Genomic DNA, 72,089 nt, shown 5'->3' on the forward strand with positions numbered 1-72,089 from the left:
ATTAATATGATGAAGATAGACCCGGGGGCCATAGATTTCACTAGTGGCTTCTCTCAAGAGCATAAATATTTTACGGTGGGTGAAAGAATTACTGTTGAGCAATTTACAGAATTGAGCATAGTTATGAGAATATCTAGGTATGATCATGTATATAGGCATCACGTCCGAAACAAGTAGACCGACTCCTGCCTGCATCTACTACTATTACTCCACTCATCGACCGCTATCCAGCATGCATCTAGAGTATTAAGTTCATGAAAACAGAGTAACGCCTTAAGCAAGATGACATGATGTAGAGGGATAAATTCATGCAATATGATAAAAACCCCATCTTGTTATCCTCGATGGCAACAATACAATACGTGCCTTGCTGCCCCTACTGTCACTTGGAAAGGACACCGCAAGGTTGAACCCAAAGCTAAGCACTTCTCCCATTGCAAGAAAGATCAATCTAGTAGGCCAAACCAAACTGATAATTCGAAGAGACTTGCAAAGATAACCAATCATACATAAAAGAATTCAGAGAAGATTCAAATATTGTTCATAGATAATCTTGATCATAAACCCACAATTCATCGGTCTCAACAAACACACCGCAAAAAAGAAGATTACATCGAATAGATCTCCACGAGAGAGGGGGAGAACATTGTATTGAGATCCAAAAAGAGAGAAGAAGCCATCTAGCTACTAACTATGGACCCGAAGGTCTGAGGTAAACTACTCACACTTCATCGGAGAGGCTATGGTGTTGATGTAGAAGCCCTCCGTGATGGATGCCCCCTCCGGCGGAGCTCCGGAATAGGCCCCAAGATGGGATCTCATGGGTACAGAAGGTTGTGGCGGTGGAATTAGGTTTTTGGCTCCGTATGTGATCGTTTGGGGGTACGTAGGTATATATAGGAGGAAGGAGTACGTCGGTGGAGCAACAGGGGGCCCACGAGGGTGGAGGGCGCGCCCTGGGGGGGTGGGCGTGCCCCCCTACCTCGTGGCCTCCTCTTTTGTTTCTTGACGTAGGGTCCAAGTCTCCTGGATCATATTCTTCCTAAAAATCACGTTCCCGAAGGTTTCATTCCGTTTGGACTCCGTTTGATATTCCTTTTCTGCGAAACTCTGAAATAGGCAAAAAACAACAATTCTGGGCTGGGCCTCCGGTTAATAGGTTAGTCCCAAAAATAATATAAAAGTGGATAATAAAGCCCAATAATGTCCAAACCAGTAGATAATATAGCATGGAGCAATAAAAAATTATAGATACGTTGGAGACGTATCAGGCATCCCCAAGCTTAATTCCTGCTCGTCCTCGAGTAGGTAAATGATAAAAAAGAATTTTTGATGCGGAGTGCTACTTGGCATAATTTTAATGTAATTCTTCTTAATTGTGGTATGAATATTCAGATCCGAAAGATTCAAGACAAAAGTTTAATATTGACATAAAAGTAATAATACTTCAAGCATACTAACAAAGCTATCATGTCTTCTCAAAATAACATGGCCAAAGAAAGTTATCCCTACAAAATCATATAGTCTGGCTATGCTCTATCTTCACCACACAAAGTATTTAAATCATGCACAACCCCGATGACAAGCCAAGCAATTGTTTCATACTTTTGACATTCTCAAACTTTTTCAATCTTCACGCAATACATGAGCGTGAGCCATGGATATATCACTATATGTGGAATAGAATGGTGGTTGTGGAGAAGACAAAAAAGGGAGAAGATAGTCTCACATCAACTAGGCATATCAACGGGCTATGGAGATGCCCATCAATAGATATCAATGTGAGTGAGTAGGGATTGCCATGCAATGGATGCACTAGAGCTATAAGTATATGAAAGCTCAACAAAATAAACTAAGTGGGTGTGCATCCAACTCGCTTGCTCACGAAGACCTAGGGCATTTTGAGGAAGCCCATTATTGGAATATACAAGCCAAGTTCTATAATGAAAAATTCCCACTAGTATATGAAAGTGACAAAATGAGAGACTCTCTTATCATGAAGATCATGGTGCTATTTTGAAGCACAAGTGTGGTAAAAGGATAGTAACATTGTCCCTTCTCTCTTTTTCTCTCATTTTTTATAATTTTTTTATTTGGGCCTTTTCTCTTTTTTATGGCCTCTTTTCTTTTTTCTTTTATTTTTTGTCTGGATTCTCATCCCGCTTGTGGGGGAATCATAGTGTCCATCATCCTTTTCCTCACTTGGGACAATGCTCTAAAATGAGGATCATCACACTTTTATTTTCTTACAACTCAACAATTACAACTCGATACTTAGAACACAATATGACTCTATATGAATGCCTCCGACGGTGTACCGGGATATGCAATGAATCAAGAGTGACATGTATGAAAGAATTATGAATGGCGGCTTTGCCACAAATATGATGTCAACTACATGATCATGCTAAGCAGTATGATAATGATGGAGCGTGTCATAATAAACGAAACGGTGGAAAGTTGCATGGCAATATATCTCGGAATGGCTATGGAAATGCCATGATAGGTAGGTATGGTGGCTGTTTTGAGGAAGGTATATGGTGGGTGTATGATACCAGCGAAAAGTGCGCGGTATTAGAGAAGCTAGCAATGGTGGAAGGAAGAAAAGTGCGTATAATCCATGGACTCAACATTAGTCATAAAGAACTCATATACTTATTACAAAAATCTACAAGTTATCAAAGCAAAGTATTACGCGCATGCTCCTAGGGGGATAGATTGGTAGGAAAAGACCATCGCTCGTCCCCGACGGCCACTCATAAGGAAGACAATCAATAAATAAATCATGCTCGGACTTCATCACATAACGGTTCACCATACGTGCATACTACGGGAATCACGAACTTTAACACAAGTATTTCTCAAATTCACAACTACTCAACTAGCATGACTCTAATATCACCATCTTTATATCTCAAAACAATTATCAAGCATCAAACTTCTCATAGTATTCAACACACTCATAAGAAAGTTTTTACTATTCTTGAATACCAAGCATATTAGGATTATTTAAGCAAATTACCATGCTATTTAAGACTCTCAATATAATCTAAGTGAAGCATGAGAGATCAATAGTTTCTATAAAACAAATCCACCACCGTGCTCTAAAAGATATAAGTGAAGTACTAGAGCAAAACTATATAACTCAAAAGATATAAGCGAAGCACATAGAGTATTCTAACAAATTCCAAATCATGTATGGCTCTCTCAAAAGGTGTGTACAGCAAGGATGATTGTGGTAAACTAAAAGACAAAGACTCAAATCATACAAGACGCTCCAAGCAAAACACATATCATGTGGTGAATAGAAATATAGCTCCAAGTAAAGTTACCGATGGAAGTAGACGAAAGAGGGGATGCCTTCCGGGGCATCCCCAAGCTTTGGCTTTATGGTGTCCTTAGATTATCTTGGGGGTGCCATGGTCATCCCCAAGCTTAGGCTCTTGCCACTCCTTGTTCCATAATCCATCAAAAAAAATCACCCAAAACTTGAAAACTTCACAACACAAAACTCAACAGAAATCTCGTGAGCTCCGTTAGCGAAAGAAAACAAAAGACCACTTCAAGGTACTGTAATGAACTCATTCTTTATTTATATTGGTGTTAAACCTACCGTATTCCAACTTCTCTATGGTTTATAAACTATTTTACTAGCCATAGATTCATCAAAATAAGCAAACAACACACGAAAAACAGAATCTGTCAAAAAACAGAACAGTCTGTAGTAATCTGTAACTAAGGCAAACTTCTGGAACTCCAAAACATCAGCCAAAATAGGAAGACCTAGAAAATTTGTTTATTGATCAGCAGCAATTGGAATCAGTATTTTATCACGTTCTGGTGATTTTTAACAATTGTTTTCGTGAACAGAAAGTTTCTGGAAATTACAGCAAGATCAAATAACTATCATCCAAGAAGATCCTATAGGTTTAACTTGGCACAAACACTAATTAAAACATAAAAACACATATAACTAGAGGCTAGAACAAATATTTATTCCTAAACAGAAGCAAAAGCAAAAAAAACTAAAAATAAAATTGGGTTGCCTCCCAACAAGCGCTATCGTTTAACGCCCCTAGCTAGGCATAAAAGCAAGGATAGATCTAGGTATTGCCATCTTTGGTAGGCAATCCATAAGTGGCTCTCATAATAGATTCATATGGTAATTTTATTTTCTTCCTAGGGAAGTGTTCCATACCTTTCTTTAATGGAAATTGGAATCTAATATTCCCTTCCTTCATATCAATAATTGCACCAACCGTTCTAAGGAAAGGTCTACCAAGAATAATAGGTCATGAAGGATTGCAATCTATATCAAGAACGATAAAATCTATGGGCACATAGTTCCTATTTGCAACAATAAGAACATCATTAATTCTTCCCATAGGTTTCTTAATAGTGGAATCCGCAAGGTGCAAGTTTAGAGAGCAATCATCAAAATCACGGAAATCTAGCAAATCGCACAAAGTTTTTGGAATAGTGGAAACACTAGCACCCAAATCACATAAAGCGTAGAACTCATGATCCTTAATCTTAATTTTAATAGTAGGTTCCCACTCATCATAAAGTTTTCTAGGGATAGAAACTTCCAACTCAAGATTTTCTTCATAAGATTGCATCAAGGCATCAACGATATGTTTAGTAAACGCTTTATTTTGAATATAAGCATGAGGAGAATTTAGCACGGATTGCAACAAGGAAATACAGTCAATCAAAGAGCAATTTTCATAATTAAATTCCTTGAAATCCAAAATAGTGGGTTTATTAACATCTAGGGTTTTGATTTCTTCAATCCCACTTTCATCAAGATCTAAAAACTCCGAATTTATGGAACACCTTCTAGGTAAAGGTGGATCATATTCAGTCCCATCATTATCAAGATTCATATTGCAGAACAAAGATTTAATAGGGGACACATCAATAACTTTTAGATCTTCATCTTTATTTTCATAGTAATTTGAAGAACACGCTTTCATAAAGCAATCTTTCTTAGCACGCATCCTAGCGGTTCTTTCTTTGCACTCATCAATGGAAATTCTCATGGCTTTGAGAGACTCATTGATATCATGCTTAGGAGGAATAGATCTAAGCTTTAAAGAATCAACATCAAGAGAAATTCTATCAACGTTCCTAGCCAATTCATCAACTTTAAGCAATTTCTTTTCAAGAAAAGCATTGAAATTCTTTTGCGAATTCATAAACTCTTTAACACTAGTCTCAAATTTAGAGGGCATCTTATTAAAATTTCCATAAGAGTTGTTGTAGGAATTTCCATAATTATTAGAGGAATTACTAGGATAAGGCCTAGGATTAAAGTTTCCTCTATACGCGTTGTTACCAAAATTATTCCTACCAACAAAATTCACATCCATAGATTCATTATTATTCTCAATCAAAGTAGACAAAGGCATATCATTACGATCAGAAGAAACACTCTTAGTAGCAAATAATTTCATAAGTTCATCCATCTTTCCACTCAAAACATTAATTTTTTCTATCGCATGCACTTTTTTATTAGTAGATCTTTCAGTGTGCCATTGAAAATAATTAACCATAATATTATCTAGGAGTTTAGTAGCTTCTCCTAAAGTGATTTCCATAAAAGTGCCTCCCGCGGCCGGATCTAAAAGATTTCTAGAAGCAAAATTCAATCCGGCATAATTTTTTTGTATAATCATCCACAAATTCAAACCATGAGTAGGGCAATTACGTATCATTAACTTCATCCTCTCCCAAGCTTGTGCAACATGTTCATGATCAAGTTGCTTAAAATTCATAATATCGTTTCTAAGAGAGATGATCTTAGCAGGAGGAAAATACTTAGAGATAAAAGCATCTTTGCACTTGTTCCAAGAATCAATACTATTTTTAGGCAAAGACGAAAACCAAGCTTTAGCACGATCTCTAAGCGAAAAAGGAAATAGATTCAATTTAACAATATCATTATCAATATATTTCTTCTTTTGCATATCACACAAATCAACGAAGCTATTTAGATGAGTAGCGGCATCTTCACTAGGAAGGCCGGCGAATTGGTCTTTCATGACAAGATTCAACAAAGCAGCATTGATTTCACAAGATTCAGTATCGGTAAGAGGAGCAATCGGAGTGCTAAGGAAATCATTATTGTTGGTATTGGTAAAGTCACACAATTTGGTATTATCTTGATCCATCGTGACAAACAAGCGATCCAACACACAGCAAACAAAAAGCAAGCGAAAAAGAGGCAAACGAAAAAGAGAGGGCGAATAAAACGGCAAGGGTGAAGTGGGGGAGAGGAAAATGAGAGGCAAATGGCAAATAATGTAATGCGGGAGATAAGGGATTTGTGATGGGTACTTGGTATGTTAACTTTTGCGTAGATTCCCCGGCAACGGCGCCAGAAATCTTCTTGCTACCTCTTGAGCACTGTGTTGGTTTTTCCTTGAAGAGGAAAGGGTGATGCAACAAAGTAGCGTAAGTATTTCCCTCAGTTCTTGAGAACCAAGGTATCAATCCAGTAGGAGGCTACGCACGAGTCCCTCATACCTACACAAAACAAATAACTCCTCGCAACCAACGCGATAAGGGGTTGTCAATCCCTTCACGGTCACTTACGAGAGTGAGATCTGATAGATATGATAGGATAATATTTTTTGTATTTTTGTGATAAAGATGCAAAGTAAAATAAAAGCAAAGGAAATAACTAAGTGTTGGAAGATTAATATGATGAAGATAGACCCAGGGGCCATAGATTTCACTAGTGGCTTCTCTCAAGAGCATAAATATTTTATGGTGGGTGAACGAATTACTGTTGAGCAATTGACAGAATTGAGCATAGTTATGAGAATATCTAGGTATGATCATGTATATAGGCATCACGTCCGAGACAAGTAGACCGACTCCTGCCTGCATCTACTACTATTACTCCACTCATCGACCGCTATCCAGCATGCATCTAGAGTATTAAGTTCATGAAAACAGAGTAATGCCTTAAGCAAGATGACATGATGTAGAGGGATAAATTCATGCAATATGATAAAAAACCCATCTTGTTATCCTCGATGGCAACAATACAATATGTGCCTTGCTGCCCCTACTGTCACTGGGAAAGGACACCGCAAGATTGAACCCAAAGCTAAGCACTTCTCCCATTGCAAGAAAGATCAATCTAGTAGGCCAAACCAAACTGATAATTCAAAGAGACTTGCAAAGATAACCAATCATACATAAAAGAATTCAGAGAAGATTCAAATATTGTTCATAGATAATCTTGATCATAAGCCCACAATTCATCGATCTCAACAAACACACCGCAAAAAAGAAGATTACATCGAATAGATCTCCACGAGAGAGGGGGAGAACATTGTATTGAGATCCAAAAAGAGAGAAGAAGCCATCTAGCTACTAACTATGGACCCGAAGGTCTGAGGTAAACTACTCACACTTCATCGGAGAGGCTATGGTGTTGATGTAGAAGCCCTCCGTGATGGATGCCCCCTCCGGCGGAGCTCCAGAACAGGCCCCAAGATGGGATCTCGTGGGTACAGAAGGTTGCGGCGGTGGAATTAGGTTTTCGGCTCCGTATCAGATCGGTTGGGGTACGTAGGTATATATAGGAGGAAGGAGTACGTCGGTGGAGCAACAGGGGGCCCACGAGGGTGGAGGGCGCGCCCTGGGGGGGTGGGCGCGCTCTCCTACCTCGTGGCCTCCTCTTTTGTTTCTTGACGTAGGGTCCAAGTCTCCTGGATCATATTTTTCCTAAAAATCACGTTCCCGAAGGTTTCATTCCGTTTGGACTCCGTTTGATATTCCTTTTCTGGGAAACTCTGAAATAGGCAAAAAAGAGCAATTCTGGGCTGGGCCTCCGGTTAATAGGTTAGTCCCAAAAATAATATAAAAGTGGATAATAAAGCCCAATAATGTCCAAAACAGTAGATAATATAACATGGAGCAATCAAAAATTATAGATACGTTGGAGACGTATCATCGGGCGACGCGGTAGGCGCGGCAGGGTCGAGCCCCTCCCTGATCCAGATGGGATCGAGAGGAGAGGGGGAGAGACGTGGGGGAGTGGGGGCGAGTGTGCGGTCATGGGGGTGGAGGTTAGGGTTTCCCCCTGGTGGTGATATGGAGGGGGGTTGGGCCGGTTGGTGGGCTGGCCGGCTGGGCCGTCTGGCCCAGTTGGCTAGGTGGGTCCTTGTGTTTTTATTTTTGCTTTCTGTTTTGTTCTTTTCCTTTTCCTTTTCTTTATTTTCTTTTCTATTTTAATTTTAGTTCCTCTTTTATTTATAGTTTTATAAACTATAAAAGTAGTCCCTACTTTAGTGTTAATAAATAGGCTACTGCCACATAAGTTTGGGCAACTAATTAACATAGTTTAATATTTTATTTATTGTAAAAGGCATTCAACTAATTGTTTTTACTAGTGTTTAAAACATTTTAGAGTATTTTACACTTTTATAAAAGTGTGGTTTCTTCACCAAAATTACCTATGCAATATTTGGTTCACTCCGAACATTTTAGTTTTAATATTTGATTTTTTTTATTATTAGCTTGATTTTGAATTTCAATTTGAATCAGTTTCGAACTAACGCGAGATTAGCAATAGTAATCGAGGTGATGTGGCATCATTAGTAGAGGGTTACTGTAGCTTAATTATCCAGGCATCACAATTCTCCTCCACTACAAGAAATCTCGTCCCGAGATTTAAGAGGTCGGTAAGGGGGAAGGTTCTGGCTACAATATTCTAGCGAGTGTTCCCGGTCTTGGTTGCTCTTCTCAAAGAGGTCGATCCATTATGTTGATGTCCTCATTTCTCTGCTTCAAGTCATCATGATGAAGTCATCATCCTTTCTTCAGGAACTCCATCGTACTTGCGAATAAGTAAGGGCCAGCTTGACAACGATAGATGCTATAAGGGGTAACCGTCTGGGGGTATCCCATGAATGAATAGATGAGTATCTCTCAAGTTGAACAAATGAATAGACAATCGTCGTTGCCTGGAACAGGGTGTGAAAGGGGTTCAGAGCTACGGGAATAAGTATTGTGTTTAATACCGGATTTGATGATCACACGAAAGATGGCTCATGAATTACATATGAAGCCAAGCGTGAGGAATAACTTTGGAAATAGGGGGTGTACAGGAGAGTCAGGTTTTGATCCTGTGGAACTGTGGGTTATGGGCCCACCATGTGGGCTAAAAGTACGAAGGGCGCTGACTACTCGCACAACCATGCTAGCAAGGCAGATCAAAGGATAACCCGTCAGTTATGTCGGCAACAACGTTGGTACCAAGGGCGAGGGACGAAGAGAACCATTTTCCTGCTTGTTGAAACGAGGCGGACCAATAGGCAAAGTTCTCATCCATCGGTGGTTACGGGAATGTCATCAACAATAGTAACATGGTCTTACTAACAGAGTGGTACAACGAGGTGCTTACCTAAGCAGGGAATTATCACCGCTCAGTTAAGTCTGATTACAAGAAAGGTTAAACAAAACAAATGGAAAGGAAAATATATTTCCCATCCATGTGAGGTCAACAAGTAGAGACCAATTAAGTAAAGGGGCAATGGATTTCATGATGTTACCCATACAACGGTGTTTGGATAATCGATTAAGAGACATTTAGCCTTGCGCTTCAATGTTCTTATTGAAGATCGGAGTACCACATACATGCTTCGAGATAGCATTGACATGGTCTTCAAGCAAAGGTCATACTTTGGATACACAAAGGATCCAACAAAGGATCCAGCAAAAACAATTTATAGAATAAGTCTTACAATTTCCTCATGGAATAATCGCTAAGCTTGCTACAAAGGAAACTATAACAATAGGTCCTCCGGCCAGGAGTGCTGGGCATGACATCATCTTACCGGGTCATATAAAGACCAATGTTATAACTCTTGGATATATATTCCAACCATCATATACGACCGAGATTCAGATCTGATTGGTGTCAGGATACCTCAAACTCAGGATGCTCGAGGAGAAAAGGTGCGACACAAATTGATGAGATGACATCGAAGATTCTCGGGAAATGGACTATGGAAGCGAGTTCCGAAACAAGATTTCATCAGTAACCCAATGAGAGGATGAGGAGGTGGCTGATGGAATCAGCGACAACTCATCAAGGTTCCCAAAAAGATGGATTTCCACAATTATGTGAACAACGAGATAATACTGGACATATCGAAGTAGATGACGAAGTATGTTCGAGGAAAACATCCATGAGTAAACATTGATCAAAACGTGCACCTGGAAGGACGGACTAAGTAGCCCGATCGATGTTAGAATGGTGATTCAATAACCAATAGACTAAGAATGTAATGTTGACCATTAACTCCAAAGCAATAGTGTTGATAGAAGGGCAGAATCCAAACAACACCGTTCGCTTGTTGGTATCCCGGTTAGAAACAACACAAGAAAGAATAGTGATGGTGAGAAGTATCACTATACCAAGAATTCTTAAGAGGTGGAGCAATTCTCACAACATTCTTGACATAAAAGATGGTAATACTCCAAGGTAGAACATATTACAAGATGGATAGCAAGCAACTCAAGGTAAAACACAACTCGTGAACCCGTTTTGTGTTGCGGAAATGCAAGAATGTTGTCGATGTTAACACAACCATCGAGGGGCAAGGATGATATCTCTCATTATGAATTCGATTGATATCCTGGAAACGCTCAGAATGTTGATGATGATCACGACACATTTGTCAAGAGGTTTCATGAAGATGTAATCGGTCGGCAATGACATCAAGTCAAAGGAATGATGAAGCAAAAGGTTAATGGAACCATGGGTACGACACAAACCCAAAATCAAGCTTGTTGTTCAAGGAAAAATGATATGACGAGAAAGATCGATGTAAGCTTAGCTCATCGTCGAAAGTTGTGCTTCAGGATTAAGGACCAGGTATCACAGTTAAAATTTAGCACAATAATGATATAGCCGATCAGGCTTGGGATGACTTGAATGGTTATTAAACTCATAAGCAACGAAAATTACTTAGAGTTATTGAATTGGAGTGCGGACTCGATTCACTATTCGGTGTTCTCGGTTGGCGAGAACCCAGAGCCCAGGAAAATTGGAATCGGTGAGAAATAACAGTTGATGAAGAACCCATAAGAAGTTATCCAGTTCCATGATATTCTCGAGATACCAGAGTGTAATACTCGACGATAGATCAAAGTAAAGGTTGGACTGGGGTATTGATCCGTAGAAGACAAATATTTAAACTTGCCCGAGAAATGGGATCAAAGAAGAACAATATCAGAACCATAGCTGCAAGGGATCCAATTCACGGATACCAGATGATAATTATCAAGGAAATAGTTATTACTACAAGAAGTTTCCATGATAGGATCTACATCATGTCCATGGGCATGAACACAAAGTTCAAGGTCGACTCCCACTTCTGTAATGCATAACCTTTCATTCACTTCTCGCCTTCGACGAAGTTGTAGTGTTGAACTTTTATCTGACATAACAACAGTAGAGTATGACCCATAGTAGTTTTCGGGTTCACACAGATTAGAAAAGGCATAGGTTCAACCCATCAGGGCCTCTTAGAAATATATACCACAACTTTAGGAGTAATTTATACAAGCTCGAAAGCGAAGCATGGTTGAGAAAGTAGAGGATACAATTTACCAAAGGCATTATGTATCCGAGGGAAGGCTCACAGGTTATTGAATATGAAGGAAGCTGTCGGATAAAATCCAACAAAGGATCCGGTGGACTTCAAGGGATATGATGTGAGCATCGGTACTCAACCAGAGGAGGAAAGAATGCAAATGCAACGAATTATAGAACATCTGAATAATTCGATGCTTAGATAACAAAGGAATTATGATTTCCAAAACGAAGGATCAGAAGCAGACGCTCTGATCAATGATGGATAAGTTGAATAGACCAGAGGCACAATCGACGACAAATAGGTTTGTCGAGAACCAGCTCAAGTTCAAAATGACGTCTGAGCCAGAAGGATGAATTCTAGGTTCCGATTGAGGATTGCGAGCATTCACAACATACTGAATCAACGGACTCAAAATGATAATGACAAAGGATACTATGAATATTGCTAGTCATGTCGAACGCATCCATAATGCAAGCAGACAAGTATTTGCCGAGCAATAGCGGGCAGAGGATACCGGAAGATCAGATAGTATTTCAATGTATCTTGAGAATCATATGAACAACGGGGGAAGAACGGATACTCGGTAAGTGCGAGGAATTATCCATAGGGGGTATTCATGGGGCAAGAACTACAAGGCGGAAGCTCAAAGGATTCTCGGAATAACGGAGAGCAGTTCGAGGCATCTTGTATTAACAAGATCAATGGGGTTGAATGTAAGACTAGCAAGTATATGCAGTTATACCTAAGGATATAACAGTGGTAGGGAATGCAAAAATCAATGACACAAAGTCTTGAGAGAACACTATAGAGTATCTTCGGAACCTTCTGGTGCAACAGGTGATCATCTGTACTAAGGGGCTCTCCGAGAGGAAGTGATCACGAGATCCTAATGTTAGAGTTAGTAAAACCATTTAAACCCGAATAGAAGAGAGTTCAGAGTCCCAGAGTAGATGAGGAGTAAAAGATCCTAATACCACCCAATGGCGACGTGGGCCCGTAAGCCACACAACCATGTTAGTAAAAGTTTTGCAATGACTAGACTCAACTTCGGCCAAGGAGTTGGAAGGGAGATTCCTACAGGCAATGGGCTCTGATACCAACTTGTGACGCCCCCGATTCAATCGTACACTAATCATGCACGCAAACGTGTACGATCAAGATCAGGGACTCACGGGAAGATATCACAACACAACTCTAAAAACATAAATAAGTCATACAAGCATCATAATACAAGCCAGGGGCCTCGAGGGCTCGAATACAAGTGCTCGATCATTGACGAGTCAGCGGAAGCACACTATATCTGAGTACAGACATAAGTTAAACAAGTTTGCCTTAAGGAGGCTAGCACAAACTGGGATATAGATCGAAAGAGGCGCATGCCTCCTGCCTGGGATCCTCCTAAAGTACTCCTGGTCGTCGGCGGCCTGAACGTAGTAGTAGGAACCCTCGGTGTAGTAGGGGTCGTCGTCGACTGTGGTGTCTGGCTCCTGGGCTCCAACATCTAGTTGCGACCTCCGAGAAGAAGAAGAAAAGGGGGAAAGAGGGAGCAAAGCAACCATGAGTACTCATCCAAAGTACTCGCAAGCAAGGATCTACACTACATATGCATGGGTATCTATGTAAAGGGGCAATATCGGTGGACTGAACCGCAGAATTCCAGAATAATAGGAGGATAGCTAGTCCTGTCGAAGACTACGCTTCTGGCAGCCTCCATCTTGCACCATGTAGAAGAGAGTAGATGGTAAGTTCGCCAAGTATCATCACATAGCATAATCCTACTCGGCGATCCTCCCCTCGTCGCCCTGTGTGAGAGCGATCACCGGGTTATATCTGGCACTTGGAAGGGTGTGTTTTATTAAGTATCTGGTTCTAGTTGTCATAAGGTCAAGGTACAACTCCGGGTCGTCCTGTTACCGAGGATCACGGCTATTCGAATAAATAAACTTCCCTGCAGGGGTGCACCACATTACCCAACACGCTCGATCCCCTTTGGGCGGACACACTTTCCTGGGTCATGCCCGGCCTCGAAAGATCAACACGTCGCAGCCCTACCTAGGCACAACAGAGAGGTCAGCTCGCTGGTCTAAATCCTATGCGCGCAGGGGTCTGGGCCCATCGCCCATTGCACACCTGCACGTTGCGAACGCGGTCGGTGAGCAAACCTAGCAACCTCCATTACAAAGGAAGTTGCGTTACGCGGTCCAACCCGGCGCGCACCGCTCAGTCGCTGACGTCAAGAAGGCTTCGGCTGATACCACGACGTCGAGTGCCCATAACTATTCCCACGTAGTTGGTTAGTGCATATAGGCCAGTGGCCAGACTCAGATCAAATACCAAGATCTCGTTAAGCGTGTTATTTAGAAGTAATCGCAGACGCCGACCAGGGCCAGGCCCACCTCTCACCTAGGTGGTCTCAACCTGCCTTGTCGCTCCGCCACAAAGTAACAGTCGGGGGCCGTCGGGAACTCAGGCCCACCACTACCTGGATGGAGCCACCTGTCCTTTCAGCACCCACATCGGAATCACATGCGGGTACTCTACGAGCTACCCGAATTTAGTCACCACAAGTATCATACATTATGTATATAAGTATATACCCGTGATCACCTCCCGAGTGATCACGGCCCAATAGTATAGCATGGCAGACGGACAAGAATGTAGGGCCACTGATGGAATACTAGCATCCTATACTAGGCATTTAGGATTGCATGTGAGGGTAACAACTGTAGTAGCAAAGATAGGCTATGCATCAGGATAGGATTAACGGAAAGCAGTAACCTGCTACACTACTCTAATGCAAGCAGTAGAGAGAAGAATAGGCGATATCTTGTGATCAACGGGGGGGGGGGCTTGCCTGGTTGCTCTGGCAAGAAGGAGGGGTCGTCAACACCGTAGTCGTACTGGGTAGCAGCGGCGTCGGTCTCGGTGTCAAGCGAGAGAAGAGGGGGAAGAAACAATAAATATAATGCAAACAAATGCATGACGATGCATGACATGACAACGAGCAGTGTTAGGTGTGCCCTAACGCGGTAGTAGGTGATACCGGCGAAGGGGGGGGGCATCCGGGAAAGTATCCCCGGTGTTTCGCGTTTTCGGACAGATGAACCGGAGGGGAAAAGTTCGTCTTCGCTATGCTAGGGACGTGTGGTGGACGAACGGGCTACACATTCGGATTCGTCTCATCGTTCTGAGCAGCTTTCATGTACAAAGTATTTTCATCCGAGCTACGGTTTATTTTACATTAATTTTTAAAGATTTAATCAATTGTCTGAATTTATTTATCTATTTAATTCTAACATTATCCAGAATAGTGCCTGCTGACATCAGCGTGATGTCAGCAGTCAACAGGGCATTGACTGGTCAATCTGACGTGTGGGTCCCACATGTCATACTCTGTTTATTCTAATTAGGGTTTAACTAATCTAATTACTATTTAATTAATTAACAATAGTTAATTAGGTTAACTAAACATGATTAATTAAGTTAATTAATTAATTACTATATTTATTTATTATTCTTTTTTTAATCTCTTTTTTTAATGTTCCACGGGCGGGGGCCCCATTTGTCATAGGTACAGGGGGGCCTAGCTGTCTATGGCCCCTGGGGCCTAAGCGGGCGCGCGGGTTTGCGGGCGCAGGGGCGCTGGTGCCCAGCCCGAACGGGCGTCGATGCGGCAGCGGGCGCCGGGTGGCGGAGGAGCAGCGGGGCGCTATGGTGGTGGAGCAGCGCGGGGCCGGTGACGAGCAGAGGCGAGGGGTGAGCAGGACGGAGGAGCTGCAGCGGGGCAGCCGGCGCGGGGCGGCGGCGGTGCTGGGTAGCAGCGGTGGAGGTGGTGGCGGGAGGGGGCGAGCGGAGTCGGGCGCTGGCACGCGCGCACTAGGCGGCAGCGAGCGCCACGACCGGAGCAGGGGATGCGGCTGTGCGGGTCGGCGAGGCTGCAGCAGCGCCGACGAGGCGGGGTAGCGCGCACGCGCGGGCAAGCGGCGAGTAGCCGGAGCGGGCGCGTTCGCAGCTGCGGGCAACGGCGAGCGGCATAGCGGGCGGCGAGGGGCTACGAGGCCGCGGCGGACTGCGGCAGCGGGAAGGCTAGAGCAAGAGCGTGCATGGGGCCGCGGCGAGCGTCGGTGCGGGAGTCGGGCCGTGCGGGCGTGTGTGCGGGGCACGCGCGCGTGCTGCAACGGGGCATGCACGAGGCTGCGGCCGCATGCAGGATTGGCGGGCGCGGGGCAGCGCAGGCGAGGGACGACGACGCGTGAAGAGGTGCACGCGAGGGAGAGAGGAGGAGAGGGGAGCTCACGGGGGCCGTAGGGATTTTGGCAGCGGGGCGTGAGGAGGTCGACGGCGACGTTGGGGAGATGGGGAGGCAGTCCGGTGGGGAGGAGGACGGGGACGCGAGGCGACGGATCTGGCGAGGTCCAGGCGGCGGCATGTCGGGCGACGCGGTAGGCGCGGCAGGGTCGAGCCCCTCCCCGATCCAGATGGGATCGAGAGGAGAGGGGGAGAGACGTGGGTGAGTGGGGGGGCGAGTGTGCGGTCGTGGGGGGTTAGGGTTTCCCCCTGGTGGTGATATGGGGGGGGGGGGGGTTGGGCCGGTTGGTGGGCTGGCCGGCTAGGCCGTGTGGCCCGGTTGGCTAGGCGGGTCCTTTTCTTTTTATTTTTGCTTTTTGTTTTGTTCTTTTCCTTTTTCTTTATTTTCTTTTCTGTTTTAATTTTAGTTCCTCTTTTATTTATAGTTTTATAAACTATAAAAGTAGTCCCTACTTTAGTGTTAAGAAATAGGCTACTACCACATAAGTTTGGGCAACTAATTAACATAGTTTAATATTTTATTTATTGTAAAAGGCATTCGACTAATTGTTTTTACTACTGTTTAAAACATTTTAGAGTATTTTACACCTTTATAAAAGTGTGGTTTCTTCACCAAAATTACCTATGCAATATTTGGTTCACTCCGAACATTTTAGTTTTAATATTTGAATTTTTTTATTATTAGCTTGATTTTGAATTTCAATTTGATCGGTTTCGAACTAACGCGAGATTAGCAACAGTAATCGAGGTGACGTGGCATCATTAGTAGAGGGTTACTGTAGCTTAATTATCCGGGCGTCACAAGGAGCTATGCACGGCTCTGGAGTTGTTCAACATGGCGACCAAGTGCGCAAGAGCTGAGGAGGGGCGCCTTTCCCTCCTCGAGCTCACTGCTACCGACCCAGAGGAGAAGAAAGCCAAGGCCAAAGACGTGAAGCGCAAGGGGGTGGCCGTGCTCGCGGCGGAGCCAGACACGAAGCGCGGCCGGGACCATCCCAAGTCGTCCAAGAACAGCCGTCCGTTCTGCGCCTTCCACAACGTACACAGCCACAACACCAATGACTGCCAGGAGCTCAGAGCCATTCGAGATGGAAGCTTCGGTCGACGCCCCGAGCGCAACGACCGGGGTTATGTCCGAGGAGGAGGAGGACGAGGCGGAAGACGTTGGGACGACCGCGGCCCCCGCCAGGAGTGGCCCGACCGGCCTCATGAGGACCGCTGGCAGGACCAGCCTCGTGAGGGTGCATGGAGGGATCAGCCTCGCGAGGACCGCCCTCAGGGCAATGCTAGTCTCCCTCCATTGCCGCCACCGCCAAGAAGAAACGACGACCATCATCAGGACGAGGGGGCTGGGGGCTTCCAGGAGCCGCGCGCTATCGCCTGCATCTTGGGCGGAGCTTAGGCCCCAGCATCCCAGCGCATCTTCAAGCAGTTCTCTCGCGAGGTGAATGCAACCCTTCCCAGGCTCGAGGCCACGCGCCCGCTCAGGTGGTCCAAGTGCGCCATCACTTTCAGCTCAGCGGACCAGCTCAAGTGCGCGGCGACCACAGGCGCCCTCCCGATGTTGTGCTCGCCCGTCATTAGCAACGTCCAAGTCACCAAGACCCTCATTGATGGCGGCGCACGGCTTAATTTCCTATCCGTCAAGACATTCGAGAGCCTCCAAGTGCCATACGATCAGCTACTGCCTACTAAGCCTTTCTCAGGAGTGTCCGACGACTCCACCACCCCGATAGGGCAGGCCCGCCTCCCTGTCACCTTCGGCCAGCACGACAACTACCACCCAAGCTCATCAACTTCGACGTCGCTCACATCCGTCTGCCGTACAATGCCATCCTCGGGTACCCAGCATTAGCCAAATTTATGGCGGTGACCCACCACGGCTACAACGTCCTCAAGATGCCAGGGAGCGGCGGGATCATCACAGTCCCCTACGAAGAAAGTGATGCGGTGTGCTCCCTCGAGTGTGCCTTCCAAGCCGCAGCAATCGAAGACCCTGACAGCGAGGGCACACAGTACCCTCCTGAGGTGATCCCCAAGAAGAAGAAGCAGCTACTCCGCACAGGGCCTCAGGGGGGCAGCGTCTCTAGCGGCACCGCCTCAGGATCGGCCCCCGCAGCTAGGGCGCCTCCCTCCCTCGCATAGGAAGGCGCGCCTAGCGGCCTCCTCGGGCAGGGCTCGGGGGCTCTCTTCTGGAGGGCCTCAGACCTAGCCAACATCACGAGGGAGGTGCTCGGGCACCACGTGGAGGCGTGCTTTGCAGCATGTTTCCCTCAGGAGGACACTGGGCGAGGAGCGCCCGGCGCTCAGGAGTTCATCGCAAAGACCACTCAGGAGCTACAGGATGCAAGAGCCATGCGTAGCGACCCTCGCCCACCTGGTGCAGCTCCCCATCCAGGCGAGGATGGCGGGCTGCGCGTCTGCATCGACATCCCAAGGCTCAACAGGGCCGCACCTCTGGAGCGCTTTTGGCCTTCGCGCGTTGGGCGATGCGAGGGTCCACCTCATAGCTATGTCCGCATGCCGTTTGGCCTGCCGAGCGTGGCAGCTGCCTTCCAACGCGACCTACGGAGCATCCTGGAAACTCAGGAGGCCAAGCATCGCGAGGTCCTGGCAGAGATGGAGACGGTCCTCAAGGAACCACCTGAGCTCCCAGAGCCTCCCGAGGCTCAGGGCCCTGATGGCTCATGAGGAGCGACCCCTTCATCACGCGTCTTCGGCTACTTCAACATTCCTTCGACAACGGAACCAGGTGACATTTTCCAAGTTCATTCAGCTGGGAGCGCCCCTCAGGCTGCATTATTCCCAGGTCGCACGGGCCTGTCCCCGCGGCATGTATCCTTTTGCATCTTTAGCTTACCCTACTAAGGGCGCCCCTCGGGCTGCATCATCTCCAGGCCGCTCGGGTCCGTCCCAGTGGCATGTATCATTCTCGCATCTATCTAAGTTAGTTCGCTTCCCATGCATGAGTTATTTATAGTCACCCTCTGCTTGATTGTCATCCACCACGGGAGTCGCGCTCCGATCGTCTTTCTTTAGGATCCTTCGCATAAGAAGGCTAGGCACGGCGCCTGTGCTCGAGTTCGTCCCTGCAGCGTCGATAAACCCAACGGCTGAGCTCTGTCTGGCGGGCCGGCCCCATTTACGTCACCTCCTGGGGTCGTTCGTGCTTGGCCTTCTCATGCGATAGCCTCAGAATATTCGCTCGGCGCAGGTTGCTTAACCATCTCGCAGGACCACCACAGTCATCAAGAACCAAGACTAGGTGCAACCCGCCTTGAGGTAGGGCCTCGTGAGTCCCGCGCTCGCTCACGAGTGCCCAGACACACCTCGTCCAGCCTGCCGTGCAAGCCACGTGTTAGGGCGGGGCTGTACACGCCCCGGGGGCTCCACTCAGAGGGAGCCCTCACCCACGCACCAGTGGAAGCACCATGCTCCGCGCTAGCAGTCGACACGGTCGAGGAGCGGCTATGCCCGTGAAAGTGCGGAAGCGCTATGCTCGACGCTGGTGATAAACAACTGACGGCGGCCCCATGGCCGTATCAACCTCACGGAGCCTCCGAGCTTAGTGTCTGGCCTCATCGCAAAACCTCCCCCCGGGAGAGTCGCGCGAGGGGGCTGGGCATGGGGGCTGCGCTCGGGTCACGCTTAAGCGTACGCCACCCTGCCAGGTCCCTCGGACCTGGTCGCCGCGTGCCCCTCCCGAGCGGAGCCTCGGTGAGGGAAAAGGTATGAAGGTCGTTTGAGCGTCAAGGGGGACTCCTGAGCATCGCGACTCAGGAGCCTAACTGGCCACGTAGCCCCTCACCCCTTGGTCTCGTCCTGGTGATCCGGACGACCCAACGGCGGCTGAGGTATGCGCGGGGTCGGGCCCTGCTGACGTAGAACACTAGGGCTACTCCTGCATCTCTTTTGTGTAAGCTGTTTGCGCGTCAAGGGGGACTCCTGAGCATCGCGACTCGGGAGCCTAACTGGCCACGTAGCCCCTCACCCCTTGGTCTCGTCCTGGTGATCCGGACGACCCAACGGCGGCTGAGGTATGCGCGAGGTCGGGCCCTGCCGACGCAGAACACCAAGCAAATGGGAAGGAAATCGCAAAATCTCAAACAAATATTACAAGACATATTGTTCTCCCAGTACCAAACACAAGTTCAAACGCGTCCACGAGGCATGGTGCATATTGTAGGAGGCAAACAGGAAAGGAGCCGCCAGCAAGCCATCTCGCCATCCCTGGACGCCGCCGTCACTTGCAAGGGATGCCTCTCCCACAGCAGCGTTGCCCTCACCTGCACCGCCCGCCGGAGTTGCAGGTTCAGCAGCACCGCCAGTCGAGGGCGCAGGATCGAAGGCGCGGAATTTCTTCAGCAAAGCCTCCACCTGGCCCTTCACGGCTTCGGCAGCAGCTGCGCAGTGCTCGTCATCCACAGGCTCCAGCAGCTCGTCGAGGTTGGCGGCAGGATCACGAAGATGGAGGTGGCTGAAGACGCGCGTCAGCGCGGCCGAGGAAAGAGTGTGGGCTTGTCCGATCGTCACTCACCATGTCCGCCCGCATCGCCGATCGGCCCCTTGCTCACCCCGCAATGGGGGCTACTGATGCTGGCATGACACTTGTGCTCGAGTCCGTCCCTGCAACGCTGACAAATCTGAGCGGTTGAGCTCTGTCTCGCGGCACACCCGCGCACGTCACCTCACCAGAACCTCAGTGCCTTCATCTTCTTGTGGAACGACTAGTGGCAAACCGGCGAGTGTGGTTGCAATTCGTACCCCTCCTCATGCTAACCTGCAGGAACCTCCCAAGGGCAATAGCAGGCGGCACCACGGGCTCCTTCCTTTCCCATGCAATTTGCTTGCGTGTTGAAAGGGGGGGGGCTCCTGAGCATCACGACTCAGGAGCTCTTACTGGCTCTCCAGCCCTCACCCCCTGGCCTTCACCATGGAATCACGACCTGGCATACCTGCGGCGGCTGAGCTCACTCGAGGGCTAGGACCCGAGGACGTAGAGCACACAGAAGAGCGTGGGAAAGAGGGAGTCCTGCACGGGCCTAACCTGGCTACACTACAGTCGCCAACGCACAAGGAGCCTGGTGCTGCACGAGGAATCGACTCTGACTACCAAGATAAGTTCCGCATCCGAGTCAGCCGAGCGCCGCGGCATAGGGTTCCATCTCTTGCAGCCCTGTTGCGGCGATGTCGCCTCCCTTTCCCATCTTTCGGTAGCTGCTTGCACGCTAAAGGGGACCTCTTGAGCATCGCGCCTCAGGAGCTCTTACTGGACCTCGGGCCGCTCACCTCCTGGCCTTGACCACGGCATCGCGACCTGGCATACCAGCGACGACTGTAGCCCGCCTGGGGACCGGGACCTGTCGGCATAGAGCACCAAGATAACGCGAAGTTGGAAAGGGGAGATTAAGCCGAAGCAGGACATGCGTTTGTAAATCTTCATAATAAGGACGATATCGGCAAAAGACATTACAGACCCTTTACACGCCCCCACGGGGTCCATCTCGATTCCTCGCAGGGAACAAAAGGAGGAAATTTCTAGGAGCCCTATCTGCACGTGCCAACGCTGCCGACGCCATCATCAACAGTGGGCTATGGGAGGTCGGCGCCAACCCCATCCAGATGAGCGACGGCGGCGGCCAGACGTTGCGGCTGCACTCCGGGCACGGCGTGAGCTTGGAGGCATGTAGCTATCGTCGCTCATCTCCGGAGTCTCATAGGGCTCGGGAGAGTCGCTCGACTCCCAAGCGTCACCGCTGCTGCCAGAGGAACCGCGGCGAGGCAGGCGACAGACCTTGCCCCTGCCGCCGCGCCGTCTCGACGACCCCCTCCAGGGCAGCACTCCAAGCAGCGGCCTTCCTCGTCAAAGACCTTGAAGAACATCATGGAGGCGCCGTCGTACTTGAAGTGGATGGCAAGGGCGCCCTCCGCACGGCAAACCCGGGCAATCTCGCCCCAGCCGCGGGTAATGAAGATCTTGCCCGGGGAGATGACCTCGACCTCCGCCCCTGTCACTGGGGCGTCGCACTCGGCGTGCTGCAGCCAAAGCTCGAGGGGACCCCTCGGCGGCATCCCGGCGGAGAAGAACTGCGGGAAGCGAATCCAAGTGCACGAAGGCATCACCGCCCACATCACGAGTTCACACGAGGAGCCCTCGGCGTGGGTTCCTGGGGCGATGGTGCGCGCCACCACGCCGCGGCGGCCACGGCCTCGACGTGGACGGCGCTGGTCGCTGCCTCTGCCTCCGGAGCCCTCGGCCTGGGCATACAAGGGCAGCGGATACCTGGGGGGAGGCTGCTCACACCAAGGCCTCGACACCTCTGGCCTCACGACTACATCGCGGCGGCTGGTCAGCCTCTTCTTCGGCGGAAGCGGCCCCGGCTCGTCCCGGGAGGCCTTTCCCTTTTCTGCGACCGAGAACCTCCGAATGGGCGCCATGGGAATCGCTGCGAGCAATGGAGAAATGGAGGAGAAACGAGAGGAGCAGGAAGAGATGGGCAACGGGGGCTCCGCCCCCTCCTCATTTATAACAGGAGAAGGCCAACCGGCGATCCCCACGATCACAGGTAATGATGTTTTTTTCTGCATGTACCAGGGACTCGTCAAGTTGGGCAGTTGTTGAGGTAGCGTGGGGAAGCGGAGACGCCCACGTCCCATCAATCGCCACGCGTCAACCGAGGCCGCAGGCTGTTGGGGCCCGCGGCACTCCGCACTTGCCCCTTGGCTTCGCCTCGAAGCCAAGTCCGAGCGCGCCTTGGGCCCGGGGGCTACTGTCGGTGTCCTGGGAACGGGGGTCCCCAGACTTGCCTGCCTGCGGCCCACGGTGTGGTCCACCAGCGGCCCTGTACGGCCCATCTTCATCAGCGAACACTCAAGACCCTCGCGAGGGGCCAAGCCTCGCGAGGCGGACGATGCAAGACCTCCTCAGGGGCGGCCTCACTAGGCTGGCTCGCGAGGAGCGGAGAGAGCAAGGCAAGGGGCACCTCGCGAGGTTCCTATGACGCAAGCCATGACGACCAAGGCCAGGCGGGCACCAGAGCACGCAGCGTACTCGTTTCCTCTTTGGTGCTAAAGAGGAAAGCGCATGCGAGGAGTCCCGAGGAATCAGGCAGAGGTTTCCATATCGGTGCAACAAGACCAAGACCAGCAAGACGGCAGGACGGAGGTCACCGTGGAGCCCAGGACGGCGTCACCACCAGAGCCTTTGGCAGGCGAAGACCACCTTTAGTCAGGATAACTTGTACTAGTTGTCTCCCTTCAAATTTGGCCGTTGTTGGATCCCTCCCCGCCTACATTTGGGAAGAGGACCAGGGCCTCTATAAATAGGACTAGCCACCACAGTAGGAGGCAACTGATCTTGAGCCATTCGGATCACCCTCAACCACACTAGCTCACCGAGCTCAAGGACACTCCCTTGTACCTGTTCATCCTCAGCCCAAGAGGCAATCCACCACACCACACTAGAGTAGGGTATTACACCACATCGGTGGCCTGAACCAGTATAAACCTGTGTCCCTTGTTCTGCGAGTTCGACGTGCTGAGCTTTGAGATTGTGGTGAGAGCGTGAGCTAGGGGGGAGGAGAGACCTTCGTGCGCACCCCAGTATTCAAACCTCAAGGGTTTTGCCGGAACCCAAAATCTGACAATAGCAACGAGCGGGGAGAGTGTGTCCACGTACCCTTGTAGACCGAAAGCGGAAGCGTTTAGTAACGCGGTTGATGTAGTCGAACGTCTTCGCAATCCAACCGATCCAAGTACCGAACGCACAACACCTCCGCGATTTGCACACGTTCAGCTCAGTGACGTCCCTCGTACTCTTGATCCAGCTGAGGCCGATGGAAAGTTTCGTCAGCACGACGGCGTGGTGACAGTGATGATGAAGTTACAGACACAGGGCTTCGCCTAAGCACTACAACGATATGACCGAGGTGGAAATATGTGGAGGGGGGCACCTCACACGGCTAAGACAACTGTCAACTTGTGTGTTCTAGGGTGCCCCCTGCCCCTGTATATAAAGGAGCAAGGGGGAGGCCGGCCGGCCCTCATGGGGCACGCCCCAAGTAGGATTCCTACTAGGAATCCTATTCCTAGTAGGTTTCCAACAAGGGAAGAGAGGGGGAAGGAAGGAGAGGGAGAAAGGGAGAAGGAAAGAGGGGCGCCGCCCCCCTTCCCTTGTCCTATTCAGACTCCAAGGGGGGGGCTACCCTGGCTGCCCTCCTCTCTCTCCACAAAGGCCCATGGTGGCCCATTAATTCCCTCAGGGGGTTCCGGTGACCCCTCCGGCACTCCGGTTTTACCCAAAACCACCTGGAACACTTCCAGTGTCCGAATAACATGGTCCAATATATCAATCTTTATGTCTTGACCATTTCAAGACTCCTCGTCATGTTCGTGATCACATCCGGGACTCCGAATAACCTTCGGTACACCTAAACACAGAAACTCATAATACAAATCGTCATCGAACGTTAAGCGTGCGGACCCTACGGGTTCAAGAACTATGTAGACATGACCGATACACATCTCCGGTCCATAACCAATAGCGGAACCTAGATGTTTATATTGGTTCTACATATTCTACGAAGATCTTTATCGGTCAAACCGCATAACAACATACGTCATTCCTTTTGTCATCGATATGTTACTTGCCTGAGATTCGATCATCGGTATCCTCATAACTAGTTCAATCTCATTACCGACAAGTCTCTTTACTCGTTCCGTAATGTATCATCCCGCAACTAACTCATTAGTCACATTGCTTGCAAGGCTCATAGTGATGTGCATTACCGAGAGGGCCCAGAGATACCTCTCTGATACACGGAGTGACAAATCCTAATTTTGATCTATGCCAACTCAACAAACACCTTCGAATACACCTGTAGAGCATCTTTATAATCACCCAGTTACGTTGTGACGTTTGATAGCACACAAGGTGTACCTCCGGTATTCGGGAATTGCACAATCTCATAGTCAAGAGGAATATGTATAAGTCATGAAGAAAGCACTAGCAATAAAACTAAACGGTCATAATGCTAAGCTAACGGATGGGTCTTGTCCATCACATCATTCTCTAATGATGTGATCCCGTTCATCAAATGACAACACATGTCTATGGTCAGGAAAGTTAACCATCTTTGATTAACGAGCTAGTCAAGTAGAGGCATACTAGTGACACTCTGTTTGTCTATGTATTCACACATGTACTAAGTTTCCGGTTAATACAATTCTAGCATGAACAATAAACATTTATCATGATATAAGGAAATATAAATAACAACTTTATTATTGCCTCTAGGGCATATTTCCTTCAAGGAGTTCTTCGAGGAGGAGGTCCTCGGAGGCATCTTCTAGTAGCAACTCCGCTTGTCGGTCTTATGTTGAACCAAGTGAAAGCTCCATACGAGATGCCGCCACCAAATCATGCTTATGGCCATGCAACGATTATATGGTGCGTGTGGGCATTAAGGAAGAATTTGAGCAATATGTTCACAATGCCGAGCTCGGTCCCTACATTTCAGATAAGTGCAACCTGTTGGGAAATGTAGCATGTAATTCCAAAAAAAATCCTATGCTCACGCAAGATCTATCTAGGAGATGCATAGCAACAAGAGGGGGAGAGTGTACCCACGTACCCTAGTAGACCGAAAGTGGAAGCATTAGACAATGCAGTTGATGTAGTCGAACATCTTCTCGTTCCGACCGATCAAGCACCGAACGTACGACACCTCCGAGTTCTCCACACGTTCAGCTCGATGATGTCCCTTGAACTCTTGATCCAGAAAAGTGTTGAGGGAGAGTTTCATCAGCATGACGGCGTGGTGACGGTGATGGTGAAGTGATCCGCGCAGGGCTTCGCCTAAGCACTACGTGTATACGACCGGAGGCATAAACTGTGGAGGGGGCGCCGCACACGGCTAACAACTGTTGATCTGTGTTCTAGCGGTGCCCTCCCTCATATATATATAGGTTGGAGGGGAGGAGAGGCAGCCAAGGGGGCGCCCCAAGTAGGAGGAATCCTACTTGGGTGCCTCCCTATTCGGCCTCCCCCCTTCCATATTCATCCGGAGGGGGAAGGAAGGAGGAGGGAGGAGAGAAGGAAGGGGGAGGACGAATTGCTCCCCTTTGTTTCTCTCTTCCCCTCTTTCCTTCCCCCTTATTTGGCTTACATGGGGCGCACCAGCCCACTAGTGGCTGGTCTGTCCCTTCTTGGCCAATTAGGCCCATGTAGTTGCCGGGGGGATGCCCGGAACCCATTCCGGTGACCCGATATGTACCCGATACCCCCAGAACACTTCCGGTGTCCGAATATCATCGTCCTATATATGAATCTTTACCTCTCGACCATTTCGAGACTCCTCGTCATGTCCGTGATCTCATCCGGGACTCCAAACAACATTCGGTCACCAAATCACATAACGCATATAATACAAAATCGTCATCGAACGTTAAGCGTGCGGACCCTACGGGTTCGAGAACTATGTAGACATGACCGAGACACCTTTCCGGTCAATAACCAACAGTGGAACCTGGATGCTCATATTGGTTCCCACATATTCTACGAAGATCTTTATCGGTCATACTGTAATGACAACATACGTTATTCCCTTTGTCATCGGTATGGTACTTGCCCGAGATTCGATCGTCGGTATCTTCATACCTAGTTCAATCTTGTTATTGGCAAGTCTCTTTACTCGTTCCGTAATGCATCATCCCGAAACTAACACATTAGTCACATTGCTTGCAAGGCTTATTATGATGTGCATTACCGAGAGGGCCCAAAGATACCTCTCTGATACTCGGAGTGACAAATCCTAATCTCGATCTATGCCAACCCAACAAACACCTTCGGAGATACCTGTAGAGCATCTTTATAATCACCCAGTTACGTTGTGACGTTTGATAGCACATAAGGTATTCCTCTGGTATCCGGGAGTTGCATAATCTCATAGTCGAAGGAATATGTATTTAACATGAAGAAAGCGATAGCAATAAAACTAAACTATCAACATGCTAAGCTAACGGATGGGTCTTGTCCATCACATCATTCTCCTAATGATGTGATCCCGTTCATCAAATGACAACACATGTCTATGGTTAGGAAACTTAACCATATTTGATTAACGAGCTAGTCTAGTAGAGGCTTACTAGGGACACGGTGTTTTGTCGATGTATCCACACATGTATCAAGTTTTTGGTTAATACAATGCTAGCATGAATAATAAACATTTATCATGATATAAGGAAATATAAAATAACAACTTTATTACTGCCTCGAGGGCATATTTACTTCAGTCTCCCAGTTGCACTAGAGTCAATAATCTAGTTCACATCGTCATGTGATTTAACACCAATAGTTCACATCACCATGTGATTAACACCCATAGTTCACATCGCCATGTGACCAACACCCAAAGTGTTTACTAGAGTCAATAATCTAGTTCACATCGCCATGTGATTAACACCCAAAGAGTACTAAGGTGTGATCATGTTTTGCTTGTGAGAGAGGTTTAGCCAACGGGTCTACCACATTAAGATCCGTATGTATTTTGCAAATTTCTATGTCTACAATGCTCTGCACGGAGCTACTCTAGCTAAATGCTCCCACTTTCAATATGTATCCAGATCAAGACTCAGAGTCATCCAGATCGGTGTCAAAGCTTGCATCGACGTAACTCTTTAGGACGAACTCTTTATTATCTCCATAACCGAGAAATATTTCCTTAGTCCTCTAAGGTTAATTTTGACCGCTGTCCAGTGATCTACTTCTAGATCACTATTTTACTCCCTTGCCAAACTCATGGCAAGGTATACAATAGGTCTGGTACACAGCATGGCATACTTTATAGAACCTATGGCTGAGGAACAGGGAATGACTTTCATTCTCTCTCTATCTTCTGCCGTGGTCGGGCTTTGAGTCTTACTCAACTTCACACCTTGCAACATAGGCAAGAACCCTTTCTTTGACTGATCCATTTTGAACTTCTTCAAAATCTTGTCAAGGTATGTGCTTTGTGATAGTCCTATTAAGCGTCTTGATCTATCTCTATAGATCTTGATGCCTAATATATAAGCAGCTTCACCGAGGTATTTCATTGAAAAACTTTTATTCAAGTATCCTTTTATGCTATCCAGAAATTCTACATCATTTCCAATCAACAATATGTAATCCACATATAATATTAGAAATGCTACAGAGCTCCCACTCACTTTCTTGTAAATACATGCTTCTCCAAAAGTCTGTATAAAACCATATGCTTTGATCACCTCATCAAAACGTATATTCCAACTCTGAGATGCTTGCACCAGTCCATAGATGGATCGCTGGAGCTTGCATACTTTGTTAGCACCTTTAGGATCGACAAAACCTTCTGGTTGCATCATATACAACTCTTCTTTAAGAAATCCATTAAGGAATGCAGTTTTGACATCCATTTGCCAGATTTCATAATCATAAAATGCGGCAATTGGTAACATAGTTCAGACAGACTTAAGCATCGCTATGGGTGAGAAAGTCTCATTGTAGTTAACTCCTTGTACTTGTTGAAAACATTTTGCGGCAAGTCGAGCTTTGTAGATAGTAACACTACCATCGGCATCCGTCTTCCTCTTGAAGATCCATTTATTCTCAATGGCTCGCCGATCATCAGGCAAGTCCACCAAGGTCCACACTTTGTTCTCATACATGGATCCTATCTCAGATTTCATGGCCTCAAGCCATTTATTGGAATCTGGGCTCATCATCGCTTCCTCATAGTTTGTAGGTTCGTCATGGTCTAGTAACTTGTCTTCCAGAACAGGATTACCGTACCACTCTGGTGCGGATCGTGCTTTGGTTGACCTACGAGGTTCGGTAGTAACTTGATCTGAAGTTTCATGATCATTATCATTAGCTTCCTCTCTATTTGGTGTAGGTATCACGGGAACAGTTTTCTGTGATGAGCTACTTTCCAATTCGAGAGAAGGTACAGTTACCACATCAAGTTCTACTTTCCTCCCACTCACTTCTTTCGAGATAAAGTCCTTCTCTAGAAAGGATCCATTCTTAGCAAAAATATCTTGCCTTTGGATCTATGATAGAAGGTGTACCCAATTGTTTCCTTAGGGTATCCTATGAAGACACACTTCTCCGATATGGGTTCGAGCTTATCAGGCTGAAGCCTTTTGACATAAGTCTCGCAACCCCAAACTTTAAGAAATGACAACTTAGGTTTCTTGCCAAACCACAGTTCATACGGTGTCGTCTCAACAGATTTAGACGGTGCCCTATTTAACGTGAATGCAGCTGTCTCTAAAGCATAACCCCAAAACGATAGTGGTAAATCGGTAAGAGACATCATAGATCGCACCATATCTAATAAAGTACGGTTACGACGTTCGGACACACCATTACGCTGTGGTGTTCCAGGTGGCGTGAGTTGTGAAACTATTCCACATTGTTTTAAATACATGCCAAACTCGTAACACAAATATTCGCCTCCGCGATCAGATCGTAGAAACTTTATTTTCTTCTTACAATGATTCTCTACTTCACTATGAAATTCTTTGAACTTTTCAAATGTTTCAGACTCGTGTTTCATCAAGTAGATATACCCATATCTTCTCAAATCATCTGTGAAGGTCAGAAAATAACGATACCCAGCGCGAGCCTCAACACTCATCGGACCGCATACATCGGTATGTATTATTTCCAATAAGTCATTGGCTCACTCCATTGTTCCGGAGAACGGAGTTTTAGTCATCTTGCCCATGAGGCATGGTTCACAAGTATCGGATGATTCATAATCAAGTGATTCCAAAAGTCCATCCGCATGGAGTTTCTTCATGCGCTTTACACCAATATGACCTAAATGGCAGTGCCACAGGTATGTTGCACTATCATTATCAACTTTGCATCTTTTGGCATCAATATTATGAATATGTGTATCACTACGATCGAGATTCAATAAACCATTCACCTTGGGTGTATGACCACATAAGGTTTTATTCATGTAAACAGAACAATAATTATTCTCTGACTTAAATGAATAACTGTATTGCAATAAACATGATCTAATCATATTCATGCTTAAAGCAAACACCAAATAACATTTATTTTAGGTTCAACACTAATCCCGAAGGTAGAGGGAGTGTGCGATGGTGATCGTATCAACCTTGGAATCACTTCCAACACACATCATCACTTCGTTCTTAACTAGTCTCTGTTCATTCTGCAACTCCTGTTTCGAGTTACTAATCTCAGCAACTGAACTGGTATCAAATACCCAGGGGTGCTATGAACACTAGTAAATTACACACCAATAACATCTATATCATATATACCTTTGTTCACTTTGCCATCCTTCTTATCCGCAAAGTATTTGGGGCAGTTCCGCTTCCAATGACCATTTCCTTTGCAGTAGAAGCACTCAGTTTCAGGCTTGGGTCTAGCTTTCGGCTTCTTCATGGGAGTGGCAACTTGCTTGCCATTCTTTTTGAAGTTACCTTTCTTTCCCTTGTCATTTTACTTGAAACTAGTGGTCTTGTCAACCATCAACACTTGATGCTCTTTCTTGATTTCTACCTTTGCTGATTTCAGCACCGTGAAGAGCTTGGGAATCGTTTTCATCATCCCTTGCATATTATAGTTCATCAGGAGGTTCTAGTAGCTTGGTGATAGTGACTAGAGAACTCTGTCAATCACTATCTTATGTGGAAGATTAACTCCCACTTGATTCAAGTGATTGTAGTACCCAAACATTTTGAGTACATGTTCATTGGCTGAGCTATTCTCCTCCATCTTGCAGGCAAAGTAATTGTCAGAGGTCTCATACCTCTCGACATGGGCATGAGTCTGAAATACCAATTTCAACTCTTGGAAGTTGGAACATCTCATATGTTTCGTTGCTTTCAAAACGTTTTTGAGGTCCCGGTTCTAAGCCGTAATGGTGGACTAAACTATCAAGTAGTCATCATACCGAGCTTGTCAAACATTCATAACGTATGCATCTGCTCGTGCAATAGGTCTGTCACCTAGCGGTGCATCAAGGACATCATTCTTCTGTGCAGCAATGAGGATAATCCTCAGATCAAGGACCTGGTTCGCATCATTGCTACTATCATCTTTCAACTTATTTTTCTCTAGGAACATATCAAAAATAAACAGGGAACTACATCGCGAGCTATTGATCTACAACATAATTTGCAAATACTATCAGGACTAAGTTCATGATCAATTAAGTTCAATTAATCATATTACTAAAGAACTCCCACTTAGATAGACATCCCTGGAGTCATCTAAATGATCACGTGATCCATATCAACTAAACCATGTCCGATCATCACGTGAGATGGAGTAGTCTTCAATGGTAAACATCTCTATGTTGATCATATATACTATATGATTCATGTTCGACCTTTCGGTCTCCAGTGTTTTGAGGCCATGTCTGTACATGTTAGGCTCGTCAAGTTTAACCCGAGTATTCCGCATGTGCAAAACTGTCTTGCACCCGTTATATGTGAACGTAGATCCTATCACACCCGATCATCACGTGGTGTCTCAGCACAAAGAACTTTCGCAACGGTGCATACTCAGGGAGAACACTTATACCTTGAAATTTAGTTAAGGGATCATCTTATAACGGTACATCCGTACTAAGCAAAATAAGATGCATAAAATATAAACATCACATGCAATCAAATACGTGACATGACATGGCCATCATCATCTTGTGCCTTTGATCTCCATCTCCAAAGCACCGTCCTGATCTCCATCGTCACCGGCTTGACACCTTGATCTCCATCATGGCGTCGTGGTCATCTCGCCAACTATTGCTTCTACAACTATCGCTAATGCATAGTGATAAAGTAAAGCAATTACATGGCGTTTGCATTTCATACAGTAAAGCGACAACCAAAAGGCCCCTGCCAGTTGCCGATAACTTTTACAAAACATGATCATCTCATACAACAATGTATATCACATCATGTCTTGACCAGATCACATCACAACATGCCCTGCAAAAACAAGTTAGAAGTCCTCTACTTTGTTGTTGCAAGTTTTACATGGCTGCTACGAGCTTCTAGTAAGAACCGTTCTTACCTATGCATCAAAACCACAACGGTGATTTATCAAGTTTGTTGTTTTAACCTTCAACAAGGACCGGCCGCAGTCACATTCGATTCAACTAAAGTTGGAGACACAGAGACCCGCCAACCACCTTTATGCAAAACTAGTTGCACGTCTGCCGTTGGAAGTGGTCTCATGAACGTGGTCATGTAAGGTTGGTCCGGGCCGCTTCATCCAACAATACCGCTGAATCAAAATAAGACATTGGTGGTAAGCAGTATGACTATCACTGCCCAGAACTCTTTGTGTTCTACTCGTGCATATCATCTATGCATAAACCTGGCTCTGATACCACTGTTGGGAAACATAGCATGTAATTTCAAAAAAATCCTACGCTCACGCAAGATCTATCTAGGAGATGCTGTCGCAGGAAACCACGACCACCTATGGGACCTGGGGGTCCCTTGCTGGTTCGGTAGGGGGTGACACATTGCACAAAGAGCAGACGAGCGTGGGGCAGCACGTCGGAGATCACACGGGAAATTTTACCCAGGTTCGGGCCGCCGCGAGGCGTAAAACTCTACTCCAGCTTTGGTGGATTGATGGTAGACAGGTGGTGGCGGAGTGTAGTACACCCGCCCGGCAAGGGTTGCCTCAGGGTAGCAGCGACTATGCGCCTATGGGGGTGTGAGTTATCCAACCTCCTAACCCTTTCTATGGTTGCCATGGGCCTCCTTTTATAGATAAAGGGGTTACCGCAGTGGCAAAGTAGTTATTACGCACTGATAAGATAGCAAATAGTGCTATCATACCTAACTCTGCAGGCTGACAGGGCGCATTAAATGCACCGCTTAGTGTCACATCGCTAGTTGCCCGGCAAGGCTTGCCGGGCTATCTTGCCAGCTCCGCTCCTGCTCGCTTGACACGTCGCAGGACGGGTGTCATCTGTGGGTTTCTCCTATAGGAAATGGCTGCCATGTGGCGAATGGCTGCCACTTAATCACTTTGCGGCTTGACACCGCACTGATCGACGACGTGGGTTGTGGTAGAGTGGTTGGTGAGGTAGTTTTGCTTTCGTGAGTCCTGGCAGGCCCTGCCGGGGCGCTCTGGTTGTCTGTTTCTGGGGGTGGCCTCGCCCCTTGCCGGGCTCGCCTGCCCGGCAAGGGAGGCTTCTCTCATGATGATATCCTGCTTCTCTGGTTTGGTCTTAGTCCTCCTGATCTGTATGGTCCTTTGAATCTCTGGAGTTCTTGCACTCTGATCTGGGCTGGTGCTTCAATCTTGCTCTCGTGCCTGTGCACAATCTGGGCAACAGACCCAGGGTCTGTTGCACCGACAAAAGCCCCCGGGCCTGCCCCGAACACGCTGCCGAGCGTCGTTGGGGTAGGACCTAATAAGTGCACAGGCAAGGGTTGGCGAAGAGGCTGGTCTCTTGAAGTCTTATTTGCTTCTTCATTAGCCTTGATTCCGGGCCAGTTTCTGGTTTCTTTGCGTGTCGTGTAAAGCCAATAGTGGTCGGGCTGCCCCAGTAATGGCCCGTGAATGACTTTAACACACAGGGTAGAAACGACCAATTCACTCTTCCCACTACTCCCTTATCCTTGGCCACGTATGCTGCATGCATCGCGCGGGGTAGGTAACGGAGGCGCGTGGCGCGGGAGAGCATCAAGGTGAGGGCCCGGTCATCTTGAATTGGCGAGCGAGGACGGTGGCCGCCCGTTGATGGAGCAGCTCCCCTCCTCGCCTCGCCTATAAAAGGGAAGGGCGGAGGAGAGCGGAGTCACTCATCCTCGCATTTCTCCTCTTCTTCCACCTTCTGCTCCTGCTGGTCATGCTGAGGAAGAAGGCTTGGAGCCAGCCCCCTGGCTCCATTTTGAAGCGTTCTCTAGATCTAAAAGGGGGACTCGGGTGGCGTGGCGACAACGCCGGGAGTGGCAACCCGGCGCGCTTGCCGCCGGGCTGCCCGTGGCCCTGACTTCAGTGGGAGGGGACACGAATGACACCATGTCGCGGCTCGAGGCGGGCATGGCGCGTGGTAGTCGATTGCTCCCCATTCTTCTTCCCCTTGCGACATTGGGGAGGAGCCATGGGAGAGATTCATCGCTAATAGGGTGTCGTCCTCTTGTCATGCAGGAAGGCTCCCTGCTTTCTCATACGTCTCTGAGACGTGCGGTGGCTTCTAACGTCAGGGCTCCTAGGGACGACCATGCTCTTTGTGGGAGGATCTAGAGAGCATTGTGCCCGGTGCGATGGTCGTGCCGAGGTCTTCGGGTGGTAGTGATGCGGACAAGAGCGGCAACCCATGACACGTCAAGAACGTGGACGACCGTTCTGACGAGTCGTGTTTGCCGGTGACTTCGTGCCTCCCATCTGGTCCTCCGGTAGCATCACCATCCATGCCCGCCCTCTGGTTTCTTCCTCCTTGCTAGGGAGCGGCGCCGTCCTGATCCTGGGGAGGCGTCGAATCCCAACTGTTCCCGCCTCCGGCCTCTTCGACCTCTTCCTGTAGGAGATGGACAGGGGCAAAGGCATTACCGGGCACTTATCTTTTTTCAATCTTAAACCTGCCGGCATTTTCCAAATTTTAATTCAAATAATGTAATCCCTCGAGTCTGTGTTTGTGTTCTGTAATGCTTGTACTTGTATTAGCATATTAATGAAAAAGATGAACCTTGCCGGGAACCCATGCATGTGTATGTCCATGCAGAGGTGAGATGCCTCTTCAATATAAATAAACGAGTTTTCCCCGGCAAGCTATCCTGCCTGTACCCTTTTTGTTTGCCGGGGAATAGACAAAGGGACCAGCCCCCGTCAACTTCTTTTTATCAAAGGCCACTGCGACCATCCTGACCGAAGCACCGTTTGAGTCATGGAGGGGAGCACCTAAGTCTCAAAAGAGTGGCGGAGCTTTCTTATGTGTAAGTTATAGCTTACAGAACACTAACGGAAAAGAGGTAGAACTTATCTATTTTGCTTGCCGGGGATCGCTGTGCCGGGCAAGCTTCTCACTCCTTGTCGAAGCCAAGTTCACGGCAGGAATCTGCAACTTCATGCAGATGAGAATGAATGCAGGATGTGATCCTATCTATATGCATATGCAAATGCTCATGAAATGCTTATGCAGTGATCTTGGAATGCTTATGCATGCATGCAATATGGGTTGGGGCCCCCCATAGCGCTTCTTTATTTTCTCTTGCACGGGGTCATCGCCCCGGCTTTGTACAAGGGGTTACATGCAGATTAGGCAAGGCCTGTACAAAAGGGTGGCTGCCGGGCAGGGCCCGACAGCCGCGCCTTACGGGTAGAACTTGCGGAGATGCTCAATATTCCATGAGTTTTGCAACTCAGTGACATCTCCGGTCTCCAGATGGACTGCGCCAGGTCTGGTGACTCGTACTACCCGGTAAGGGCCTTCCCACTTCAGTGACAACTTGTGTGTACCCTTGGTGAACTGAACGCGCCTAAGGACAAGGTCACCTTCCTCAAAACACCGGGCATGAACCTTGCGGCTATGATAGCGATGCAGGGCTTGCTGGTAGCTGATGTCTACTACACAACCTTCTTCTTGTAGACGTTGTTGAGCCTCCAAGTGCAGAGGTTTGTAGGACAGTAGCAAATTTCCCTCAAGTGGATGACCTAAGGTTTATCAATCCGTGGGAGGCGTAGGATGAAGATGGTCTCTCTCAAACAACCCTGCAACCAAATAACAAAGAGTCTCTTGTGTCCCCAACACACCCAATACAATGGTAAATTGTATAGGTGCACTAGTTCAGCGAAGAGATGGTGATACAAGTGCAATATGGATGGTAGATATAGGTTTTTGTAATCTGAAAATATAAAAACAGCAAGGTAGAAAGTGGTAAAAGTGAGCGTAAACGGTATTGCGATGCTAGGAAACAAGGCCTAGGGTTCATACTTTCACTAGTGCAAGTTCTCTCAACAATAATAACATAATTAGATCATATAACAATCCCTCAACATGCAACAAAGAGTCACTCCAAAGTCACTAATAGCGGAGAACAAACGAAGAGATTATTGTAGGGTACGAAACCACCTAAAATAACACGAAGCTATTCTTTTCGTTCGATCTATCCTAGAGTTCGTACTAGAATAAAACCTTAAGACACAAATCAACCAAAACCCTAATGTCACGTAGATACTCCAATGTCACCTCAAGTATCCGTGGGTATGATTATACGATATGCATCACACAATCTCAGATTCATCTATTCAACCAACACAAAGAACTTCAAAGAGTGCCCCAAAGTTTCTACCGTAGAGCCAAGACGAAAACGTGTGCCAACCCCTATGCATAGATTCCCAGGGTCACGGAACCCGCAAGTTGATCACCAAAACATACATCAAGTGAATCAATAGAATAACCCATTGTCACCACGGGTATCCCACGCAAGACATACATCAAGTGTTCTCAAATCCTTAAAGACTCAATCCGATAAGATAACTTCAAAGGGAAAACTCAATCCATCACAAGGAGATAGAGGGGGAGAAACATCATAAGATCCAACTATAATAGCAAAGCTCACGATACATCAAGATCGTGCCACATCAAGAACACGAGAGAGAGAGAGAGAGATCAAACACATAGCTACTGGTACAAACCCTCAGCCCCGAGGGTGAACTACTCCCTCCTCGTCATGGAGAGCGCCAGGATGATGAAGATGGCCACCGGTGAGGGATCCCCCCTTTGGCAGGGTGCCGGAACAGGGTCCCGATTTGTTTTTGGTGGCTACAGAGGCTTGTGGCGGCGGAACTCCCTATCTAGGTTTCTTTTCGGGGGTTTCTATATTTATAGGGATTTTTGGTGTCGGGAACAAGTCAGGGGGGTATCCGAGGCGGACACGAGGTAGGGGGCGCGCCCAAGGGGATAGGGAGCACCCCCACCCTCGTGGGGGCCTCGGGACTTTTCTGGTCCATCTCCGATACTCAGTGGGCTTCTTCTGGTCCAAAAATAATCTCCGTGAAATTTAAGGTCAATTGGACTCCGTTTGGTTTTCCTTTTCTGCGATACTCAAAAAGAAAAAACAGAAACTGGCACTGGGCTCTAGGTTAATAGGTTAGTCCCAAAAATCATATAATATAGCATATAAATGCATATAAAACATCCTAGATGGATAATATAATATCATGGAACAATAAAAAAATTATAGATACGTTGGAGACGTATCAGTAGCGTGCAGCACGCGTAGCAGCCCGGAGACGGTTCTCCTACTTCATCGTAGGCAAGCACTCGAGGCGACCCGTAAATGAGTTTCGTGTGGATAACTGCTTCTGCCCCGTAGACTAAGCAGAAGGGAGTCTGCCCGGTAGCTCGGTTTGGTGTCGTTCAGAGGGACCAGAGAACTACCGGCAGCTCCTCGATCCACTGCCTGCCATGCTTCTGCAGTGTATCAAAGGTTCTTGTCTTGAGTCCATGCAGCACTTCAGCGTCCACCCTCTCAGCTTGTCCATTGCTCCGGGGGTGTGCCACAGAGGCAAATGAGATCTTGCATCCGAGGGCATGAACATATCACATGAAGGCGCGGCTAGTGAATTGGGTGCCGTTGTCGGTGATGATCCTTGACGAAACTCCAAAACGACACACCAATTCTTTCAAGAACTAGCTGACTAAGCAGTATCATTTCTCACGCAGTCACTCACTACTGCAGGATGCTGCTAATGCGACACTACGATCAGAGACCCTTCGACGAAACTGTGTGCGATGCAATAATCGCAAACGGTGGTGTAAAAAACCGTCAAAAAGGCGCAAAACATTTGCGATGACGAATGCATCAAACACGGTTCAGATTTTAGTTGCGTGTGCGATTCAGGGCATACGGTGCAGTTCAATTAACTGTTTTCGATGGGTAAGAACAAAAGAAACCGGCAGCCAGATGAAGGTGTGTGCAATGTACAACATACGGTTCACTCGGATGAACTATTTGTGATTAGGCAACACAAAAGAAACGGTCAGCCAGATCAAGGTGTGTGTGATGTACAGCATACAGTTCACTCGGATGAACTGTTTGTGATTAGGAAACACTAAAGAAACGGTCAGCCAGATCAAGGTGTGTGCGATGTATGACATGCAGTTCACCCGGATGAACTGTTTGCGTTGAGAAAAGAGAACAGAAACGATTCAATATAACAAATACCATAAATATTGCAAGGTTCAATTTCAAAGATTACAACGCCCAAATTCAAACATTGCAAGCTGCGTCATTTCTGAAAAGGGATCAGCCGCTGACAAGTCATGTATGGGTTTGACACAATAGACTTCCAATTGCTTTGCCATATGCTCTTCCAATACGAAGTTTGGCATTTTTGGAGGCACTTCCATTCCACAGTACCAGCCGGCTCTGATAATCATACCATTGATCTTTCCTAATTAAATGCGTGTTCAACCTCAGTACCCTCAGCACCTTTGCTCTGGCAAGAAAGAACCTGGCGAGTGTAATCTCCGGTGGGGTCCCTCGGTAGGAGTTCAAAGTAATATTTGAGAGATGCAGATCCAGGCATTCGATGTGATTGTCGTTATCAACATCTTCCACCGGGCCTAATATGCACTGCAAAAGAAGAGAACGTGTTAGTGCCTACATGCAGTTTTGAACACTGCTACACGCCCATTTGGTTTGCAGGATTTGTAAAATGCACCAACGTGCCATCTTCGATCTGGCATGATTAACATGGGCATATTTGATTACAATCTAGAAACATGTAGCCTTCTTCACAAGAGGTTGGATTGGATGAAAAATTCCCTAAGAAAACTAGTACAGATGAATCCAAAGGAGAAATGCTTATGGACGATTGTAACCATATGAATGAAGCAACCAATATGGGGTGGGGGTGTATGTCCTAAAATCCTCCAAAATTCCTTCAGAAATCGTAGTACATTGTCATTGTAAACTTGGGAAAAGGTGCAAAAAATTGAACTCCCTTATGGTTAACATTTAACAGGAAAGGAACATCACCTCGATATACAGCTTCTTCAGGCACGGAAAGCATCTCAGGCAACTGAAAACTTGGTCCAGGTTGGGGACGACAGATTCTAGTGCCAAGACCTTCACTGTGCCCAGAGTCTGGGTGAAGCTTCGCTGGATGACAGACGAACATACATCTTCAAAACTAGAAATAACGTTGATATCAAGAAGGAGAGGTATATAAGGCGACTGTTGTACCTGAAAGTTGTAGTATTTGACAGACGAGTAGCCCACCACTTTCAATTTCGGCGCAGAAATGACATTGATTCTTGTTGGACCTTGTTGATCAACTACAAGTAATCTCTCAAGTGAAGGTGTGTCCTGGATGATCATATTGTGGTCCACCTTTTGTGATCTCTCGTTGCAGCACTAGCAACACACATAAATAGTGCGGAGAGTCCTGGAGGTGATGTGCAAGGTACTCGACCAATTCATCGCCTGAAGACGAAGGAACTCGAGTGCAGTACCGCCGCGGAGCAGACGCTCCATGTCATCCTTTGGGATGCGGACAGCGACGAGCTCGAGGTGCTTCAGTCGTGGTAGAAAAAGAGCGGGCGCGTCATTATGGGGGGGGAATGGCAGTTCATGAACTTGGCGAGGCGCAGCGTGGGCGCGAAGCGGAGCGCAGACGTTGGCAGCAAGCTCATATGCCCATCATTATAACTTAGCTTCTCGAGCTGATCTATGGCGCGGGATCAGAACCACTCGTCAAGCTTGGCTCGCTCCTTGCCATTGGAACAGAACTTGCCCGCGATAAGGCCTTTGATTGGGCCATGGTGACTGCCGAGGATCTGGGAGAACGCATCCAAGCTTTGGAGACAGCCATGGCAGAGCTTGTGGGCGTGGAGGGGGTTGACAGGGGTGCGGAGCCATAGGGTGCGCCACCACCGGGAAACGGCGGTTGTCCTCGCCTAATTTTGGATTAGGAGGAGGGATATGATGACTATCAACATATCATCGGGGAGGTTGTTGATGAAGTCTAGGCCTGCTGGAGTCACTTGCGGTTCTTTCTCGACCCGCCTACGCTTGTTGGCAGCCTCGTCGGCGGGACCGGAAACCTCTGTCTCCATATTCACGCCGTGCTCCGGTGCTTCAGCAGCCCCGGCGTCGCCACTCCCTCCGATGGGGCGCTTCGGCGGCATCCTCGTACACTGACAGCTTCGAGGACTCAGAGCGGCGTCGAGGATGCGGGCGGAGAGAGAGAGGAATTGTGTGTGTGGCGAGGATGGGGGGTGCGGCCGCTCGGCGGCGCTATTAATATAGACCAGTGGGAGCGAGGCGGGTGGCGGTCCAAGGCTGTCTCGCTTCCCGGTGAGAACGATTGCTTAATCTCTAGTATGAATGAAATCTATGCTTAATTACTGAATATTAGTTGCAAAAAATAGATAGTGATATTGATTTTTAGCTGCATATTTTGACAAATCACAATGTCTCTTGGCTTAGCGCCGAAGTATGGCTTTAATTTGCATACCGTAATCTGAACCGTTTGCGTTGAAGAGATGCACAGATCCTGCGTTGAACAGCTTGTACGCTTCCCGGTGAGCCTGCGCACCGGACTGCGCTCGCACCCCACCCGTTCAGTCAAGCAGCTGTCCACACGGCACCTCCTATAGCCATTAAAACCAAGACACGTGGTGTCACGTGAATGGTTAACCGAACACACACGGTTTGAATTATACAAACGTTTGAGATATTAAAGTGGCAGCTATTTTTTTCAAAATGCCTTTGTTGGTTGTCATTATTCGAGTGCGCCTTCTCTCAAAATGGACATGAAAAATACCACAACATGTCGGGTGCCCTTCCATGATAGCATGCCAAGTTTCATGAATTTCCAACGAGTTTTGGATGTACTAGAATTTAATAACAAAGTATCTCAATGTTTTGCCGGCAATCAACGGTGCCCTGGTGTTTGAAATTCATTCCCATTTCTTGCATGGGACCCAAGCACGCACCCAAGGACACAGATTTGATTTTTCAATCAATTTATATGCACTGGAGCATGCGCATGTAGTTCAAATTTGAATTATGCACATAAATGCATTGAAAACTCAGTTAATGCATAAAAATGTCCAAACGAACCCCGAAAAATCACAAAAATTCACACAACACTCCTGTTGTTCTATGTTGACACGAGAAAAAAATTGAAAGCAATAAGAGGCAATGGATATCGTTTCGTCCCCAAAGGTGGGGCGTTCCCTACCGAAAACCATCATGCTTGTTGTGAGAAGCTCCGGTTTGTGAGAAGCATATACCCAAACCTGCCCCAAATGGGACAAAATTTTACCACGCATGTTGATGCCGCTCCATGATAGCATGCCAAGTTTCATGAATTTCAGACGAGTTTTGGATTTACTAGAATTTAAAAACCAGGCATCTCAATGTTTTGCCGGCAATCAACGATGCCCTGGTGTTTGAAATTCATTCCCATTTCTTGCATGGGACCTAAGCATGCACCCAAGGACACATATTTGATTTTTCAACCAATTTATATGCACTGGAGCATGCGCATGTAGTTCAAATTTGAATTATGCACATAAATGCATTGAAAACTCACTTAATGCATAAAAATGTCCAAACGAACCCCGAAAAATCACAAAAATTCACACAACACTCCTGTTGTTCTATGTTGACACGAGAAAAACATTTGAAAGCAATAAGAGGCAATGGATATCGTTGTGTCCCCAAAGGTGGGGTGTTCCCTACCGAAAACCATCATGCTTGTTGTGAGAAGCTCCGGTTTGTGAGAAGCATATACCCAAACTTGCCCCAAATGGGACAAAAATTTACCACGGCATGTCGGGTGCCCTTCCATGATGGCATGCCAAGTTTCATGAATTTCAGACCAGTTTTGGATTTACTGCATCTTAAAAACTAGGCATCTCAATGTTTTGCCGGCAATCAACGGTGCCCTGGTGTTTGAAATTCATTCTCATTTCTAGCATGGGACCAAAGAATGCACCCAAGGACACAAATTCGATTTTTCAACCAATTTATATGCACTGGAGCATGCGCATGTAGTTCAAATTTAAATTATGCACATAAATGCATTGAAAATTCATTTAATGCATAAAAATGTCCAAACGAACCCCGAAAAATCACAAAAATTCACACAACATTCCTGTTGTTCTATGTTGACACGAGAAAAAAATTTGAAAGCAATAAGAGGCAATTGATATCGTTTCGTCCCCAAAGGTGGGGCGTTCCCTACCAAAAACCATCATGCTTGTTGTGAGAAGCTCCAGTTTGTGAGAAGCATATACCCAAACTTGCCCCAAGTGGGACAAAAATTTACCACGGCATGTCGGGTGCCCTTGCATGATGGCATGCCAAGTTTCATGAATTTCAGACCAGTGTTAGATTTACTGCATCTTAAAAACTAGGCATCTCAATGTTTTGCCGGCAATCAACGGTGCCCTCGTGTTTGAAATTCATTCTCATTTCTTGCATGGGACCTAAGCATGCACCCAAGGACACAAATTTGATTTTTCAACCAATTTATATGCACTGGAGCATGCGCATGTAGTTCAAATTTAAATTATGCACATAAATGCATTGAAAACTCACTTAATGCATAAAAATGTCCAAACGAACCCCGAAAAATCAAAAAAATTCACACAACACTCCTGCTGTTCTATGTTGACACGAGAAAAACATTTGAAAGCAATAAGAGGCAATGGATATCGTTGCGTCCCCAAAGGTAGGGTGTTCCCTACCAAAACCATCATGCTTGTTGTGAGAAGCTCCGGTTTGTGAGAAGCATATACCCAAACCTGCCCCAAATGGGACAAAAATTTACCACGGCATGTTGGTGCCGCTTCCATGATAGCATGCCAAGTTTCATGAATTTCAGACGAGTTTTGGATTTACTAGAATTTAAAAACCAGGCATCTCAATGTTTTGCCGGCAATCAACGGTGCCCTGGTGTTTGAAATTCATTCCCATTTCTTGCATGGGACCTAAGCATGCACCCAAGGACACAGATTTGATTTTTCAACCAATTTATATGCACTGGAGCATGCGCATGTAGTTCAAATTTGAATTATGCACATAAATGCATTGAAAACTCATTAATGCATAAAAATGTCCAAACGAACCCCGAAAAATCACAAAAATTCACACAACACTCCTGTTGTTCTATGTTGACACGAGAAAAAAATTGAAAGCAATAAGAGGCAATGGATATCGTTTCGTCCCCAAAGGTGGGGCGTTCCCTACCGAAAACCATCATGCTTGTTGTGAGAAGCTCCGGTTTGTGAGAAGCATATACCCAAACCTGCCCCAAATGGGACAAAATTTGTACCACGACATGTTGATGCCGCTCCATGATAGCATGCCAAGTTTCATGAATTTCAGACGAGTTTTGGATTTACTAGAATTTAAAACCAGGCATCTCAATGTTTTGCCGGCAATCAACGGTGCCCTGGTGTTTGAAATTCATTCCCATTTCTTGCATGGGACCTAAGCATGCACCCAAGGACACAGATTTGATTTTTCAACCAATTTATATGCACTGGAGCATGCGCATGTAGTTCAAATTTGGATTATGCACATAAATGCATTGAAAACTCACTTAATGCATAAAAATGTCCAAACGAACCCCGAAAAATCACAAAAATTCACACAACACTCCTGTTGTTCTATGTTGACACGAGAAAAAATTGAAAGCAATAAGAGGCAATGGATATCGTTTCGTCCCCAAAGGTGGGACGTTCCCTACCGAAAACCATCATGCTTGTTGTGAGAAGCTCCGGTTTGTGAGAAGCATATACCCAAACCTGCCCCAAATGGGACAAAATTTGTACCACGGCATGTTGATGCCGCTCCATGATAGCATGCCAAGTTTCATGAATTTCAGACGAGTTTTGGATTTACTAGAATTTAAAAACCAGGCATCTCAATGTTTTGCCGGCAATCAACGGTGCCCTGGTGTTTGAAATTCATTCCCATTTCTTGCATGGGACCTAAGCATGCACCCAAGGACACATATTTGATTTTTCAACCAATTTATATGCACTGGAGCATGCGCATGTAGTTCAAATTTGAATTATGCACATAAATGCATTGAAAACTCAGTTAATGCATAAAAATGTCCAAACGAACCCCGAAAAATCACAAAAATTCACACAACACTCCTGTTGTTCTATGTTGACACGAGAAAAAAATTGAAAGCAATAAGAGGCAATGGATATCGTTTCGTCCCCAAAGGTGGGACGTTCCCTACCGAAAACCATCATGCTTGTTGTGAGAAGCTCCGGTTTGTGAGAAGCATATACCCAAACCTGCCCCAAATGGGACAAAATTTTACCACGGCATGTTGATGCCGCTCCATGATAGCATGCCAAGTTTCATGAATTTCAGACGAGTTTTGGATTTACTAGAATTTAAAAACCAGGCATCTCAATGTTTTGCCGGCAATCAACGGTGCCCTGGTGTTTGAAATTCATTCCCATTTCTTGCATGGGACCTAAGCATGCACCCAAGGACACATATTTGATTTTTCAACCAATTTATATGCACTGGAGCATGCGCATGTAGTTCAAATTTGAATTATGCACATAAATGCATTGAAAACTCAGTTAATGCATAAAAATGTCCAAACGAACCCCGAAAAATCACAAAAATTCACACAACACTCCTGTTGTTCTATGTTGACACGAGAAAAAATTTGAAAGCAATAAGAGGCAATGGATATCGTTTCGTCCCCAAAGGTGGGCGTTCCCTACCGAAAACCATCATGCTTTTTGTGAGAAGCTCCGGTTTGTGAGAAGCATATACCCAAACCTGCCCCAAATGGGACAAAAATTTTACCACGGCATGTTGATGCCGCTCCATGATAGCATGCCAAGTTTCATGAATTTCAGACGAGTTTTGGATTTACTAGAATTTAAAAACCAGGCATCTCAATGTTATGCCGGCAATCAACGGTGCCCTGGTGTTTGAAATTCATTCCCATTTCTTGCATGGGACCTAAGCATGCACCCAAGGACACAGATTTGATTTTTCAACCAATTTATATGCACTGGAGCATGCGCATGTAGTTCAAATTTGAATTATGCACATAAATGCATTGAAAACTCAGTTAATGCATAAAAATGTCCAAACGAACCCCGAAAAATCACAAAAATTCACACAACACTCCTGTTGTTCTATGTTGACACGAGAAAAAAATTGAAAGCAATAAGAGGCAATGGATATCGTTTCGTCCCCAAAGGTGGGACGTTCCCTACCGAAAACCATCATGCTTGTTGTGAGAAGCTCCGGTTTGTGAGAAGCATATACCCAAACCTGCCCCAAATGGGACAAAATTTTACCACGGCATGTTGATGCCGCTCCATGATAGCATGCCAAGTTTCATGAATTTCAGACGAGTTTTGGATTTACTAGAATTTAAAAACCAGGCATCTCAATGTTTTGCCGGCAATCAACGGTGCCCTGGTGTTTGAAATTCATTCCCATTTCTTGCATGGGACCTAAGCATGCACCCAAGGACAAAGATTTGATTTTTCAACCAATTTATATGCACTGGAGCATGTGCATGTAGTTCAAATTTGAATTATGCACATAAATGCATTGAAAACTCACTTAATGCATAAAAATGTCCAAACGAACCCTGAATAATTCCAATTCTTTTATGATCACTGCAGATAAAAGGTCTAGCAATTCAAACACCGTCCATGGCCGCTGTGACCCCATTATGTAATTCAAATCAAGACAAAAATCAAGTAGATCCCACACAGTTTATTATAACCAACCGTGTGAGATGCAGCACAAAATATCTTCGGACCGTGTCTGAATAAGGGACCGTGTCTGATGACACTTTGCGCGCCAGTTTTTTGGCTGAAGCGATTCCAAATTTTCGGCTTCCGCGGAAATATCTACCTCCCCGCCTCCTCCCCCTTACCAAAAGCCACATTTCCCCCTTTCCGCCTTCCTTTCCAAGTTGAAACCTTCACTCCTTGCTTGCAGCGCTGCCGCCTCCTCGCCGGCGACCCTCCTTCACGCTGCTCGGCCTCGCCTATCCAGGCAGGTAATCCACACCCGACCCCCATCCTCCTCCTCCTTCCACATCCCACATGCCCCGACCGCCGGCACGAGCGCGACACCTTCCACCCAAATCACCGACCCCTCCACCAAATAAGCGCCGGCCTAAGCCATGGTGCACGCAGTATAGCCAGGACCTCAAGGAGCATTTGGCAGCGGAGAAGCAAATCACGGCCGCACGCGCGGATGAGGTCGTGATGGCTGCCATTCGTGCCGACCCCCAGATCTTGGAGGAGCACCTCGCCGTCGAGGCCACCGTTGACGCCTCGCGCGCCGACGCCGCGACGCGGTTGGCTGCTTTAAACGACAGTTCATGGCATTTTCTCGAGGCCACCGTCGGTGCCTTCGACGAAGACTACGAGGTGTTTTCTCAGCGTGCACGTGCTTACCTCATCTCGAGAGCCAGCAGGTTGGTGCCCGGAGCGGCTCAGGCAACTCACCACTACAACGAGGGCACCCACGATGCGGAGGCCTCGCCCTCTTCCATGTCCAAGGAGACAATCGTCATCGATATCTCCGACAATGAGGAGTAGCTTGTCTTATTAGCTCACTATAAGGACCCATGTTCAGCTTGCTAGCTACTGCCTTTCCTTAACAAATTCCAGTGAATTGTGCTATCTACTTTTACCATGCAATCTTCTGCTATAGTATATATGTTCTATATGGCGTGCAATGTGGTGTTCAATTAACTGCTTGGTTCAATTCTGCAAATGTGATGTTCAATTCTTCAGGGTGCAATATTTCCAAGTTGTTAAGCATGCTTGGTTTGGTTAACTGTCTGATCTTCTATTAGGAGTATGTTATATTGTTCAATTGGTGTTTAGTTAACTGCTTGGTTCATTTGTTGTGGCTTGGTTCACTTGTTGTGGTGTTTAGTTAACTGCTTGGTTCAATTCTGCAATGCGATGTTCAATTGTTGTGGCTGCATTCTGTTATTGTATACCATGTGAGGAATAAATCGAATTTGGCTGTACTAAATACATGAGAAACAAATACAATTGCTATATTTCCAAGTTGTTAAGCATGCTTGGTTTGGTTAACTGTCTGATCTTCTATTAGGAGTATGTTATATTGTGCAATGTGGTGCTCAGTTAACGTTTGGTTCATTTGTTGTGGTGTTTAGTTAACTGCTTGGTTCAATTCTGCAATGCGATGTTCAATTGTTGTGGCTGCATTCTCTTATTGTATACCATGTGAGGAATAAATCGAATTTGGCTGTACTAAATACATGAGAAACAAATACAATTGCTATATTTCCAAGTTGTTAAGCATGCTTGGTTTGGTTAACTGTCTGATCTTCTATTAGGAGTATGTTATATTGTGCAATGTGGTGCTCAGTTAACGTTTGGTTCATTTGTTGTGGTGTTTAGTTAACTGCTTGGTTCAATTCTGCAATGCGATGTTCAATTGTTGTGGCTGCATTCTGTTATTGTATACCATGTGAGGAATAAATCGAATTTGGCTGCACTTAATACATGAGAAACATATACAAGTGCTATATTTCCTAGTTCTTAATCATGCTTGGTTTGGATAAATGGGTTTTCCATGTGGCTTGAATTAATCTGATGAATCTGCAATGTGCTTATTTATCATCAACATATTTTACTGATAGCATGCGAACCCTTACTTAACCTGATGACTAACTACCTTATATGTGTTGCAGGGAAACAATGGGAAGCACTGAGGTTTACAAGATGGTACTAACTATTATACCTTGCCTTTTTGTATTCCTTTGCCCCATTTCCAATATAGAGAAGATATTTATGCACATCCTTGTTTTCAGGCTTCACTGATGATTACCTCCCAAACCACCTCTGTGGTTAGGAGGCGAGAAAAGTTTTCATACAACACCCACGGTTCAATATTGAAGTGTTCCTGAAGAGGTCGAAGGATGGACGGTCAATCATCCACAGGCACTGGCCTAAAGTTGCAAAGACCTTCAACATGAATGAAGGCTCAATATTCGCCTTCTGCTTCAGCAGTTTTCCAGATGAGATGCATCTCTCTATGTACCGTGTATGATGCTAATTTCAAAAGGTTCTAGATGTTGCATGTGAACCTTGCTGTTGGTGCAGTTGTGTAATGGGGTAGCTGAGTGCTGAAGCTATATCATGTTGTACTCCGATGTATTTCAATTATGTAATCCTGCTTCCTTAATATGGAAATGGAATATATTATGTGCTTAATATGAATGGCAATTAGATTAGTAAATGGATTATTAATAATAGGGCAATTAGCCCGCTAATTGGCCAATTAGCTTGCTAATTGGGTTTTCCTATTGCAAACGGTTAATGAGAAACCACCGTGGGCGATGACCTCGGGCAACGCACACAGTTTCTAGGAATAAACCATGTTGGATCAATGAACAATCACACACGACATTCTCTTCAAAACTGTTTGTGTTACGCCACCTTGCGCAAACGTTTTCCTTGTAGTGATTGTGTGGGATGTATATACGAACGGAAACATTTCGTGGTCACTGACTATGTGGGATGTACTTACGACAGGAAATGATTTCGCCTGTATAATTGTATTTTTTTAGCACCAATGTACGTATTTCTATATTTGAGTGCTCGCCGGTCGCACATGACCTCATTTTGCTGAGCGTGTGTGCCAGGAGGGCATATCCCCAACGGTTTCCGGGTCGTGTGGGAAGGACCCCCCTATCGCCCACACTCACTTGGCGACGGTTCCGAATGCCGTCGCGGAAAGGGGTTAAAAACCGTTTGTTTAGGACCGATGCGTACCAGTGACTTCTGGCCACTTTGTAAACTTGTCGATGGCAACGAACAATAACTCAAAGCCCCCGATTGCTCGGGGGAAGGGGTCGAGGATATCGAGCCCCCATACCGAAAATGGCCATGATAGAGGCATTGTTTGAAGAGCTTGGGCAGGCAGGTGTGTTTTCTTGGAATGGAACCGGCAGGCTTCACATGTCCTGACTAGCTCGACCGCATCTTGGAGGGCTGTGCGCCAATAGAATCCTTGCCGGAATGCTTTCCCAACTAATGCCCTTGATCCAATGTGGAGCCGCACATTCTTCTGTGAATCTCAGCCAGCAGTTCCTTTCCTTCTTCCCGGCAGACACACCTCAATTTCACACCGTTGGGCCTCCTTCTGTACAGAGTGTCATCGACAAACTGATACATACTGGCCCTCTGGGCTACTTTTTCAGCTTCATCTTGGTCGCCGGGAAGCTCTCCGGTTTGGAGAAAGTGGACAATGTGCCTTGCCCAAGTTGGAGCCTGGGGCTCGGCAACGAGGACTAGCGGCACCTCCTCTGCTGCGGGAGCACCAGCCTCGTTCGCAGGGTCCATGGGCCCGGCTGGAGGGTGTGGTCCGGCAGGCTGTGAGGAGTTGTTTCCGGCAGGGTCTCTGTCGGGAACGGACGGCTCTACCAGGAGAGGCTTACCGTACTCCAACTTTCTCCTCTTTTGGGCCATTTTTTCTAGGGATACGGAGGGCTGAGTGAGATGGAGAACAAAAGTCCCTGGTTCCACAAGAAGCTTCTACGCAGCACACTTTGACAGATGATCAGCTATGTTGTTTTCTGCACAGGGTACGTGCTCTGTTTGCAATCCGTCAAAGCGCTCCTCTAATCTCCTCACTTCCTCGACGTATGCCTCCATCAATAGACTTTGATAATCCTTGTTGACTTGTCTCACCACAAGCTGTGAATCTCCTCGAATGATCAGCTTCTTAATCCCCAACTCAGCTGCAATCCTGAGCCCAGCAAGGAGCCCTTCATACTCAGTTGTATTGTTGGTGGCTTCTTCCCTGGCAAAATGCAATTGGACAACGTACTTCAAGTGCTCCCCAGAGGTGGCAACAAGAAGCATGCCAGCTCCTGCACCTTGTAGGGAAAAAGCACCATCAAAATACATAATCCATTCTTGGGGCAATTCCTTGCCGGGGATAACTGTCTCTGTTACTTCCTCATCAGGGGTTGGCGTCCATTATGCAATAAACTCTGCCAATGCCCTGCTCTGAATCGTTGATGTGATCTCAAACTTCAAACCAAAGTTGGATAACTCCAAAGCCCATTCCACTATTCTGCCGGTAGCCTCAGGGTTTCAGAGTATCCTTTGCAACGAAAAACGAGTAACAACCATGGTCTCATGGGCTTGGAAGCTGTGGTTAAGTTTCCTCGAGGCCATAATGAGGCCAAAGATCAACTTCTGCATGCCAGAGTACCTCGATCAAGCTCCCTGTAACAGAGAGCTGACGAAGTACACTGGGCGCTGCACCACTTTCTTCCCTGTCCCATCCTTGGGGTTGCTCTCGTTGCCGTGCTCATTGCTGTCCTGATCCTTCTCTGACTCTGCCGTTTTCTGCTCACTTTCTGGCTCATCCGCTTCTCTCTGTGCTACCAAGGCCGCACTGACCACTTGGTTGGTTGCCGCCAAGAATAGCAACAACGGCTCCTGGGGATTTGGAGCAACCAAGGTAGGCACAGAGGACAAGTAGGCGTTCAACTCTTGCAAAGCTGCATCTACTTCTGGGGTCCACTTCATAGGGCCGGCCTTCTTCAAAATTTTGAAGAACGACAGGGCGCGCTCGATAGACTTGGAGATGAATCTGCTTAGCGCGACAACACATCCCGTCAGGCGCCTCACATCCTTAACTGTCCTCGGCGCTTGGATCTGCTCGATGGCTTTGATCTTGTCGGGGTTGGCTTCAATCCCGTGATGGGATACAAAGAACCCAAGAAACTTGCCGGAGGGAACACCAAACACACACTTCTCCAGGTTGAGCTTCAGATTGATCTCGCGCGGATTAGCAAATGTCTCCTCCAAATCTTGAATAAGGGTGGCCTTATCCTTGGTCTTGACCACAATATCATCCATATAGGCTTCTATGTTTCTGTGCAACTGTGGCTCAAAACCAATCTGGATTGCCCTTGCAAAAGTGGACCCGGCACTCTTTAATCTGAATGGCATACGGACAAAGCAGTACATACCACATGGGGTGATGAACGACATCTTCTCTTCATCTTCCTTGGACATGAAGATTTGGTGATACCCAGGGTATGCGTCCAGAAAGGAGAGAAAATCACAACCTGAAGTGGAATCCACAATCCGGTCGATACACGGCAAGGGAAATGGGTCTTTCGGGCAAGCCTTGTTGAGATCTGCGAAATCTATACAAAGCCTCCACCCCCCGTTAGCCTTCTGGACTACCACTGGATTTGCCAGCCACGTGGGGTGCAGTACTCCTCTGACCAAACCAGCTGCCTCAAGCTTCTTGATCTCTTCTGCAATGAACTGCTGCCTCTCCAAGGCCTGCTTCCAGACTTTCTGCTTGACAGGTCGGGCATGTGGGCAGACAGTAAGGTGGTGCTCAGTTACCTCCCTGGGAACACCGGGGATATCATATGGTTTCCAGGCAAACACATCGATATTTGCCCACAGGAAGGCAACGAGCGTGCTTTCCTATTTGTCATCGAGGGTGGCACTGATAGTGAAAGTACCATCAATGCCAGCCAGCCCTGCCGGGACCTTCTTCACTTGTGGTGCGGCGACCTTGGATCTCTTGTTGTTGGAACACTCCAGCACATCGTCAATGGGTGTCGTGCACTTGGTGGGGGCACGCTTCCCGGACTCTTTGCCGGAGTCCCTACAGTCTCTCTTCTTTCCTTTACTTTCCTTGGCAGGAGCTGCCGCTGCCTCTGCCGCGACCGCGCCCCAGTACATCTTTTCCACACAAATGATTGCATCCTTCTTATATGATGGGATGGTGATGACTCCCAGTGGCCCAGGCATCTTTAAGGTGTTGTAGGCATAGTGGGATGCTGCCATAAATTTAACTAGGGCCGGGCGTCCAAGAATTCCATTGTACGGCAGGGGGAGATTAACCACATCAAACACAATCCTCTCAGTCCGGTAGTTCAGTTCTCCCCCAAAGTGTTACCGGCAACGTGATCTTTCCCTTAGGATGGCTCCTGCCGGGATTAACTCCTTGAAACGTGTCGACAACCTCTAGCTCTTCCTCTCCTATCTGAAGCTTGCTGATGATTGACGGGGAAATCAGGTTCAACCCGGCCCCGCCGTCCACTAGCATATTTGTGACCTTGAGGTTGCAAATTGTTGAAGAGACTAACAGCGGCAAACACCCTACCGCAGTGGTACGGCAAGGATGGTCCTCCTCATCAAAGATGATGGGCGTACGGGACCATTTGAGCAGCTTCCGGGCCTCTGGCGCTGGTTCCACGGCATTGACTTCTCGTGTCCACCGCTTGAGATGGCGGTGAGAAGTGTGCAGAGATGCACCTCCATCAATGCACATGGCGTCCGTGGCCTTCTGAAACTCCTGCTCACTGGTTTTCTCTTCATCTCCTCCATCACTCTCATTATCACTGGTTTCCTTCTCTCGGCCTCTAGCGAGCTTTCCTTGGTTGCAAAAGGGTTTGCCGGGGCGGTTTACTTCACCACCTCAGCCGTTACCGCCAGCAACATTCTGACCTTTTTCCTTATCACGCTTCCCATACTCTGCTTTCTGCTTCTTAACAAGCTGCTCAACCTGATAACACTCTTGAAGGTCGTGGCCCTTGGTTCGATGAATCTTGCAGTACGGCCCATCACCTTTCCCGGCTTTCTCGGTAGCAGCGGCATCCCGGCAGTCAGTGCACATGACAGCTTCCTTGCCGAGGGCCTCAACTTTGGCCTTCTTACCGGTACTAGGCATACCCGAACCTTCAACAGTCATCACTGCCTTGTCTCTCCGCTTCTTACTACGCTTCTTGCTCTTCTTCTGACTAGTTGATTCATCCTCATCCTCTGAATCAACATTAGTGCAATCTTCCTCTCCGGGCAACTTCCTTCCCTCCTCCATTCGAGCACGCTTATCCACCAGTGTGTAAAGCTCCTTCATAGTCTTGGGCAATTGTACGTTCATCTTGGAACGAATACGACGGTTGCGCACATTGGACCGGAAGGCAGCTATTACGGCTGCCGGATGGATATTTGGGATATTTCTATGAACTTTGCTAAATCTCTGTAAATACTTATGGAGGGTTTCTCCTTCCTTTTGCTGGAGAGGTTGCAAATCGCTGGGCCTGCCGGGTTCTTGATGACCGCCAGTGAAGGCGCCAATGAACTCACGACACAGGTCAGCCCATGATGAAAGGGAGTTCTCCGGTAGGTGCATCAGCCAAGACGTCACATTGGACTTGAGGGCAAAGGGAAGTAGTTGGCAAACACCTTCTCATCTCTTCCCCCGACAACTTGAACAATGATGGTGTAGATGCTCAAGAACTCTGTCGGGTTCAGCCTTCCATCGTACTTCTCAGGTATCTCTGGCTTGAACATGCGAACGAACAGCCAACAGACTTGCCGCAGCTCACGAGTGAAGGCAGGGCAGCCCACCTTGAAAGGTAGGCACCCACCAACACCGAGCGCGGGATCGTCGATGTCAGGACCGTCGCACCCGTCGGTCCGGCGGAGGTCGTCACGGCGTTGCTGGATGACGACGCACGTGTCTCCTCTCCGCCTATCCTCTGGGGCTCGCCGTTGGCCTGGACATGCTCGAGGGTCAGAAGAGGCCATCAAGACGTCATTGGGGGCTTGATTCTATTGTGCTCGTGCTGGCTGCAGCGGCGGGGACTGCATCGTGGGGATGGCCCCTTCCGTATGGTCAGCAGCACGAGTTGTTGCTGTCGCTTGGGGAGCTCACGGCGGGCCGGCTCGCCATGTGTCAGATTCTGGGTTCTGGCAAACCCTTGAGGTTCGAACACTGAGGTGCGCACGAAGATCTCTCTCTGTCTAGCTCGCTCTCACAACGATCTCAAGACCTAACTCGACGAACCCAAAGATCAAGAGACACAGGGTTTATACTGGTTCGGGCCACCGTTGTGGTGTAATACCCTACTCCAGTGTGGTGTGGTGGATTGCCTTGTAGGCTGAGGATGAACAAGTACAAGGGATGAACCGCCTCCTGAGGAGAGGTGTTCTTGAGCTAGGTAAGCTTGTGTGGGAGAGGAGGGTCTCAATGATCCGTCCCCCTCTATGGTGGTGGCTCGTCCTATTTATAGAGGCCCGGGTCCTCTTCCCAAATATTCGGCGGGAAGGGATCCCACAACGGCCAATTTGAAGGGGGGCAACTAGTACAAGCTATCCCGATAAAAGGTGGTCTTCGCCTGCCAAAGGCTCTGGTGGTGACGCCGTCGTGGGCTCCGCAGTGACCTCCGTCCTGCCGTCCTACTGGTCTTGGTCTCGTTGCACCAATATGGAAACCTTTGCCTGATGCCTCGGGACTCCTCGCCTGCGCTTGCACTACAAAAAAATACACTTCCGTGATGATACGTGTTTGTCACAGTAGGTCACGTTTTCTGTCATGCATGTACATCCATGATAAATTTATGACAGAATCAAGATAGCTATCCTGTGTTGTCGTAGAAGTGTTCCATGACATTACCAAAATTATCATCACGGAAGTGTCCACTTCCATGACGATAAATCGCGCGTCATAGAAGTGCTTTCGTCAAGGGTGACCGACACGTGGCATCCACCGTAACGGGACGTCGTTAAGCTATCGGGTCCGGTTTTGGATCCGATAACCCGTTAACAGCCCAGACCAATGGGAAATTTCCACGTGTAAAATTCTGATTGGCTGGAGGAAACACGTGTCAGCTCGTCAGTGGGTCAGATAGGCGCCTATGATATGCCGACACGTGCGATGGCCCACCACTAGCCCATTTAGCTTACAAAGGCCGACCCGTTTGACTTGGTCAAAAGATAGCGGGCTGGCCCATGCGAAGCCTGTTAACGGTCTCTTCGCAAATAGCCCATTTTACGGCCCGGCAACTCACGACCCATGAGGGCCTGCACGAAATCGGCCAATCAACGTCATGTGGGCCGTCAAATATAACACCAGCCCGTTTCACTTTTGGCCCATGTATGGCCCACAGCGTCTTTCGGCCCATATGAGGGCTTCGTATCTTTAGGCCGTTTAGAGGCCCATGGTGACTCTAGCCCGTAAGGAACAGTAAATTTGTTTGTACCCGTTAATGGCCCATGATTCACATGGGCCGTTTCCAGCCCGTGTTAGCTTTCGGCCTACTGACGGCCCATACGTTCTTGGGCTCCTTTCCGGCCCTCGATTACTTCTGGCCCGTTACTGGCCTGTTCCCCTAATGGGCCAAATTCGGCCCATGGCAAGAGTCGGCCCGTTTCTAGCCTGTTAACCCGTTGCGTTGTTTCCAGCCCGTCCTATATTCTGGCCCATTAACGACCCGTTATGCATGTGATAGAATTAAGCCTTTGCTGTCCTTCGTCCTGTTAACGGCCCATTACCATGCTGGGCCGATACCAATTACGCCCATTTACGGCCCATGTAGACCCATTTATCCGACGGCCCGAGGCCCACTGATTCTACGGCCGTGTTGGAGGCCCATTTAAAGACGGCCCGTAGGAGGCCCATGTATCCTACGGCCCGTAGCAGGGTCAAGGCTACCACGGTTCGTATATGGCCCATGGTTGTTGCGGCCACAAGCAAACCAGGTAAAAAGAAGACTAGGAAATAAATAAGCCCGAAACTAACGCTAGGCTATTAAGGCGATTGCACAGATTACATCCACTGGGCATCAAAGATCGCCACCAGTGCAAATATAGGGAACACCCTACACTATACAAAAATGGCTTGCTGTTTTCTTCAGCCAGTGGCTGGACGTTAAGAACAAATAATATCGCAACATAACAAATTACAACTATAAAACAAAAGGAAGGTTGGCATAAAAGTTAACAGTCTGGCAGATAAATGCACCACCAAGTTCAGAAGCTCAGTTCATTTGACCTGACTGTTATGTTTTCATGCTGTATTGTCCGATGGAGCACCATAACCTTCGCCTTCATTTCTCCTAGGCTCCTGAACAACATAGCAAATGTCTGATAGTCTGGTTTCAAAACCATGCATATCTTGACGACATCGAACAATGTTTGTCCTTGTTTCACAAAGGGTCTCTGTTAAGGAACGGACTTGTGTGTGGAGCGCAGATATAACATTGTTTTGAGCTTGCATATCTTGATCATGAGGCAGTTTGGACGAGATTGCCTTAACAACCAACCCAGTATTACGCAGGAATGTGCTTTTGGCACTGTTAGTGGACAGGTACTGACCCACTGCAGCAAGAGCTGACATTGCGGTTATAGTTGCCTCGCCACCTTCAGAAGGTGGCGGTTCCACCATTTTTTCCATAGCTTCCTGAAAAGTTGAGTTTTTACATTAGTAGTACCAGAACAGAAGATATTAAGGAGGCAGCAAAACCAAACAAAATAGCTTTGGTCTATATACAGAACTTATTCTGGTGAACCCATGTAAAATATTAGTTGTATTTTACTGCAAAGTACATAATAAAACCAGGTTCCAAACATATGACCATGTACCATGGCTAATGTATTGTCTATTTCTTCACATTGTATTGACAGCTAAGGATAAAGAGACAAAGTTATAATACGGTAAGCATAGTATGACATCATTCATATCACAAAACAACTGAGAACAGACAAACATGCAATTGTAATGTTGTGTGGGCAAGTCCAGCATGGAACTAGATTACAGGTCAAGATCAAAGGAACATCACTCCTCTCTTTTAAACCTTGTAAGGTGCAATGATACGCTAAGACAATTGTGTATAAAATTGAAAAGAGTAATAGACATTGGCTGCAAACCATGCAGTTGAAGGCACAAGTCAGAGTAAGTAGTAGTTAAAAGGCATGAGGATTAAGGACTTACAACAGCGGCTTTGACTGGTGTAGTCATGCCCTTCGTCTTCCTGGTGTGACAGTCCTTCAAGATTTCCACAGCATTTGGTTCAGGTACTTTTTGGTCCTTGCGGGCTTTCCTCTGCATTTGGAACAAGTCAATATAGATCTGATAATATGGTACAACGAAAAGAGTGAAACAGCAGCTAATTACAAGAGCCTCGCAGTGTGCAATATAGCTACGAGATCTTGTCATCTGTTGGAATTTCACTTTCGTACGGTTGGCCTTGTTCTTTGAACAGTTCACCTACAAGAAGATAGATTTGTGTGGCACATGCGTAAATAGGACTTCAACATGTGATCTGATCACATATATAAAATGTACCTGATACTTCAGATCAGACCAGTGTTTAACGAGGCCTCTCCAGTCTTCATCCGATATATTTTCCACTGGAGATGTTTGGGCAAGTTCACTGTTAGCCTTGCCTTCAGAGTGAGTTTTCCTCAAGTTATATCGATACTGTCACAGAGCAGACTTGTAAACATGGGTGCAAGCTTGTCTCGTTGCGTCATCTTGGCTATCCAACTTGAACCTCATCTGTTGAAAATTATGGGAGTCTCATTATCAGCAACCTAGAAAGTATTGGACGGAGCAAGACAATATTACTAGTTTCCATACATATCCATACTTACAGATAAATGGTCGAGGAAGGTGTTGAACTGGGTTTCATCTTTGTCATTCCTGTACTGAATCCATGTTGGAAGGATACGTACATGACACCTAATGGCAACCGCTGCGTCTGATACTAACTTGGCTGACTCTATAGCATCACTTAGCGTTTTTAAACCTGCCTCAAAACGGATCTCCATTCTTCCTCCTCTATATTTAGTTAACCTATCGAGAATTATCCCTGATGTTTGTTTCCTCTTGCGCCTAGGTGCTAGTTCAACAATGAAAATAGGAAGTGTTAGTGTACATCAAACTGTGATACTACATATAAAGAAGCATGCAACTCTAACTTGACTCCAGCAACTACCTTCTTGCTGTTGAAGCTCACAAATTTCATCTGATCTTGCCAACTCATCTTGTGTCAAGAGTGCTTCGGAAGTAGTGTCAGATGGCAAGGGAGCTTGGGAATGTGCTGCTAGCTGAGTTGACCAACGAGTAAATCATGCAGCTGGTGGTACTGTGGAAGGTGTTGCAACAACTAGGGCTGTCTCTGCTTGTTTGGTGGCAGCTATTTGTTTCTGTTTGGCTTGTTCTGCAGCTCGTGTAGCATGGGATACCCTGTCGGTACAATTTTCCGCTAGACTTTGACCTTCTATTGCACCATCAGTACCAGCAGAATTTGCAGGATTGTTCCGCTTCCCTTTCCCTGTCATTCTGTGTTGCTTCCTCTTTCTCTGTGCCATGTTAAGTCAAGCCGACAAGAAAAACGAATAACAATTTAGTTCTTCAGAACAAATGGACTATGATGTAAGAACATGGTGTGATAGACAGATATTGTATGTTCTAGAAACAGGAACACGTGTCTTAGTCACAAGTATAATGTGTAAAGTAAGCAGATGAAATTCAACAAAATTAGTAGCAATACAAGCTAGACATCATACATAACATGCAACCACATATAACAGTGCCAAGTTAGAGGGAGCACCTGTGATGGTGCACTAGGGGAGACGTGCTCATCACCAACACAGCTACGTTGAGTGTCTATATGCATGTGTTGTCTTGGAAATCATCTTGGGGGGATGGAGGAGTAGAATCTGTAGAGGCCCTCCATTTGGAAGGAGCACCTTCATCCGCTGCCTTGCTAACTTCCTTCCGCTTTATTGATTTTGAATTGTCAAGTAAAACCGACAAGAAAAAGCAATAAAATTCACTCTTCAGAACTCATTCGCGCATGATAGTGATAATCACTACTTTGATGTAAGGCAAACACATGATTCTAGGATGGAATAATACGAAAAACAGGACGGCATGGCATATTCACAACTATTTGTGTAAACTAAGCAGAAACAATTTCAACAAATAAGAAGCAATGCAAGCTAGACACCACATGAAAGATGCAACCAATATGACTGCCAAGTTAAAAGCATCCCATCATAAATGGCATTTCAACAAATTAGAAGCAGCGCATGCTATAAATCATATGAAAGATGCAACTAATATCACACTGCATATACTGAAGGTGTCTCGTCATATTTATTTATGCAGGATACAAAAAAACAATAGTTTTATGTGAGGACATGCTTAATAGACAGATGTACTATGTACTAAAAACAGGAAGGCATGTCACATTAACAGGTATAATGTATAAACTAAGAAGAATAGCACATGCAATTTAACCAGATTAGAAGAATTACAATCTAGACACCATATGCAACATGCAACCACATATCACGCTGTCAAGTTAGAGCAAGCACCTGCGATGCTAGTGTAGGGGAAATGCGGTAATCAACTATAGAGCTACGTTCACTATCTTCATCTAGCCTTGTTGTTTCTTGAGAATCGTGTGGGGAGGCTGAAGTTGCATTCTTTAAATGAGGATCTTTTATCACAGTAGTCCACTGGCCTGACTGCCTCATCATAAGTGATTGATGAGGGATACACAAGAACATTAGTTTGATGTAAGAACATGGTTAATAGACATATGTACTATGTACTAAAAATAGGAAGGCATGTCACATTAACAGGTATAATGTATAAACTAAGTAGAATAGCACATGCAATTTAACCAGATGAGAAGAATTACAATCTAGACACCATATGCAACATGCAACCACATATGACGCTGCCAAGTTAGAGCAAGTACCTGCGATGCTAGTGTAGGGGAAATGCGGTAATCAACTATAGAGCTACCTTCACTATCTTCATCTAGCCTTGCTGTTTCTTGAGAATCATGTGGGGAGGCTGACGCTGCATTCTTTAAGTGAGGATCTATTATCACAGTAGTCCACTGGCCTGACTGCCTCATCATAAGCGATTGATGAGGGATACACAAGAACATTAGTTTGATGTAAGAACATGGTTAATAGACAGATGTACTAGTATGTAACAAAAACAGGAAGGCGTGTCATATTCAAAGGTATAGTGTGTAAGCTAAGCAGATGCAATTTAACCAAATTGGAAGCAATACAAGCTAGACATCCGGCTGGAGTGGTGAGCATGATCATCTAGGACCTGAAAGCCTGGTGGGAGGTGGGCTGCTTCGCCACCATCGTGGCTTTTTAGTTGGCTTCCAGGTGATGCATGTCTGTGCTGGGCTTGTCACTAGCTCGGCCAGTGCCCTAACTAGCTATTGTCTTCTGGTGCTCTCGGGATGGTGGTTCATGTAATTAAAAAATATCTTTCCTTGTCTTGATAAAGACCGACTTCGGCCTTTCGAATACAAGCTAGACACCATACGCAACATGCAACCACATATGACACCGTGAAGTTGAAGCAAGCACCTGGGATGGTGGTTCACGGCGAGCAAGATCATCAACTCCAGAGCTATATTCCCCGTCTCCATCAGCTGACACTACACCCTTTAAAGTCTTGAAACGTGTCTGGCCTAGCCGCATACCACGCTGGAGCGACTTCTCTCTTCTCTTTTCTGCTTCTGTCACGGCAGGGTCTGAAATACCCTTGCATAAAAACACAATAGTGAGAGTATGGGTGAAGTGTGTGCAGAACTAGTGCACTATAAAAGTAGTAGATAGCAGGTGGCTGAAAAATAAATGATATGAGACATATGATAGCTCTACAACATTGCATGGCAAACAAAATTAGATTCTACTCTGTATGATTTTGTAATATATGAGCACATAAAATGCAGGTACTCCTCCAGCACACCACCACATGTGGTCCTATCAAGATAACAGTCGACTGAAAATAAATAGGTCAGTCGATTTTTTATATGAACCGTCCGATCTATAAGGAACGGGCAGATGGCCTTCTTCTACCTCCCGCCAGTCACTGTTGACGATCTTTCTCGAACCGCCAGCGACCACCGGCCCAGATCCCTGCCTCCGCCGCCCCGCCCTCCCCTCGACCTCACACCACCGCCGTGCTTGGCAGCGCCCCAGGCCATCCCTTTAATCCCGGCCAACCTCTAGATCAGGCGCCAGCAGCTCTAGGCCCCACACGCCCCTAAGATAAACACCGAGGCACTGCTTCCCCGGTGTAATAGGCGGACTAGCGCCTGTTACACCGGGGAATGCTTCCATTAATTGGGAATCAACTGACCAGGAATTGAAATCCAGGGGGCAACGGACCTCTAGCTAAGGTGAAATAGTATATGAGGAGAAACCTTGTGCATCGCGAGTAACTAGGAACATCTAGTATCAAGAAGAAGCGGTCAACTAGTGTCTTCCGTGGGATGAATACCATGCAAGCAGACACATAAGATTTGCACGAATAAGGGAAGAGGAGTACCATTTTCAGTTGCCGGTGTGGTTGCCTCCACATGTCGCACCGATCTTCTTCTTTTTGCCGGGGAAACCGATGTTCTGGAGGAGGGTGCAGGCTTGGATCTGGGTTTCTGGCAAAACCCTTAAGGTTCGAACTCTGGGGTGCGCACGGAGTTCTTTCCCTCCTATCGATCCATGCCCTAGCTTACTAAGATCTCGCGGATGAACTCGACGAACTCGCGACACAAAAAGACACGAGATTTATACTGGTTCGGGCCACCATTGTGGTGTAATACCCTACTCCAGTGTGGTGGTGGTGAATTGCCTCTTGGGCTGATGATGAACAATACAAGGGGAAGAACAGCCTCCTGAGGTTGAGGTGTTCTTGTGCTTGTCGAACTTGTGTGGTGAGGACTCGATTCACTATCCGATGCCCTCTACTGTGGTGGCTAGTTCTACTTATATAGGCCCTGGTCCTCTCCCCAAATATTGAGCGGGAAGGGAGCCAACAACGGCGGCCAAATATGAAAGGGGATAGCTAGTACAAGCTATCCTGACAAAACTGGTCTTCGCCTGCAAAAGGCTCTGGTGGTGACGCCGTCTTGGGCTCCATGGTGACCTCCGTCTTGCTGTCCTGTTGGTCTTGGTCTCGTTGCACCGATATGGAAACCTTTGCCTGATGCCTTGGTACTCCACGCCTGCGCCTGCCTCCTTAGCACCAAAGTGGAAACAAGGACGTTGCGCGCGCTGGCGCCCGCCTGGTGTTGATCGTCACGGCTCATGCCACGCGAGCCTCGCGATGTTTGCCCCGCCTTCATATCTCCGCTCCTCGCGAGCCTGCCAGGAGAGGCCGCTCCGGAGGAGGTCTTGCATCGTCCGCCTCGCGAGGCTTGGCCCCTCGCGAGGGTCTTGAATGCCTGGTTGATTAAGATGGGCCGTACAGGCCCGCTAGCGCAGCCACGCCGTGGGCTGCAGGCAGGCAAGTCTGGGGACCCCCATTCCCAGAATGCTGATAGTAGCCCCCGGGCCCAAGGTGCGCTCGGGCTTGGCTTCGAGGCGAAGCCAAAGGTCAAGTACAGAGCGCCGCGGGCCCCAAAAGCATGCGGCCTCAGTTGACGCGTGGCGGTTGATTCGACGTGGGCGTCTCCACTTCCCCATGCTGCCTCGGCAACTGCTCGACTTGACAAGTCCCTGCGACATGCAAGGAAAACCATCATTACCCGTGATCGTGGGAGGCGCCGGTTGGCCTTCTTTCGCTATAAATGGGAGGGGGCGGAGCCCCCGTCGCCCATCTCTTCTCGGTTCACTCGCTTCTTCCTCCTTGCTCCACTGCTAGCAGCAATGGTGCCCATCCGAAGGTTCTCCACTAAAGAGAAAGGAAAGGACCCCCGCGATGATCCAGGGCTGCTTCCGCCGAAGAAGAGGCCGGTTCACCACAGGACGAAGCAGCGATGCAGGTGGTGACGAGGCCTTGGTAAGAGCGGCCTCCTCCAGGGTACCCGCTACCCTTGTACGCCCGAGCTGAGGGCTCAGGAGGGCGGAGCGACGAGCGGCGCCGCGCGCGCCGCACCCGTGGTTGCCACGCGATGGCGATGCGTGCTGTTGCTCCTGGAATCCACGCCGCGGATTCCTCGCGCGAGCTTGTGCTATGGGCACCGATGCCCCCAAGCTCTTGGATCCGCTTCCCGCAGTTCTTCTCCGACGTGATGCCACCGAGGGGGCCTCTTGAGCTCTGGCTGCAGCATGCCGACTGCGATGCTCCGGCGACCGGAGCAGAGATCGAAGCGGTCCTCACCGGCAAGATCTTCATGACCCGCGGCTGGGGCGAGGTTGCGCGGGTCTGCCGTGCGGAAGGCGCCCTCGTGATCCATTTTGAGTTCGACGGCACCTTCACGCTCTTCTTCAAGGTCTTCGACATGGAAGGCCGCCGCCTGGAGTGTTGCCCTGGAGGGGAGCGCCAGGCTGACGCGCGCTCCGCTCGTGGCTACTCTAGCAGCAGCAGCCTCTGGGAATCTAGCGACTCTCCTGAGCTATATGAGACTCCGGAGACGAGCGACGACAGCTACGTGCCCCCAAGCTCTCGCCGTGCTCGGAGTAGGGCTGCAACGTCTGGCCGCCGCCGTCGTTGATCTGGATGAGGTTAGCGCTGGCCTCCCGTGGCCCACTGTTGATGATGGTGTCAGCCGCGGGAGGGTGTAGATAGGATTCCTCTTAAGTTCTTGTCTTTTGTTCCCTGCGAGGAACCAAGAAATGCCCCGTGGGGGCGTGTAAGTATCTGTAATGCCTTTTGTGTATATATTCCCTATTATGAAAATTTGTGAACTCATGTCCTGTTCAGGCTCGGTCTCCCCTTTCCAACCTTGCAATAGCTTGTTGCTCTACGCTGACAGGTCCCGGTCCCCAGGCAGGCTTCAGCCGTCGCTGGTATGCCAGGTCACGGGTCCTGGTCAAGGCCAGGAGGTGAGCGGCCCGAGGTCCAGTAAGAGCCCCTGAGGCGCGATGCTCAGGAGGTCCCCTTTAGCGCTCAAGCAGCTATGGTAAGGCAGGAAAGGGATGCGACGTGGCCGCAACAGGGATGCGGCGAGCGTAATGCCTAGGTTCCAACAACTTAGTTGTTCCGAGCTCGTGACTTATCTTGGCAGTTCGGGGTCGATTCTCGGCGCTGCGCCAGACCTGTGCGCAATTCATCCGCAACGTAGCCAGGTTAGGCCCATACGGGTCCTCCCCCTTCCTATGCTTTCCTTTGTGCTCTACGTCCTTAGGTCCCGGCCCTCGAGCGAGCTCAGCCGCCGCTGGTATGCCAGGTCGCGATGCCGTGGTCAAGGCCAGGGGGTGAGGGCTGGAGAGCCAGTAAGAGCTCCTAAGTCGCAATGCTCAGGAGCCCCCCTTTTAACGTGCAAGCGGATTACTTGGAAGAGGTGGGAGCTCGCGGTGCCGCCTGGTGCTATCCTCGTGATGTTCCTGCGAGTCAGCACAAGGAGAAGCACGGTTTTGCCGTCATGGTTGCCAGCCTGCCGCTGGTTGTTTCGTGAAGAGGTGAAGGCACTGAGGGCCTGACGAGGTGACGTGCGCGGGGCGTGCCGCGAGCCAAAGCTCGACTGCTCAGGTTTGTCGACGTGGCAAGGACAGACCCATGCACCTGCGCCGTGCCAGTGTGAGGAGGCCCCGTGGGAGGCGATGATTGAGCAGGTGGTAATCGTGTAGGCGATAATCATAGGCAGATTAAGCATGCAAGGCAAATCAGCGGTAAATGCAGAAAGATACATGCCACTGGGTCAGGCCCGAGCGGCTTGGGGATGATGCAGCCCGAGGGGCGCCCCCAATAGGGTAAACTAAAGACATAAGCGAAAGGGATACATGCCACAAGGACGGACCCATGCGGCCTGGGAATAATGCAGCCTGAGGGGCGCTCCTAGCTAAATGAACTTGGAAAATGTCACCTGGTCCTGTTGACGAAGGAGAGTTGGGGCAGCTGAAGGTACGCGGCGGAGGAATGGCTCCTGACGAGCCACTGGGGCCCTGAGCCTCGGGGGGCTCTGGGGGCTCAGGTGGTTCCCTGAGGACTGTCTCCATCTCTGTCAGGACAGCGTGGTGCCTGGCCTCCTGAGCTGCCAGGATATGCCGCAGGTTGTGCTGATAGGCTGACGACACGCTCGGCAAGCCAAAAGGCATGCGAACGTAGCTGTGTGGTGGACCCTCGCAACGGCCCACGCGCGAAGGCCAGAAAAGCTCCTGAGATATGGCCCTGTTAAGCCCTGGAACGTCGATGCAGACGCGCAGCCCGGCATCCTCGCCTGGATGGGGAGCTGCGCCTCGTGAGCGGCGGCCGCCGTGCATGGTCCTTGCGTCTTGCAGTTCCTGAGTGGTCTTGGCAATGAACTCCTGAGTGGTGGGCACTCCTTTCCTTGTATTCTCCTGAGGGAAACGTATTGCGAAGCACGCCTCCAAGTGGTGCCCGAGCGCCTCCCTCACGATGTTGGCAAGGTCTGAGGCCCTCCAGAAGAGAGCCCCCGAGCCCTGCCCGAGGAGGGCGCTGGGCGCGCCTTCCTATGCAATGGAGGGAGGCGCCCCCGGAGCGGGCGCTGATCCTGACGAGGTTCCAGCCGCGACGCCACCATCTTGAGGTCCGGCACGGTGCAGCTGCTTCTTCTTCTTGGGGATTGCCTCGGGAGGATCCTCGCTCTTGCTGTCGGGGTCGTCGATTGCGGCATCTTGGAAGGCGCGCTCGAGGGAGCACACCGCATCTCTTTCTTTGCACGGGACCGTGATGATTCCGCCGCTTCCTGGCATCTTGAGGACATTGTTGCCGTGGTGTGTCACCGCCATGAACTTGGCCAGGGCTGGGTACCCGAGGATGGCGTTGTACAACAGACGGATGTGCGCGACGTCGAAGTCGATGAGCTCGGTGCGGTAGTTCTTTCGTTCCCCGAAGGTGACAGGGAGGCAGACCTGCCCTATCGGTGTGGTGGAACCATCGGTCACTCCCGAGAAAGGCTTGGTAGGCTGAAGCTACTCATACGGCACTTGGAGGTTGTCGAATGTGTCGACGGATAGGACGTGGAGCCCTGCGCCGCCGTCGATGAGGGTCTTGGTAACTTGCACATTGCTGATGACTGGTGAACAAAGCATCGGGAGGGCGCCAGCGGTGGCTGCGCACTTGAGCTGATCTGCCGAGTTTAAGGTGATGGCGCACTGGGACCACCTGAGCGGGCGCGTGGCCTCGAGCTTGGGGAGGGCTGCATTCACCTCACGAGCGAACTGTTTGAAGATACACTGCGAGGCTGGGGCCTGAGCGCCGCCCAAAATGCAGGCGATTGCACGTGGCTCCTGGAAGCCCCCAGCCCCCTCGTCTTGATGGTGATCATCGTTCCTTCTTGGTGGTGGCGGCAGCGGGGGAAGACCGGCGTTTCCTTGATGACGATCCTTGTCACGACCGGTTTTTCAATAAAATAATTATTGAGAGACCAATCCCTTTTACGGACCAGTGAAGAAGAATTCCTTCTCACTGGTAGACAATATCTTGGTCATAGAAGAAAAATACCAGGAGTACTGAATATAATACAAAGTTGAGCGGAGACTGCCCAACAATTTATTACATGCGCGCCGATAAAACAAGACGGCGGATAGGGTGGCATAACTACTAACTCACGATAATAATGGTGGCGGAAATATCACCGCGAAGCGAGTGATATGATTCCAGAAGACTACAGCTCATCGAGCGTCGGAGTGAGGCTCGAGGAGACTTATTACGGGTGGCAGAAGCGTGTATAATACAAGTGACCAATATCCGGGATCGCGCAGGACTGACTGGGACTCCTCTAGGCGTCGGACGCGCTATCAAACTCTTCATCCAAGAGATCGCCTTCGTCAACATCTGGCCAAATCAACAAGCCAGGTGATTACTATGAAAGTACTCGCAAGATAGTTCGGACATAAGGTATAACAAATGTAAACATGAAGCATATGAACAAGTTAACCAGTGCGATCAGACACAGAGATAATGAATACTGGGTGCCAAGCGAGGGTCTGAATGACTCCTCGAGAGGAAACTGCAGAATAGTAATACTGGTGCCAAATGAGTGTCTGAAAGACTCCTCGAGCGGAAAATGCAGAATAGTAATACTGGTGCCAAACGAGTGTCTGAAAGACTCCTCGAGCGGAAAATGCGGAAAAATAATGCCACAGTCGGGCGTCGGGGCGACACCACATAAAGGGCTTATAACAGAAAACAAATGCAGTGCATGCCACAGTCGGACGTCTGAGCGACATCACATAAAGGGCTTATATTACAGCTCAATAATACAATAGTTCGGGAACATAACTTATCACAAGCATGAGACAAATATAAAGTTAGTCCATCCACAGGAATAACGATAAATCTGGATTTATCGCTTGAGCTTGTTCATCGGGGACAAGTTTTCCACGCGGGTAGATATGGATATAATGATTACACTACTAGATCATGGATACGATGATTTGGAAGGAATTGACTCTGCAGAGTTTGTACTTAACCACAGCCAACGGATTTCAGTAGTCATGGGGACTAGTTCCGTCTACGGTGTTTTGGAAGAAACACGTCTAACCAGTACACACCCAATTCAACCTTCCGAAGCCAGGGATCACCCTCGGCAACGTTCAAGAAAAACCTTGAGACGGGGAGGCTACAACCTCGCGTAGCATGGGATCAAATTTCTATACGCGCGCTCTAAGGGGGTGCCCCCCTCTCGGTCCCAACCGGAAACACCCATGCCCCCTGACCGGATGACTGGCTTTAATCCTGGGCCAAGGTACCATCATCCCGGCCTCTCTGTTTGGTGTGTACACGGAAAGAGGTTACCAACTTACTAAACCGCATCCTGGCAAATGAAACATGTGGTAGCACGGAAGGGGGAAAGAACGATAACGTGACTCCGTCCACGTTAACGTCAGAAATAGTCGGATGACGCAAGGCTGGTATGCTACAACAGTACCACCCTGCCGCCCTTCATGTCACCACATGATTTGGCCATCTCTCATCAGAGATCATCGCAACTATGGAGCAGGCGGGTAGTTGCCTTACAAGCAACGAGGTATTTACCAACACTCATATGCCGCGCACAAACTTTCAAGCAAACATGCAAAACACTTATCATATCAAATGTTCAAAACATGCTTGCCTGGTTCGGAGAAGACGGAGTCTAGCTCGGCGAAGTTCGCGGCTCCGTCACCTCTTCCGGAACCTACGGCAATCACGAAACGGGTACTAACGTGAAAACCAATGGGTGCACAGAAATTTTTCCAAAAAAAATTCAAATAAATCCCATAAAAAACTAGACAAAATTTGAAGATTGTCAGAAAAAGAATCACTCAAAAATCCCTTTTCATTAAAAAGTTATAAAGGTTTCTATCCAGGGACTTATCTGTAATGAAACAGAAAAGTTCCAGGGTTTAAACTGAGAAAACAAAAAACGGTTCGATTGGAAATGCGCAAGCTTAAGAGGGAAAGCGTATTTGCCCGAAGGCGCCAACAGAAAACGGTTCGAGGGGGAATAAAACAGAGGCTGACATGCGGGGTCCACATGTCAGGTTTGAAAAGCTCGCCGGCGCCCGAAGACTGCGGTGGACGCCGGCGTCGAACCACGGTGAGTTAGGAGGATCGGAGGGTACCAAGAGCTTCAGCGTCTTCTTCCGCGTCGGTGGGTGGTGGACTCGACCAACGGGGAGCACCACGTCGACAGCGACACTTTCTCCGGCGGGCGGCGTCTCGGGTGGTGGTGGAGAACTCCGGTGGAGGGCTGCAAACTTCGAATTGAAGTGCGGGTCAGAAAGAGGGATGCATGGTGAAGCTACTGGCAAGAGAAGGGAGGCGGAGGCGCACGCACGGGAGCGAATCGAGCTGGATCCCGTGGCGGGTCGCGGCGGCCGGAGTCGAAGAAGGAGACCTCCTCGGGGCTCTTCCAGTGGCTAGGCGTGCTCTAGGAGGAGTGCAGGGATGGTCTGTGCTCGAGTTGAAGCTCGGGGCCTCTATTTATAGGCGGATCGACGGGGTGGCCGTGAACGGAGAATCTCCGGCGAGCGATTACGGCGGAGCAGTGGATTGGCAGGAGGTTTGAGTGGCCAGGCAGCATCAGTGGAGGTTACTGGAGTCATTCCACAGCTAAACGGAGTTGGTCTTGGCGTAATGGCGTCGGTCCACAGTGAGGTGACCGCACGGGCTCGACGGCGGCACAGAGCGCGCTCCGCGCCCTGCGGTTCACGACGAGAGTGGCAGCGCGTTCGGGGGAGTGGAAGGCCACGCGGCGAGCTCCGGTGGTTTGGGCGGCGCTGGGTGGCGTCGTCGGCGCCGTGTCTCTCGCTGGCGGCCGCAAAGCCGCCGCTGGCGTCGGTCACGGGGCGGCGCACCTTCTGCCGCTCGTTGCCGACGTCCGCAAGGTGCCAGGCGTTCGTGCGGTGCAGGAACAAGAGGGAGGGGACGAGGAGCAAGGCGACATCGGGGCACTGTCGAGATCGACAACCCTCTCTGAAGAAAACGACAGTAAGCCACTGAACTGTTCTCTGAATCTCTGAACTTGATATTGACACAGCACTGCAGGTGTTCGACAGAATGATTTGGCAATGAGAAAAAAAATTCTGGAGCTGGTACTTGGTGAGGTGACCACTCAATGCACCCAGAGGCTGCCTGATTTTACTTGGAATTTTTGGAGAAGGTTTTGAATGAATTTCACCAAATTTGACAAATCTGGTTAAAACTTGCAGCAGGTGTAGTTTGAAAATTTTGAACTGAAGACCAGTGGATCTTCATGGATCTTGGTTGAGGGTCCAAAGGACTAGGGAGGGGAGTTGGTTTGGGGACAAAAATCCAAACAGAAGGTGTAGCTCCTTTGTAAATCTCCAAGTGCTAGAATACAAGACAGAAATTTATTTGAATAAGATTTAAATGGAAAATAGATATATGGGAGGGTCAACTTGCTGGATTTTATGCCAAACATGATCCAAAGGTGAGGGAAGGGTTAGGAGAGAGTATTTGCACTAAGGCCATGGCAAGAGAGAAAAGTTAAAAGTGGCAAAGGATTATTCCAAAAGCCATAGTGCAAATTTCAATGAGATTTTCAAAAGGCATTTCCCAAGTGAAAAGTATTTTGTCTTGAGTCCAAATGAAAAGCAAGAACCTCCAAGACCAAAGACAGATCTTGGGTGAATCCAAATAAAACTTTTGCCATAAGAAAAAAAAAATTGAGAGGGAGAGTTCTCTTGAAGAAAAATTTTAAATCACCTCCCTCAAGTCAAATAAAAATCATTTGAAAAATCCAAATAAAAACTTGGGTGTCACAATCCTCACGAGGCCGGTCCCTCCAGTCGCCCTCGCGAGGATGATCTTGCCAGCGGTCCTCACGAGGCCTATCGTGCCATTCCTGGCGCGGGCCACGGTCGTCCGAGCGTCCGGCTCCACGTCCTCCTCCTCGGCCGTAGTCCCTGTCGCTGCGCTCGAGGCGCGGACCGAAGTGTCCCTCGTGAATGGCTCTGAGTTCTTGACAGTCGCTGGTGTTGTGGGTGTTCAGGTTGTGGAAGGCGCAGAACGGTCGGCTGCCCTTGGATGACTTGGGCTGGTCCCTGCCTCGCTTGTTATCCGGCTCCGCGGCGAGCACGGCTGCTTCCTTGCGCTTCACGTCCTTGGCCTTGGCCTTCTTCTCCTCAGCTCTCGCGCACTTGGTCGCCAGGTTGAACAGCTCCTGAGATGTGCACAGCTCCTCGTGGATAGCGAGCTCCTCCTTCATCTTGATGTCAAGGATGCCGTCAGAGAACGGAGAGATGATGGCCTCGTCCATGACCTTGGGGCTCTTGAGGCGAGTGTTGTTGAAGCGCTTGATGTTCTTCTAGAGGGTCTCTCCTGGTTGTTGCTTGATGCGGCGCAGGTCACCCGCGGCCGGCGGGCGGTCGCGAGTGCCCTGGAAGTTGGCGATGAAGCGGTCGCGCATCTCGTCCCAGGAGGAGATTGAGCCCTGAGGCAGGTTCAGGAGCCACGAACGGGCGCCGTCCTTGAGCGCCATTGGGAACCTGTTCGCCATGACTTTCTTGTCTCCGTTGGCCGCCTCGATGCTCAGCTCGTAGAGCTGCAAGAACTCCGCGGGGTCGAGGGTGTCGTCGTAGCGAGGAGGCAGATCCGGCTTGAACTTGCCCGGCCAGGCGACGCTACGCAGCTCGGGGGTGAAGGTGCGGCAGCCGGCCATGGTTGCCGGGGCCCATCTCGGAGGGGGAGCTTGGTCTTGGTGAGGCCCATGTGCCGCCACCGCAGGTAGCGCACGGTCTTGGCGTGGCGGCGCGGGGTGTGCAGGTGCAGCTTCTCGCGGCCGAGGAATTTCTTGGCAGCATCTCTCTTCGCGCGCGGGCATCGGGCGTGGTGGGTCACGCCGTGGGGGCCCGCGCCTAGGTGCCAAGGCACCGTCTTTGGGCAGAGGTGGTGGAGGCGCTCCATGAGCCACGTCGCCCGTGGCCGGCGGAGGGCGTGGCAGAGAGAGAGAGACGGCACCGGGGAGCCCCCTGCAGCACGGACGAGCTCGGCGACGCGGTCGAGCCAGTGCTCGTAGAGGTCGTCGACCGAGCGGTAGGGCAGGAGCTCGTTCGCCATGAGGAGCGTGGCCTGTGGGTCCATGGGAGCGCGACGTGCGTGGGACGAGGAACCGGCTGGCGTCAGGATGGAGTGGCGGTGCGGCCGTCCTGCCGCACCGACGGGTGCAGCGAGGACGCTTGCTGCTCGTTCCCCGCCTGGCCGATGGCGGCGTTGGCGGCAGGCGACAGGGAATGACGAGGTGGCCCACCGACGGGAGTCGTCTAAGCAACACGGGCAGTGCGGGCAGCCCGGCGCTCAGCTCTAGCGCGGCGAGCGTCCGCCATGGAGACGACGGAGCGACGGAGCACCGATGGATGGAAGGAAAGCTACGGCGCACCCCTACCTGGCGCGCCAAATGTCGGATCTGGGGTTCCGGCAAAACCCTTAACTTTCGAACTCTGGGGTGTGCACGAAGTTCTTTCCCCCCCTACCGATCCACGCCCTAGCTCACTAAGACCTTGCGGACGAACTCGACGAACTCAAAACACAAGGGACACAAGATTTATACTGGTTCGGGCCACCGTTGAGGTGTAATACCCTACTCCAGTGTGTGGTGGTGGGTTGCCTCTTGGGCTGATGATGAACAGTACAAGGGGAAGAACAGCCTCCTGAGGTTGAGGTGTTCTTGTGCTCGTCGACCTTGTGGGGGTGAGGACTCGATTAGTTATCCCATCAATCAACTATCATATGCCCTCTGCTATGGTGGCTAGTCCTATTTATATAGGCCCTAGTCCTGCCCCCAAATATTGAGCAGGAAGGGAGCCAACAACGGCGGCCAATTTGAAAGGGGACAGCTAGTACAAGCTATCCTGACAAAAGCGGTCTGCGCCTGCGAAAGGCTCTGGTGATGATGCCGTCTTGGGCTCCACGGTGACCTCCGTCCTGCTGGCCTACTGGTCTTGGTCTCGTTGCATCGATATG

The sequence above is a fragment of the Triticum aestivum genome, chromosome 2D, assembly GCF_018294505.1.
Source record: "Triticum aestivum cultivar Chinese Spring chromosome 2D, IWGSC CS RefSeq v2.1, whole genome shotgun sequence".
Lineage (NCBI taxonomy): Eukaryota > Viridiplantae > Streptophyta > Magnoliopsida > Poales > Poaceae > Triticum > Triticum aestivum.